Below are 70,821 nucleotides of genomic sequence, written 5' to 3'. Positions count from 1 at the left end.
CCCCCTCCCCTCACTGGGAGCCAGCGTGGTGTAGTGGTTAAAAGCGGTGGACTCGTAATCTGGTGAACAGGGTTCGCTTCCCCGCTCCTCCACATGCAGCTGCTGGGTGACCTTGGGCTAGTCACACTTCTTTGAAGTCTCTCAGCCCCACTCACCTCACAGAGTGTTTATTGTGGGGGAGAAAGGGAAAGGAGAATGTTAGCCGCTTTGAGACTCCTTAGGGTAGTGATAAAGCGGGATATCAAATCCAAACTCTCCTCCTCCTCCTCCTCCTCTTCTTCTTCTTCATCTTCATCATCTCTCTTTTTTTTATAAGATATTTATTGAGATTTTCAAAGTATTACAAAATAAAAATAAAAAATACAAAATAAAAATGGTTAAAAACAACTCATTCTTTCCATTACTTATTTTTCATTAGCTTGTTTCCCGGACCTCCTCACGCCTCCCTTTTTTGTATTCCAGTTCAGTTTGTTGGTTCAGCAAATCCTTACCCTCTTTGTTTATCCTAGTCTTTAATCTTAAAATATTGTAATGTTAAATTTTTACCTATTAATAATCCATTTTTCAGCTGAAAACCACTTAATTTCTATCCAGCATCATTCTAACATTCATTAATTTTGCAATATTTCTGTAGATAGTCTTTAAATTTCTTCCAATCTTCTTCCACCGACTCTTCTCCCTGGTCTCGGATTCTGCCAGTCATTTCCGCCAGTTCCATATAGTCCATCACCTTCATCTGCCATTCTTCCAGGGTGGGTAGATCTTGTGTCTTCCAATACTTTGCAATGAGTATTCTTGCTGCTGTTGTGGCATACATAAAAAAAGTTCTGTCTTTCTTTGGCACCAATTGGCCGACTATGCCCAGGAGAAAGGCCTCTGGTTTCTTCAAGAAGGTATATTTAAATACCTTTTTCAATTCATTATATATCATCTCCCAGAAAGCCTTAATCCTTGGGCATGTCCACCAAAGGTGAAAGAATGTACCTTCAGTTTCTTTACATTTCCAACATTTATTATCGGGCAAATGATAGATTTTTGCAAGCTTGACTGGGGTCATGTACCACCTGTATACCATTTTCATAATATTCTCTCTTAAGGCATTACATGCCGTAAACTTCATACCTGTGGTCCATAACTGTTCCCAGTCAGCCATCATTATGTTATGTCCAACATCTTGTGCCCATTTAATCATGGCAGATTTCACCGTTTCATCCTGAGTATTCCATTTCAACAGCAAGTTATACATCTTTGACAAAATCTTAGTTTTGGGTTCTAACAGTTCTGTTTCTAATTTTGATTTTTCCACCTGGAAACCAATTTTCTTGTCCGAATTATATGCCTCTTCATCTTCTTCATCTCCTCTTCCTCCTCCACCACGGTTGGAGGCAGGAGTGCTCTGATGGTGTTTCCTGCTTGGCAGGGGGTTGGACTCGATGGCCCTTGTGGTCTATTCCAACTCTAGGATTCTATGAATGCTTCCGAATGCCAGTTGCTGGAAGAAGCCACAGGAGGGGAGAAGACGTCTCTTGTGTTCGAATCCTGCTTGCAGGCTTCCTGTGAGTACAGGACTAGGTGGACCATTGGCCTGACCAGCAGGTTCTTCTTAGGTTACCAGTACTTTGTCTGCTCACATGACAGATGGCTTGCTGCCCTCAGGTGAAGTGGAGGACTCTGTCCTGTCAACCAGGGTTGAAGGCTGATTCAACTGCCTGTCCAGTCTGCTCCTGTATATACAGCTGGGAGACCCCATCCTGCCATTCACCTTGGGCAGTGGCAATATAACTTTGTCTGGCCCCATGGACCAGTGGGCCATTGAGCCTAGCAGGTGCCAACACTGACCAGCAGCAGCACTCCAGAACGCTTCCCCAGCCCTGCCTGGAGATGCCAAGGATGAAACTTGCGACCTTTTGCATGTAGAGAAGATACTCTGCTGCCTGTGTGGTGTAGTGGTTCAGAGCGGTAGACTCGTAATCTGGTGAACTGGGTTCGCTTCCCCGCTCCTCCACATGCAGCTGCTGGGTGACCTTGGGCTAGTCACACTTCTCTGAAGTCTCTCAGCCTCACTCACCTCACAGAGTGTTTATTGTGGGGGAGGAAGGGAAAGGAGAATGTTAGCCGCTTTGAGACTCCTTCGGGTAGTGATAAAGCGGGATAGCAAATCCAAACTCTTCTTCTTCATAATCCTAGAAATTTTGAGTTATCCAATGGAGCGGAATATTGGAAAATTCAGGGCAGATATGAGAAAGTCCGTCACAAAGCTCATAGTTAATCTTTGGAACTCCCTCCCACAGGAGAAAGGGATGACTACCAGCTTGAATGGCTTTAAAAGAGGACTGGGCAAATTCATAGAAAATAAGGCTAATGTTACAAAAAAGAAAAAGAAAAGAAAAGAAAAAGAAAGCAAGGTTATCAATAGCTACTAGCCTTAATGGCTATTGAACTGCTTCTGATTTCCTTTCAGTGCCAGACCTGAAGGGAGCTCGATCAGGCCTTTCACATGCAAGTCCACACCTCCAGGTTTAGGCAGGGAAAGTTATCCCTTTTTACTGCTGTTGTTAAGCAATTGAGACTCAGAAACTCTTGCCATTATCTACCCAGAGTAAATCCCGCAGATCGTTTGGTAGAGGCTGATCTTTGTTTCAGCCAGGAGCTGCCTAATGTCCTGAGCGTGTACAGTGCTCTACAGAGCATAAGAGGAAAGATCTCTGCCTCAAAGAGCTTACAGTCTAAAATTAGACACTGGATAGAAGAACGGAGAATGAAACTGACGGATTATGCGGAATTGGACAAACTAACTGGGAAAATTAGATACACCAGAGACCAAAAGTTCATCGAAGACTGGGGAAAGTTTGTAGATTATCTGAAAAATGTATGTGACGTGAATACAATGCTAATGGGATTTCAAGAGGCACTGTAAAAACAAAGAAGTATTGTTAATAAGAAATAGATGGAGAAGGGAAGTTTATTGGCAATACGAATGAAGGGAATGTGTATTAAACATATAAACATGGATGATTGTCAGAGACGCTGAAGGAAGTTCAAAAAGAGACAATTTGTTGAAATTTGGATAAAAATGTATAATTGTATGGAAAACTAATAAAAATTTATTTTAAAAAAATACACTGGAAACAACTGGAAAAGGAGAGAGCAAGGGGCAGATTGGGTGAATAAGAAAGTCACATGCAGCTGTTTCAGTTGCACGAGTTTCATTCAGATCAGATCAGATCAGATCAAACATTTATTGTTATACAGTTATCAGAATTAAGGAAACAAAATGAGAGGGACATGAAACACACTGTGCTGATATGTTTAGCAGGGTAAAAAAAGAACAAAATGAAGCAAATAGAAATAGCAGAGTGAGGTAAAATGGGCACCAAGGTTTTAAAAGTTATAGTCATGTTACAAACCTGAAGACGAAAAATCACAAAATGTCAGAGGGATCAGTGCTTGGTGCAGGGCAGTACTTGGCCACACTGAAAACAATAGATGCATTTAATAATAATAATAATAATAATAATAATAATAATAATTATTATTATTATTTTTATTTATACCCCGCCCTCCCCAGCCAAGGCCAGGCTCAGGGCGGCTAACAAGCAATAATAAAAACAAGTTGAATGAATACAACTTAAAAACAAGATTAAAATACAACATTAAAATATTGAAACATTAAAATATTAAAATGTAGCCTCATCGCAGGAGGAGAAGGAAAGGAAAAAAGAAAGAGAGGGAGGGAATCAAGTTGATTCCAAGCCAAAGGCCAGGCGGAACAACTCTGTCTTACAGGCCCTGCGGCAAGAAATCAGATCCCGCAGGGCCCTGGTCTCATGAGGCAGAGCGTTCCACCAGGCCGGGGCCAGTGTTGAGAAGGTCTTGGCTCTGGTTGAGGCTAATCTGACTTCCTTAGGGCCCGGGACCACTTTCAATCTGAAAGGAATAAAATGATGTAACGTGACCTGTTCCTCCGTCAAGTGCTGGCTGGATGGCAAAGAGTGGTGGGAGATGCCAGCCCAAGAACACGGGATAACACAGAGGAAGAAGATTTAGACCAGGGCCCAGCATCCTTTTTCAGCTGTGGGCTGGTCCACTGTCCCTCAGACCCTGTGGTGGGCCGGACTATATTGTTTGAACGAATTCCTATGCCCCACAAATAACCCAGAGGTGCATTTTAGATAAAAGCACACATTCTACTCATGTAAAAACACCAGGCAGGCCCCACAAATAACCCAGAGATGCATTTTAAATAAAAGGACACATTCTACTCGTGTAAAAACACGCTGATTCCTGGACCGTTTGCGGGCCAGATTGAGAAGGCGATTGGGCTGCATCTGGCCCCCGGGCCTTAGGTTGCCTATCCCTGATTTAGATTCAGGACAGTGGCGGTGGGACAGTCTGCAAACTGGAAAGTGGCAAACTGGAAGTGGCAAACTAGAAAGCCAGGGCAGGGCAGGGCCCTGAGCGCCTCAATGTGAGTGCAGACACTAGCAGAGAGAAACAAGATGCTGCTTCAGTTGCCCAGCAGTGGGGCAGCACAACAGAAAACAAGGGACGCAAATCATTGACGCAACAGGAAACACGGGTGGCGCAAATCATTGATGCAACAGGAAACACAGGGGGGACACAAATTGGTGGCGCAACAGGAAACAGGATGCAAATCATTGACGCAACAGGAAACACGGGGGAAGCAAATCAGTGGGGCAACAGGAAACACATCCTTTACATATAATGCTACTCCTTCTCCCTTCCTGTTTGGCCCTTTTCTCTTGAACAGGTCATACCCCTCAATTCCTACATTCCAGTCATCGGTCTCATCCCACAATATTTCAATAATGCCTACCAGGCACTGGCAAAGGAACAGAGTGGGGAGAGCGCACTGCCCCGTCACCATTGGGGAGGGGAGTACCATCGCGGCCACCCCGGATAGGCGTCATGCACCTCCCCACCACGTCGAACATCACGCCCCCATGGGTAGCGCACCATGCCCCCAGGATGCACACCACGCTCCCGTGGGCTGCATGCCACGCCCCCAGGACGCACACCATACCCCTGCAGGTGACATGCCATGCCCCCAGGATGCGCACCAGCCACGCCCCCATGTGCTCTCCGCCCCCCGTGCTGGAGCATGCAGCTTCGCCACTGCTACCAGGTCATATTTGCCATCCTGAATTAAAAGCTGCAATTGGTCTGGCTTGGTTCCCATACTCTGTGCATTTGTGCAGAGGCAACTGAAACCACGAGTCCTTCCCTCCAGCTGCTTCCTTCTTGTACTTTTTTGCCCTTTAGCAGGTTTCTGGAACATCACCTCAGTTTGCTGAGCATCAATGTAGCTAGTATCCCCAGTTCCATGTGTTCTTCTGTCATCTGTAATGTTGTCTCCTTCCCCCTAAAGTTCTAGTTTAAAGCTCTCCTCACCACCTTCATGAGACTCTTAGCAAACACATTATTGCCAACCGCTGTGAGGGGCAGCCCATCTCTTGCCAAAAGTCCTTCCTCAAGGAAGTGGGGACCATGATCGAAGAAACGAAATGCTTCCTGACAACACTACCTGTGCAGTCAGTGGTTTACCTCCAGGATTTCCCTCTCTCTTCTTGGGCCATGACTTTCAACAGGAAGGAGTGATGAAAAGACCACCTGTGCCCTGTAGCAGGAGACCCCCCCCCTTCATTACATTGTAATGCACAAGCAGCACACACACACACACACACACACACCTCCCGAGCCGGGAGATGCCCCTTCTAGAGGGGCATCACCCCCCAACGAAAGCCTTCCGTAAATAAGGAAGCGCTAGCTCCGCGTAGAACCCTTTTTATTTTCATGTATTTCCTGCAACGCTCGCCCTATCTTTATTATGGGTAGACCGGCCGCCTGAACTCCGGGTCAATCGGCTGCCGTTTCAGCCAATCAGCGTTACTGAACAGCGCCTCTTGTGGCGACCACGCAGGTACCGCAGGCAGCAGGCGCTCGCTTCTCTGTCTTTGACAGTCCTCAAATACAAAGTTTCTGAGTTCAATTGACCGTGACTGATTTAATCAAAATGTTGCAAGCCGCTTCCGTATATCGGATTTTCACCGGACCACTTTTATTCTGCTTCACATTACAAGGACTATCAAAGGGGGGGGGGTGGCCTGATACCAGTCAGCCATAATCCCTTGACCGAGCAGGCACGTACTCTGCGGCCCTTCCCAGTTGACATAGCAACCTTGATAGTCATCTTGATGGGCTCAGACGAAAGACTATCAAGGGCACAACGAACTGCATACACTAGTGTATTCAACACAGACTATGACAAAGGGACCGTGACCAGATTCCCCTCAGGGGGCAGGAAACTGCGCCTTTCCCTTTGTTTTCTGAAAATGACTCATGGGGAGGAATGGAGGGGGCTCCGGCCAGGTGTCAGGATACTCAGATTACCTGTGCAACCCCTCCCCTGACTCCTCCTGTTATTAATGTAGTCATGATATACATATGATGTATTTCTAGGGGTGTAATTTAGGGGATTAGGAGCTAATAAAAACTGGGGTCTTCTTTTGTTCTGGGCTTCCATCTTGCTTCACCTTGTGGGCGGTGGGAGTCCTGTCGCGACAGTCTTTCTTCAATAAAGACCAAGCCTACAGGCTGCTGATTTGCTTCTAAATTGCTCTGGTTGGTGTCTTTATTTTGTCCAAGGGAGCCCTTGGATTTTTCCGGTAACAGCCCCAAGGCTCTTCAGCTCCATGCCCAGAGTCTCATAGTCCCTTGCTATACGTTAAAGGCTCTGTGTGGCAGTATCCTACATGAATCTGAAGGAAGCGGGAGTGCTCAGTGGGCTTGATAACACTTGGCAACTTCTCCGCCACATTGTCAATCTTTGCACCTGGAAGACAGCACATCTCCCGGGACATCCTGTTTCCTCTGCATACTGCTGCCTCTGTTCCCCTCAGTTGGGAGACACCTATCATCACCACCACTCGTCTCCTCCTTCTCCTCTGGGGAGGGCAGGAATCATTCGATGTGCTGCGTCTTCCAAAGCCTGCTTGGAGTACTCTAAGTCTGCACCTGCTGCTCTTGAGTCTTCCCCTCGTCTACTGGAGCTTACTTTGATATCATGGGGATCAGTTACAAAGGCAGGAACCGTATGGTCTGAGACTTCCTACAACTTCCTCTCGGCTGGCCATATCCAGAGTGCAATTCTCTTTTTCCAACATCATCTCCATGGAAGATAGTAACAAACTCCAAAGGAAAATTCAGGTGACTATGTTTAAAAATGTGTAGGGAGCATTTGTGAAGATGAATGGTCAGCCAGGAAGGGTGAACTGATCACCCTTTTCTCATCCCTGGGCTGCTCTTCCACCTTCCATGATGATATCATCTGATTCTAATATTCTCCTAGCCCCTTCCTCACCTTCTGCAGGGTTACCGTAGAGACAGCAGGAAACAACTTTGCACCATCACTATTCCGTTGCCCACTTCTTACCAGACGTCGTTCAGTAAGCAGTGTGAGGCGTGCTCTCAGATTAGATAATTGTGGTTTTTGTGTCAGCATTCCTATCAACATGGCAGGTAGGGAATTGTGCTATCTAGATGCTCTCCTGATCTGCTTCATTGTCCCATGAAGCAGACAGAGAAGCCAGCTGAGAAGTTAAGGATTTATAGCCGGGGAATGGATGAAATCTTTGGACAACTTAGGGAGAAAAGCAGATTCCCTTAAAAAGCCACCGGGCAGCCTCCACCCATTAGTCAAGGTCCCAGTACCCCCCATGGGGTTTAGATAAGCCATGACTAAGGCCCATTCAATGGCCTTCAGTGGGACTTAGTCTTGAATGGATCTTTCACTAGATGTGCCTCAGATAAAGTCTGAGGCTCTTTCAAGATCACATATTTATTTTTGGTACTACATTGCGCTTGTCCAAAGCAGCTTACGAACCAAGAGTTTCCAGGGAACAACAACACAAAACATCAGCTTGGGAGGAAAAACAGTAGATAAATAAGTAAATATCCATAAAAGATCCACATTGATCCAGAACCAAAAGCTGTTTGGTTAGATTCTGCTCTTGTTTGAGAGCCTGAGACAGTAATTGTTCTTTAGCGGAATGATGATTTTTGTTGCTGTTGTAACCCCTATCTCAACAAATTATAGAAACAGATGAGTTTAACAGGTTTAGTTGGGGCTTGTGAGTTCAGTAGATGTCCAGATTAACCCGGTCAAATTTGGGGGATGCCAACCAGGGGAAGAGTGTATGGTAGAGCTTGTTGCCACTCAAACTTGTCATAACGTCAGTTACTCTTCCCCAACGGACGTTTTTTCTATCCTGGCACCTTCAGTTCTGGCCAACTGCCTTTTGCATCATAACATTCTCTGGCCAGTTTGAATCTTGGAGGTCACCGTGGTGACAGCAGGAAACAGGCTCATATGACGCCAGTTCCAGGGGCTCCCAGGGTGGGATGCTGACTTGAATTAAGACTGAGCGCGGGTGCGTTTGAGGACCACAGGGTTTGGGGTGGGAATCACCCTCATGTTTACCATGAAAAGAAGGGGAATAGCAGAGCATCTTGACAGACAGAATCTGTTATGGCAACAGCAGCAGGGCAGGGCTATTCATCCATGGAAGAGACAAGAAGAGGGAGAAGATGGGGGGAAGATTCTTCCCCATGGGATCAACCGGACACTAGGGCATAATCCAATAGCAGGAGGACCTCCCACAAACCACTGTTATATCTATACTGTGTACCTCTTCCTCTTCCCTGGAAGGGTCAGGATGGGGAGGTGGTGTCCACCATTCCTCCTCCTGTGGCCACCCCTGACACCTGGAAAAGGTTGAGAAAGGAACCACCAAAATTATCAAGGGTTCAGAGTAACTCCCTTATATGGAAATATTGGGATCTTTTAGGTTAGGAGGAAGGATGCTCTCTGTCAGCCCCGGCAGTTGTACTAATTCTAGAACCATTAGCAATCAAGTTATGCAATGCCCTCTCTGGTACAAGAGTGGTTGCAAATGGAAATGAACAAATTTCAGGCCTCTTTGCAGAGGATATAATTTTATGCACCTCTGACCCTATCACAGCAGGCAAAATACTATGTACAGAATTGGAACAGTTCTCTGGGGTCTCAGGACTGCAAGATACTTTCCACTGCTGCCCACCTTGGTGCCAGGCAAACGTGCTGTTGTACTCCTGGTGCAACCTTTTAAAAGGCACTGTAAAATGAAAGTATCTTGGCTTGCTCTTCCATTGACTCTTAGTTGCATTTTAAATTTGTTATTCCTTGCAAATTCAGGCTTAAATGGCTTGCCTTGCATACTGTGCATTAGCTTGTTTTACTGCATTTGTGCTCAAGATACCAGGATACAACCTCGACTCTGTTAATGATGATAAAGTCAGGGCCCTCAGGTGGCAGTGGTGTGGGGGTGAAACCCCCCCACCTAATATATACTTTCCACCATTTGGGGCATCCATGCTTTTTTCTCATTTCTTGCAGCGCACGAACGGACATGCCCACCTGGACCCCTTGGTCGGCGCCCATCATCTGAGAAGGAACAGTCAGGAAGATGGTCTTGGACAACTACGACAAGCAGCAGAAAACCAAGGTGTTATCCCCCTGAGTACTGCTGGGATTATAAAATTGGCATTCCCAATTTTATAAGCGAGATAAGAAATGTCAAGTTATCCTGGATGCCAAAAGAATATGAAAATAAGTTATGACTCCGCGGCCCTATTGAAAATCACACCGGCAACTAAACTGATGGCAGAACTGTTTGATCATTTAAGCACAGACTCTTGTTCTTTGCGGGAAGGAGAACAAACTTTACCAACCCTTTACCCCTCACTGACAAAATGTTTCCTGTGGTGTTGCCTAGCTGTGCCGGAGATTTTTTAAGAAGCAGGTTCCTTCCGTGTGCACCTAGAAAGAGACATCCTTCCCTCTGTGTCAAAGCTGAGAGGTTTCCTGGAGGTGTTACTTCAGCGGGCTGGGTGTCTGGCAATATGGAGGGTTGGGGGGCAAAGGTGGTGGGTCACGTAGCGTGGGACCCCTGCCACCAATGCTGGGCAGTGGTCTCCAGCGGGTAGGGAAGGAAAGGTGAGAGAGGGGTGCCCACCCATATGGATACGAGTCAGATGTTAATGGCTTGGGGTAATCCACATGGTTGAGCAGGGAGAGGGGTGCCAGCCTCTGCCCAAATTGGGCTGCTGGCTTCAGCTGGGGAGGGGGCATCAGCCGAAAGAAGCTTTTGGAGTGTTTTTTAGGCCTTTCCTCCAGGGTTATTTTGTACCCTCAGATTGAAGGGAGAGGGGAACGGTTAATCATTAATATTATCTATCCCTTTTATGGCCAGGTCTCCCCTATCTTGCTTCCCACGGGTGGGTGGAATTTCTGGATTCCTTTAGGGATAGGTTCAAGGGTCTTCATCCATCTCAGACATTCACCCAAGTCTGGAAGAAAAGAAATGGAGGTACAATCATTGTTTTCAATGCAACTAGTTTGTCCATAATGGAGAGTCTTCATTTATTCCAACGTACTATATCCATATTTAGAGCTTTCAAAACCGTACTATAATTAAATTGATACAACTTGTTCAACTTCGGGGTAATTTATACCACCAGATATCTAAGACTTTTCCTAGCTATTGGATGATGAATGAGGAAGTGGGGGGGGGGCACATTCACACAGGACAACGCCATTATCCAAGAGGATGGGATCTATAGCCTCTCTGTGTAAATTTTGAAATAAAAAATTACTGTAAGTAACTTTTCCTTGCCTTTATCATTTCATGGGCTGGGAGCCGCTGACAGCACCCTGACACCAGGTCTCAAAGACCTGTTTTGAGGTATAGAGGCCAGGACTGTGCACTCTGCAGTGTGCCAAATGTGGCTGCACCATCAATTGGGAGGACAGCATCGAGATACTGGAACTCACACCATCCTATAAGGAGATACCCAATGCGCACCCACAATGCAGAGCCATGTGGCAATGGTACTAGGCTTGATAGCTACTGAGGCTAGGCTAATCCCCTGACCCAGAGACCCAGGGAAAAGCGAATGATTCCTTTACAAAGATGAGCACAGACCTTGTGAGGTTGGAATGTACCCAGTGGCTGGAGTAGGTCCCAGGGTGGTTTGGGGTTCTACCTGCTGGAGGGCCAGAAGCATTTCCTTGTTTGCGGCTGATGGCATAGGGACAGGGCTCCCAGTCTGCACAGTGGGGTTCCTCTGTCCCCGTGGAATGGGGGCTAAGCTACCTTGATGGCAGAGGCCCACCCTGTCCTAGAAGGAGGCTGAGTGGATGGGTCCAAGCCCAGGAGGCTGCACCTGGACCAGCTGGAGGTGAGGTGCTCTATATAATTATCAATTTATTTGAGCATCTCTCACCCTTTCGTTCTCAAAGCCCAAATCACTTTCTGCTGCTGCTGCTGTTGCTACTCAGGTTTAGCATTGTTGATCCACGTTATTACAATATAATTAGGGTTTCTCAGCTGTGCATCAAGAATCAATGTTTTAGATTTCTAATGATAGCATTTTATTAGTTTTCCATGCTGTTAACCTCTTTTAATATATAGTCCTCAAATAGAGGACATATCAGATATTAAACTGATAAGAACAGATACTACACTTGATCTTAGCCAAAAGGCCGAGAAGCGATGCTGTTAACCTCATCCCTCCTCATTAATACTTGATTACATTCTGCTAAAAAAAGGAAACCTGTTTGCCATATCCCTGAAGACTCATCCTTCAGTGCTAGGTATTCTGTGTGCTGCATTAACACCAGAATGGGGTGTCAGTCTGTAGGGGTTTTTGTTTGTTTGTATGTATGTTTTAATGCATAATCCAGATCTGGCCCCATTTGGACAGAGCGGACTTGGCAACTGTACTGCATGCTCTGGTAACTTTCAGGCTAGATTACTGCAATGCACTTCCTGTGGGGTGCCCTTGAAGATGACTCGGAAACTTCAGTTGGTCTAAAATGCAGCGGCCAGATTATTGGCTGGGGTTCTGCTTAGATCTCTAGATCTGTTTAGAATGTTTAGAACAGCTGCACTGGTCACCATTTTGTTTCCAGGGCCAATTCAAGCTGCTCACTAAGCATTTAAAGCACTGAATGACTCAGACCGCAGATATCTGGAAGGCTGCCTGCTGCCCTTGGGTACTAAGACCAGCACAAGGAGCCCTCTGGGTTGTTCCTTCACCTTCAGAAGCTTGGGGGTTGGTGGCCCAGGAGAAGGTCTTCTCTGTGGCAGTGAAATTATGGAACACCTGCCCCACAGAGTTGTGCCTGGCCCCTTCATTGTAGAGCTTGCGGTGAATGCTGAAAATGAGCCTCATTACCCTGGCCTTTTGAAACTTGAGATATTTTTAGGATATCTGTCATTGTGAGTTGTTTCAAACCATTTTTAATATTGTGCTCTAATAATGCAAACCGCCCCAGGACCTTAGGGTGAAAGGCAGCTAATTCATTCTAATCATAATGTGAGTTTGCACGGTGGCTGCAGCGGAGGGTTAATCTGCATGATGATGCCTGAGTCCCTTCTAATCCCTGGGGTCATGGATCCAGCAAGGGTTAAAATCTAACGGAGGATTCCATAGCCAAGCTATGAATTCCATGCAAGTCTCTCTGCCAACTAGTGGCTGTAGTTCCTTCTTAACTACTGTTTTTAGTATAATTGGTTTCGTGCCAAAGGGCAAACCCTTCCTTGGCTGCTAGTGAGAAGGGCAACAGCCTCTCTATGTGTGTGTGTGTGTGTGTGTGTGTGTGTGTGTGTGTGTGTTAGAAGCAGGAAGAAGCCAAAGAGTGACAGCAATGCAGGATTTCCAATGGAATCCAAGGCCATGACTATGGGAGGAGCAAGAGCTTCTCAGGTGTTGATGATGTGAGCCCGTCGGGCTCAGGATGTATAATAATAATAATAATAATAATAATAATAATAATAATAATAATAATAATAATAATTTATTATTTATACCCCACCCATCTGGCTGGGTTTCCCCCAGCCACTCTGGGCAGCTTCCAACAAAGTATTAAAATACAGTAGTCTGTTAAACATTAAAAGCTTCCCTAAAGAGGGCTGCCTTCAGATGTCTTCTAAAAGTCTGGTGCTTGTTCTTCTCTTTGACATCTGGTGGGAGGGCGTTCCACAGGGCGGGCGCCACTACCGAGAAGGCCCCTCTGCCTGGTTCCCTGTAACTTGGCTTCTCGCAGGGAGGGAACCACCAGAAGGCGGTGTAAATGAACATGTGTTCATTTATGTGTATATGTGTAAATGAACCATATATCCTAAAGGCACATCACAGCCCCTGCTGTCCCTCATTCCAAGGATACTAGACCCTGCCTGGAATCATGTCTGGAATCTTCCACTGCTTGGAAAGTGGTGTAGTGCTCCACAATAGCAGCAGCAACAATAAAAACAATTTCCCCGCCCCCAGGCAAAAACCCAACCCAACTAATATCCCTGTGGCGCCATTACACAGACATCTTCCTCCAGGATGCAACTCCCAGCACAAACACATAAGATTTTGATAAAATAAGGATTTGCATTTATTATCTCAGGATCATTTGCAACCAAATAAATTAACAAAACAATCACCTTTGGCTGAGTGGAAGGGCTTCCATTTTCGCAGCAAAAAGAAATACACAAAGGAAGAAACAGGATACAAATGGGAATCGCAAACAGGCTGTGTTGGGGAGCACCGCAATGATGGTTGTGGGGAGCAAGAGAGTTTACCTCTCAGGCAGCAGTGGTACTAACTGTGAGCCAGTGTGGTGTAGTGGTTAAGAGCGGTGGACTCGTAATCTGGTGAACCGGGTTCGCTTCCCCGCTCCTCCACATGCAGCTGCTGGGTGACCTTGGGCCACTCACACTTCTCTGAAGTCTCTCATCCCCACTCGCCTCACAGAGTGTTTGTTGTGGGGGAGGAAGGGAAAGGAGAATGTTAGCCGCTTTGAGACTCCTTCGGGTAGTGATAAAGCAGGAAAGCAAATCCAAACTCTTCTTCTTCTAACACAGATATTCTCAGCAGTTGACTCTGTGGCTGCCATGTTACTTAACCACAGTGCACCAACAGGGCATCATTCCACGAAGTTGTGTGCGGGGACATGACATAGCAACTGCCGCAAAAAGTGGTAGGCCGTGGGAGATGCCACCTTTACGGCCTTCCACAATGCCCCAGAACAACTCCCTGTCCGGAACCCCGTAAGACAGCACCTGTCGGCAAGGGAAAGATGTTGTAGCAATTGGGACCACCATGGGCAGCAGCAAAAACAAGATTTAAGGTGGGAAAATGATATACGTGAAGAAGAGAACAAATGTGGCAAAATGAGGGAGCTTTCAACCACTGGACGGCAGCTAAGGAAACATGTTTCTTTGTTTTTAAAAACAAACGACGACATGAACCTGTTCTTTGGTAGCAAAAAAACCCCAAATTGGCATTAATCACATTGCCCCCATTGAGGTTTATGTTGTCTGTACAGTGATCCTCATTTGGGGGGAAAGCAAAACTGAACAATTATGAAGGCAAGATTTAGACCGTCATTCAAAAATCTTTGTTTAAAAACACACACGTTCTGACATTCTCAGTGACACTTCTGCATTTGCACCAGCTTTCCTGCAACCTCCTGGCCTCGGTGACACCACCCCTCCCCCATTTACTGCTACCCTCCTGACCCCTTGGTGGTTCCAACTCTCCCTTCTTTGCACATCCAAGGAATACAACGACCATCTTGCCAACCTCTCTGATGTCACCGTGCCACTGTGGAGGGATCCTAGCTTGGCACGTATCTGTGTGCTGCTTCCACAAATGTTCCCAACATCAACAGAATTTCCTGAGAGCAAAAGATCAGCAACCAAATCAACAACCTGTTCGCAAAAGGCTCTTCCGACATCTGGTTCCTACAAGCCTTCCAAGGAATCTATAGAGAAGAGCTGTGAGAGCATCACAGTTTAGTGAACTAAAATATTTTGGCAAAGTTTGTTCTCCTTCCTGCAGAGGACGAGAGTTGAAATGCTCAAACGTTTCTGCGACCGAAACAGTTCGTCGACCCCTGCCGGTGTGATTTGAGGAGCGCCGCGGAGTCATAAGTTACTTCTAACTTCACCATATTCTTTGGGCATCCAGGATAACTTGACATTTCTTATGGCGCTGGGGATGCCAATTTTATAATCCCAGCAGTACTCAGGGGATAACACCTTGGTTGGTTTGTTGAGGAGGTAATATTTGTTCAGGTGGCTTTCATCATGCCACACCGCCTCAAAGTTGTGTTCCTTGTCCTCCTTGATGCCTTGATAGCATTGACGGGTGAGGTTCAGAACACGCAGTGGGGTCCCCCCAAATATGGCCCCATGGTAATAGTAGTCCCCTTCCCCATAGGGGATGTACGCAGCCGACTCAGGACGCCTCTCATAAGTGAACGCAGTATTGTCTGCATTGTAAAACCAAGCATGGAGCTGGGCCACAGACTCATCAAGGGTCTCCACCCCATAGTCACTCTGGAAGACCTGGTCAACATCCATGCAGAAGAGGAAGTCCACCTCGTGGCGGATGTGGCTCTCGATTAGGTCCCCAATCACCTTCATCCGCATCATGCTGATGTCTTGCCACCGGCTCTCCCTTTTCACCTGGAAGACTTTCAGCACCCGCAGGGGGCCCAGCTCAATAAGAGGCACTTTGGTGAGGTCGTCCACCATGATGTAGAAGATCACATTGTGCCCAGTCATGAAGAAAGCGTTTGCAGAAGTCAAGAAGTTCTTCAAGTATTTGTCTAGGTACCTAGGGAATGGAGAGGGACAAATGGAGACAGGTGGGTTCTGGGCAGATCTCCTAACCCAGGGTCCCAGAAGCTGACTTTAAAGCAGGGTGAGGGTTCCAGTGCTCAACTTTGGACTGAGACCAACATTGTTTTTCAGATGTGAATCAGCACCCAATTAAGAGCAGAAGAAGAACCCTTGGTCACCTCCGTTGCCCTTCCTCTGGGCAAACCCACCATAAGAACACCAGAAGAGTCTGCTGGATCTAGGCCAGCATTATGTTCTCACAGTGGCCAACCAGATAACTCAATGAGAAACCCACATGCTTGATCCAAACACAAGAGCATTCTCTCTCCAATTACCATCAAGGAATTAAGAAGCATTTACCACCTCTGACCTTAGAGACAGAGAATAGTCATTGTGGCTAGTAGCTTTTGCCAGCCTTCTCCTCCATGAATTTGTCTGATCTTCTTTTAAAGCCATTGGCCTGATCCAGTAGACTCTTCTTATGGTGGGTTTGCCAAGAGGAAGGGCAACGGAGGTGATCAAGGGTCATTGTGACTCAGAATATGACAAATACCTGAAAGACTGCCTCCTTCCTGACAGACCTTCTCTGGTGCTACAATTGGCAGATAGGGCCCTCTTGGTTGCTCCACCACCCTCAGAAGCTTGGTGCGTGTGTGTTGCAGGCTAGGAATGGGTCTTCTCTGTGGCAGCCCTTACCCTGTGGAAACCTTTCTCCAGAGAGGAGTGCCTGGCACCTTCATTGCCCAGCTTCTGATGAATGCTGAAGATGCACATTTCAAGGGTAAGGGGGTGCACTTTTTAGGACCCGCCTTACAGCTGCAATCTTAAGTTATTCTGCACTTCTTTTGTGTTGTAATTGTTGAAACCTGCCCCGGATCCTTAAGACAAAGGACGGGTAATAAATAAAATACGTGGCCGGACAATGGATGTTGCTTTGCACATCCAGCCAGGAAAAGTCTGGCAAGCAAGCAGCAGGTCCCAATCCTGATCCATATTTTACTTGTGAGCTAGTGCCACTGAACACAAGGAGACTTACTCAAGAGTAACGTGCATCAGATTGGGCTGCAAGTGAGCTTACCTCCCAATAGCGAAAACCGTCAGGCCGATGGTGACTTTCTGCTGCTTATAGTAGTTGTCCAAGACTGGTCTCCCGACTGTTCCATCCCAGATGATGGGCGCCGACCAAGGGGTCAGGGTGGGCATGTCCGTTCGTGCACTGCAAGAAATGAGAAAAAAGCATGGATGCCCAAAATGGTGGAAAGTATATATTAGGTGGGGGGGTTTCACCCCCACACCACTGCCACCTGAGGGCCCTGACTTTATCATCATTAACAGAGTTGAGGTTGTATCCTGGTATCTTGAGCACAAATGCAATCAAAACAGTTAATGCACAGTATGCAAGGCAAGCCATTTAAGCCTGAATTTGCAAGGAATAACAAATTTAAAATGCAGCTAAGAGTCAATGGCAGAGCAAGCCAAGATACTTTCGTTTTACAGTGCTTTTTAAAAGGTTGCACCAGGAGTACAACAGCACGTTGAAGCAGGAGTACAACAGCATGTTTGCCTGGCAACAAGGAGGGCAGCAGCAGCAGAAGCATCAGGAAAACCAGTCCGGGGAGAGTATTCCAGGAAAAGGCTGTAATTCAGCGACAGAGCACCTGCTTTGCATGCAGAAGGTCATGGGTTCAAGAGAGGGCATCACTAGTCAGGGTCAGCCTCTGAATTGGAAGGTATTTTGATTCTAGGGCCCTGACCTGGTTACCAGCTGACAGGCAGGTCCATCTAGCCAGGAGGCTTCATGGCTCCAGAATCCCCCAAGACCCTGAAGAAAAAAAGCGTTTTTGCCAGCCACACGATAGCTCCCTTATAGATTGTGCATTGTTTTCAATTTTCTGGTTTTTAATTGATTTTGTCCGTTTGCATTCTATCTCAATGCAAGTTGCTTTGAGACCCTTCCCCGCCCCCCTTGGGTATAATGTGATTAACAGACGTAACAAATAATAATAGTCTGTGCAAAGCTTTTGTTGTAATAAATGCGCTAGACCACAAGGTTCTCTTTGTTGTGTGGCAGACTGGTAGGAATAGATGCATCTCTTAGACTCAGTTTCTCATTTTTCCATTTTTACATATGCCCTCAGTCTTAAATTCAGCTCACCTCATTTCCACATCAATTTGCATTAAAAAATATAAGTAAAAAGTACATGAAACTTTGTAGATTTCTCTATGCGAATTTTGTTTGCAAACAATTCTCTGTAAGATGTTTTTGTACATGATTCTCACTAATATACACATCTGTGCATGTGGTTCTTAATAGATGCCTTTTGTACACCTTTTTGGCTGGAGAACTGCACGGGGGGGGGGGAGCAGAACTACAAATTTCAAAGGATAGCTGCATTTGTATTTGTTTCTTGGTTCATGAAGCTGACATCTGTAGCATGCCTTAAAATGCATATACATTGAAACATATGCTGAACAGATTCCTTCCTCCTGCTCCATCCCTGTTCACAGGCTTGGAGCTCAGCTGGAACAAGAACAACACAAAACACTGTAAATTAATAAGCGACCACATGATGGAAAGTGTCTGGGTTTGCTAAAGTTAGTCAGCTTAGCCATCCAGACACCTAGACCTACATCCTGTCCTCCCAGTGGCCAACCAGGTCTGCCAATGGGAAGCCTGCAAACAGACCTTGAGGGCAATCGTGTTTTCCTTGCTTTGGATTACCAGCAATTAGCATTCGAAGGCACCCTGGCCGCCAACACTGGAGGTACAGGATGAAGCCATCATGGCTAGCAGAATTTCAGTTGGCTAAGTAGGAACTGAAGTGCTTGTGGAGCATTTTCTGTTTGCTTGGAAGCATGCTAAATGGAACCAGATGTTGTGCAAATATTTTGGATTATTATTATTATTTTATAAAACAAAGCTGTTTCCCGGCTACACTTGCCTAAATTTAATGTTAGCAGGCTATTTCCAGCCTTGCTTGTTTTCCAGTGGAAACATACAAGCGCGCGCACACACACACACACACACACGGGGGGGGGGGGAGGGAGAGGGAGAGGGAGAGAGAGAGAGAGAGAGAGAGAGACAGACAGACAGACAGACAGACAGACAGACAGACAGACAGAGACCCTGGCCAGCTCTAAACAAAAATGCTTTAAAGCTGGAATCTGAGCCAGCTTTTCTGAGTTCATGCTGGTTCTATGAACAAGAGAGCACATTTCTGGAACACCTGTGCCTAGGATAAAATAGTGCCAGTGGCTTTTTGTACATGGTGTCTATTTATTAACTAATACACTTACTATTCCACTTATTTTGATCCCACCCGAAGAGCTAGGAGGAGTTCAAAGCTTGAGAAAAATGTAGCAACAACTCAGTGCTTTGGCATTTCATTCTTTCTCTGCTGAATGCTTTCTACTGGCATCCTTACTGTGAAATTTAATTTCTCCCAGGGCAGATGCAAATGGGCAGAGGCCCAATTCTGTGCCCTTCTTGCCATGGCTGAAGGGAGGGTGTGATCTGTGCCGGCATCTCTTTGCTGACACTTAGACAGGAACACTCCTGCCACATATTCCAGAAGTTCTTTGGCCATTGACCAAAGATGGAAAATGGCTGCTTTTGAATCTGTGGCTCTGCTAGCTTTAGTTGTATTTTATCTGCCATATTTTACTGGACCATTAGCATATCGCAACTAAGCTATTGGCATGGATAGGTGTTCCTAGCTCTCTTCACTTGTAACCCACCTTATTAATGAATTGAGGCTGTATTTTAAAACTGCACATTAAAGGTAGAACTCAGAGTTTACAAAGATGCATCAAGTGAAGCTCCTGGTCTGCAGGAAGAGGACTTCACAGCCACCAGCTGTTGGCTTTTTGGGGTGGGGGGGGGAGGACAAGGGTAGCTGCAATGATATGTTGCAGCATGCAGCTGTTCCTGTTTAGAGTGCTAACCTATCATGCCCCCTTCCAGGACACTCCTCACCAATACCCAGCCAGGGTTCGATGCCCATTGATATGTGCTCAGTCTGCATTGGGCTTCATGGGGCAGGGCAGGGGTCCTCCCTTCCTTATGTTCTCCACTTTAAATATTTTTGTATTTCTGCAAACTTTTGAGTTTCCTCTTGTGCATGGATGATGCTGTTTTGGCTACCTGCAAACACTTGGAGAATGGGTTTGCTGCTGTGTTAGATGGAGGGGAATAAGCAGCCACAAGTCAGTCATGCATACTGATTTCAATGGGTCTCCTCTGAGTGTTACTGGCACAGGATACAGCCTACTATCTGTGAAGGAGAAATGTCCTGCCTGCCATCAGCTGTGATAACTAAGTGCAACCACCATGCCCAGTGGCAGTGTACTCTTGAGCACCAGGTGCCAACAACGGAAGAGCGTGGTTCCTTAGGGAGTGCTGCAGCCATCTTGGAGGTAATTTAGCCAACCACAGCCAAACCTTTGATCTAGTCCAGTAAGGCTCTTCTGCTGCTCTTAACTGACTGACCAAGTCACTGTGATGCAGCAGCAGCAGCAGCATCAAAAGTAAAGGCAAGAGCAAGCTAATGCAATTCAAGACTACATCAGAAGAGGTCTAGTTTTCCAATCAAGGAAAGTACGGTAATAGTAACACTATTTTCTGCCTTGGTCTGACCACCCCTGGAGTCCTGTGTCCAGTTGTGGACACCAACATTTAAGAAAAACATTGGAACAGTCTCCCTTGGGAGGTTGCAGAGTCTCTTTCATTGCAAGTTTTTAAGCAGGCATCTGTTGTGGATGTTTTAGCTGCGATTCCTGCATGGCAAGGGGTTAGACTGGATGACCCACCAAATACATGCCCAGGACCAGACGGGATCCCTGGTGAACTTTTAAGGCGCAGTCCAGACTGGTGGGCCCTTCTATTAGCCAATTTATTCACTTTAATTGACAAATTTGGGTTACTACCAGATGTTGGGCTAAACTTCATCATCACTCCTATATTCAAAAAAGGTAACCTGAAGCTGCCTGAGAATTACCGCCTGATAACTGCCAAACTAGCAGTTCGAAAGCACGTCAAAGTGCAAGTAAATAAATAGGTACTGCCCCAGCGGGAAGGTAAACGGCGTTTTCGTGCGCTGCTCTGGTTTGCCAGAAGCGGCTTAGTCATGCTGGCCACATGACCCGGAAGCTGTACGCCAGCTCCCTTGACCAGTAAAGCGAGATGAGTGCCGCAACACCAGAGTCATCTGCGAATGGACTTAACTGTCAGGGGTCCTTTACCTTTACCTTTTAAGTCTTCTACCAATCCTTGGTAAGATGTATGCCTGACACTTGGAAAATAAATTGAAGGACTTGATGACATCTAATAAGATCCTTGGGCCTGAACAAATAGGCTTCTGCCATGGCAAATGCACCACTGATCATTGCATAGTGCTTTCACATCTCGCGGAAAAATACATGGAAAATGGGAGGAAGGAACTTTATGTGGCCTTCCTAGAGTTAAAAGGAGCTTTTGACACAGTCCCCTGTGATCTACTTTGGTGCAAATTATATAAAATGGGAATTGACCAACGCCTGCTGTTTCTAATTCAAAATATACACACCGCTACATTCTGTCACATCAAATGTAACCCCCAAGGCGAGTTGACAAAAAGTATAATTATAACCAAAGGAGTAAAGCAAGGATGCGTCTTGTCACTCCACTTATTCAATTTTTTAAAAAAATGACCTGGCTCATCACTTTGAGGATGTAAATGGACATCCACGGACATTAGGCCAACATAAAATAAAACTGCTTCTATATGCAGATGATACTACAATACTTTCTCAGATCCAGGTCGGTCTTAGAAGACTTCTAAATTCGTTTTCTTCCTTCTGCCAGATCAACTCCCTGGGAATTAATTACGAAAAATCTAAAATCGTCAAACTGTCAAATGGAGGCTAGATAACCACCCCATTAACCAGGTAAAATCCTGTAAATACCTAGGGATATGCTATCAGCCAAATTTAAACTGGACAACACACAGACACCAAATGATCATCCAAGCAAAATGCACTACATCTGCAATTCTTCACTTTTTCTTCCTCAGAGGCAACCATATGGTCTCTGCTGCTATAAAAAAAATTAATGCCAAGATTATTGTATGGCATTCCAATTTTGATACAAACATTTAACAGAGAAGTTGAACAAATTCAAGCGACTTTTCTTCATAAGACCCTTGGTGACCCTAAATGCACAAGCTACTTAACCGTATGTGTTGAAACTGGTCAACATCTGATGGAAACCAATGCATGGCTTACTACAATCAAGGCCTGGCTGAAAGTCCACTTCAGAACAACATCTAATTCCTTTTTAATCTCTACGCTTGAAAGCCGTATTGCATCTGGATGGTATAAACTCCAAGATAAACTCTGGAGTTTGGGCATTGCTCTTGAGAGCCTTGAAGCATGTGATGAAAATTACATATTCCACACAATCAAACAGCGGCTCTACGACCACGAAAGACAGCGTTTGTTACCTCATACTCCGAGATCCTGTTCTCTGCAGGCCTTAGGGATCACAACACACTACGGGACCTGTGCCAAATATCTAAAGGACCTATTACTCCCTTCCCATCAAAGAGTCTTTATGCTTGCGAGACTAAATGCCTTCCCCTCTGCAGTGACCACAGGTAGATTCTCACATATTCCATATCAAGCCCATCTGTGTGCCTGCAACCAAGGAGGACCCGATTCAATCTCTTGGCTTGCTCTTTACACAGTAGACCTCGCCAACTGATGCTAGCCTAAAACTCTGAAAAGAAGTAAATTGAGGTCTCTCCTGGCAGATCGGGACAAAGATATTACTGTTTTAGTAGCTTCCTTTTTAGCCTCAATTTTACCTGAAAGGGTTCCCAACAAACCATCCTTTTGGGAAACAGAGAGGGCGAAGCAGAATACCTAAGTGCACACGATCACAATGTGATGTTATGATCCTCGCAGCTTCACCCTTGCCCCTTTTAATTATCCCAGTGACCTGAAATGTTTTATACTGTGATGCCAATAAAGGTATTTGATTTGATTTGACTAGATTACCCTCGGGGTCACTTTCAACTCTACAACTCTACAAATCTATAATTTTATAACAAGCTGGAATGTGTGCAGAGGAGGATGACAAAGATGATCAAGGGTCTTGAAACCAAGCCTTATGAGGAATGGTTGAGGGAATTGGGGATGTTTAGCCAGGTAAAGAGGAGATTGAAAGGAGATACCATAGCCGGCTTCAAATATCTCAAGGGCTGTCACATGGAAGATGGAACAAGATTGTTTTCTGCTGCTTCAGAGGGTAGGACCCAAACCAATGGCTTCAAGTTACAAGGTTCTGACTAAACATCAGGAAGAACTTTGTATTTGACAGTGGATCAGACTCCTACAAGAAGTGACGGACTCTCCTTCACTGGAGGTTTTCAAGCAGAGGTTGGATGGCCATCTGTCAGGGATTCTTTAGTTGAGATTCCAGCATTGCAGGGGGTTGGACTAGATGACCCTTGGGGTTCCCTTCCAACTCTACCATTCTATGGTTTTAATATTATAAAGGAAAAGCCAAATCTAAAGCATTTTTTGTGTGTAATAACCTGAACTTCCTCTTGGCTAAACAAAGCTATTTCCCCACTGTCTGAACCATTTCCTGAGAAGAGCTTCTAATGCAAGAACTTGAGCAAGGACAATTGAAGTCACAGGCTCAAGCAAATGACCGTTCTTGGGCGGGGTTCCTTCGTTTTTTTGAGTTGTAAGAGATTGTGGAGTGAGTCTTAGTTAGGTGCGCATGGTGGTGACTTTTGTGTGTGTCCCAGTGTCCTTTTTGAACTTCCTTAAACTGTAACTGGGGGAGATGTATTTGTCTATTTCAATTTTGCCCACTTTCTGACAGTTACCAACTTCATTTCTCTACAATTCTACATTAGCTTTAGGTTATATTAGTTTCACTCATGGAAATTTGCCAGTAGCTTACAGCAACATTTTTCCTAATATGCACTTTTTGGAGAGCAAGCACCTCCTAATATTATTCCTTGTTTATATTACTGTCCACCAACACAAGCAATTTTGCACATATTATTTGGCTGGAGAGCTGCATCCAAAAATTCAGAGAAGTGTGAATTTCAAGGGATAACTGTATACTGCCGAACAGTACACACAAGTTACAGGTAGGTAGCCGTGTTGGTCTGCCGTAGTTGAAACAAAATAAAAAAAATCCTTCCAGTAGCACCTTAGAGATCAACTAAGTTTGTTATTGGTATGAGCTTTCAGAAGTGTTCATGCACATGAAAGCTCATACCAATAACATATTTAGTTGGTCTCTAAGGTGCGCAGTGGCGCTGTGGGTTAAACCACAGAGCCTAGGGCTTGCCGATCAGAAGGACGGCGGTTCGAATCCCTGCGATGGTGTGAGCTCCCATTGCTCGGTCCCTGCTCCTGCCAACCTAGCAGTTCGAAAGCACATTTAAGTGCAAGTAGATAAATAGGTACCACTCTGGCGGGAAAGTAAACAGCGTTTTCGTGCGCTGCTCTGGTTAGCCAGAAGTGGCTTAGTCATGCTGGGCCACATGACCCGGAAGCTGTACGCCGGCTCCCTCGGCCAGTAAAGCGAGATGAGTGCTGCAACTCCAGAGTCGGTCACGACTGGACCTAATGGTCAGGGCTCCCTTTACCTTTACTTTAAGGTGCTTCTGGAAGGAATTTTTTTATTTTGAGTACACACAAGAGCTTTCTCCATTGTTCTGTGGCTGTGCCTTGTGAAAACCCAATCTTGCCCACTAGAGAAATGAAGCTTCCTTAAGCAAAATCTCTCTTCAGATTTTCTGCACATCTGATAACTTTATTGATTTATTATTTATTTTGTAAAATGTATACACCACCTGAGTGCAAACAAAACAAAACCCCTCAAAAGTTTACGAAAAGCATGAAGCATTAACATTACCAATAAGAAAGATGAACAGAATTAACTAAAAACTTTTGAAAAGTTAAAATAACAATAGACTGAAAACACACTAAAACTCACATCAACTTCCTTAACATGTGAGTAGGCTTGCCTAAACAAAATTGTTTTTAGCCGGTGCTGAAAAGCGTACAGTGAAGGTGAAATTCTGAAATCAATAAGGCAGAAAAGATAACATAAGATAAAATCCCATTCAGCAGGTAAGATGGGATTTTTGCCAGGCTGAGCTGCAGAACAAGAAAAGCTCTCAGCTTTGCCTGAGGGCAAATATTTGGTACACAAGATACGGGATTTCACAGTAATGGCATAGGTCCTGTGTTGCAAGCCAGTGCCATTATGGGTAAAAGGCTTTGATTGCACCAAGACCTTTCTCCTCTCATTCCACCACTTCCCTTAGCCTCCCTGCCCCCACAAAAAAAAAAGGTTTTCTCTCCTTACCGTGAATCAAACCAGCTGTCCAATGACAACCCCTTTGGTTCTTTATTCGCAAATTCGTATCTGTAAGTAGATGAAACGAAACTGAGTAGCCCTGGAAGCTTGAGCTTTTCTGAGGCCACTGCTGTTCTACAGCTGACCAGAAGCAGAATTAAATGGGCAGCTCTACAAGGCACTTAGGAAAGAGCTGTATTATTTGGCAAATTATCTTTCCCCATGCCAAGATTCTTCACGGTCCCATTCAACAAAGATTCCAATACTCCACGCAACTGTACCTTTGATTAGTAGCTTCCGGCTTCTCAATCAAGACATAGCCTCCCTCTTTGCAGCCAGAACAGCAGCTGTTTTGTTATCTAATCTATCATCTGTGGTAAATGAATTTATGAAAAGGACAGGACTAAAGGTCTCCATTAGGAACAGCAGGACTGACCAAGAGTACTGTACACAGTGTTGCAGGAATTTATGTATAGGTTGGGGGGGGTTGCCCCTCCAGCAGATATCATGCACATGCAGCCCACTACCAAAATCAGCACAATCACTTTTGTGGCTTTTGTGATTTGTCCCCATAAAACACTTCGACACAAATGCACTGATAAATGTATCTATGTACTGGTTCACTGGGAAAACTTCAGAAATTCATATAGACATGTGAGCTCAGCTACTCAGCAGACAGGTAGCCGTTCCAGAAATAACAAACTCAGATGAAGACAAAAGGGTGTGAGTCACTTGGCTGGGAAGCAGGGAAATGTACCGTAAATGTCTCTTTTGTTACACTTGATGGGTGTTTGGTGGAGGGCAAGGGGGACCATGGGGCAGGGTCCAGGATGCTCAGATTACTGCCACCAGACCTCCCCTTTCATGATGTAACCATGATGTATGAGTGATGTAGTTTGGGGGTGGGTGTAAGATGGGGATTAGCAGCTAATAAAAGTTTGGGGGCTCTTTTGTTTGGGGCTTCCATCTTGTTCCACCTTGTGGCAGGTGGGAGTCCTGTCGCGACAGTCTTCAATCAAGACCAAGCCTACTGGCTGCTGTTTTGCTCTGGTATTCCTGGCTGGTGTCCTTGTTTTTTGTCCAAGGGAGCCCTCAGATTTCTCCGTTAACAGGAAGCAAGTAACTAGCCTCTTGAAACCAAAAGGCAGGGACCAAAGGTAACAACTAATTATATGGACTGTGGGCAGCAAAGCATTAATAGAACCTTGTCAGTCTACACTGAACAAGCCGGGGCTGCCTCTGCATTAAATAAAAAGGGCCTCAAAATAGCCTTTATAGAACCATAGACCAGGTTTCCTCAACCTCAGCACTCCTGATGTTTTGACTACAATTCCCATCATCCTTGACCATTGGTCCTGCTAGCTAGGGATCATGGGAGTTGTAGGCCAGAAACATCTGGAGGGCTGAGGTTGAGGAAGCCTGCCATAGACATACTTACTTACTTACAGTGGTACCCCGCAAGACGAACGCCTCGCGAGACGAAAAACTCGCAAAAAGGAAAGGTTTTTTCGTTTTCGAGTTGCCTCGCAAGACGAATTTCCCTATGGGCTTGCTTCGCAAAACGAAGCTTGCCCCGGGGACAGCGGGTCTTCTCTTTTGAAGCAAGGGGTGGCGGGGAGATCGCTTCTCCCCACCGCCCCTTGGTTCAAAAGAGGTCCAGGGGCAGCGGGAAGCGCTCCCGCTGCCCCCGGACCTCTTTTGAAGCAAGCGGCTGCGGGGAGATCGCTTCTCTCCGCAGCCGCTTGCTTCAAAAGAGGTCCGGGGGCAGCGGGAGCGCTTCCCGCTGCCCCCGTATCTCTTTTGAAGCAAGGGGCGGTGGGGAGAAGCGATCTCCCCGTGCTCCGAAGCCGGGCGGGGGTGTGTGTGGGAACACCTGCCCCAGCCACCCCGCTTCGGAACGCTGCTCCGAAGCGGGGTGGGGGGAACACCTGCCCCAGCCGCCGGGCTTCATAGCGCTGCTGCGAAGCCGGGCGGGGGGGTGGGAACACCTGCCCCAGCCGCCGGGCTTCGTAGCGCTGCTGTGAAGCCGGGCGGGGGGTGGGAACACCTGCCCCAGCCACCCCACTTCGGAACGCTGCTCCGAAGCGGGGTGGGGTGGGGAACACCTGCCCCAGCCGCCAGGCTTCGTAGCGCTGCTGTGAAGCCAGGCGGGGGGTGGGAACACCTGCCCCAGCCACCCCGCTTCGGAACGCTGCTCCGAAGCGGGGTGGAGGGGCGGGAACACCTGCCCCAGCCGCCGGGCTTCGTAGCGCTGCTGCGAAGCCGGGCGGGGGGGTGGGAACACCTTCTGAAGGCGGGCGGGGGGCGAAAGTCTTTGTCCCCCCTGCCTGCCTTCCCAGGGGCTTTTAAATCGCCCCGGACAGCGGAGAAGTCCTCCGCTGTCCCGGGGAGATTTTAAAATGCCGCCCGCCAGCATTTTAAGATCGCCCGGACAGCGGAGAAGTCCTCCGCTGTCCCAGGGTTTTTTAAAATGCTGGGGGTGAGAAGAAAAGCCCTTGTCCCCCCCCCAGCCTTCAGAAGAGGTCCGGGGACAGACTGTCCCCAGACCTGTTCTGAAGGCGGTTTCCCTAGGAACGCATTAATTGATTTTCAATGCATTCTTATGGGAAACCGTGCATCGCAAGACGAAAAAACCGCAAGACGAAGAGACTTGCGGAACGAATTAATTTCGTCTTGCGAGGCACCACTGTATTAAATTTGTATACCACCCGTCATTTGCAGAACTCAGGGCAGTTCACAATATAAAAATACAATATAAGCACAAAATATATGATAAAAACAAACGACAAACACACAAATCAACAACCCCACCTCCCCTGCACTCCCTCCCACAAACACATTTAAGTAAAAGGTGTGTTTATCAGCCAAAGGCCTGGCTGGAAAGGAATGTTTTTGCCTGGCACCTAAAGGTGTATAATGAGGGTGGCAGGCAAACCACGTTGGGGAAATGTACCGTATTTTTCGCACCATAGGACGCACTTTTTCCCTCCTAAAAAGCAAGGGAAAATGTGTGTGCGTCCTATGGAGCGAATGCAGGCTTTCGCTGAAGCCTGGAGAGTGAGAGGGGTCGGTGCGCACCGACTCCTCTCGCTCTCCAGGCTTCAGGAAGCTATCTGCTAGCAGAGGGAGACCCAGCTCTCCCACCGCTAGCGGAGCGCTGCATTAATCCCGAAGCTTGGGGCGTGCGGAGCTCAGCGTGCCCCAAGCTTCTGGGTGCCGGCAAGGTCTCCGCTAGCCCTGGGAGAGCCCCGCGACGTCGCGCGGCTCTCCCAGGGCTAGCGGACCACTGCGCTAATCCCGAAGCTTGGGGCGTGCGGAGCTCAGCACGCCCCAAGCTTCTGGGTGCCGGCAAGGTCTCCGCTAGCCCTGGGAGAGCCCCGCGACGTCGCGCGGCTCTCCCAGGGCTAGCGGACCACTGCGCTAATCCCGAAGTTTGGGGCGTGCGGAGCTGAGCGCGCCCCAAGCTTCTGGGTGCTGGCAAGGTCTCCGCTAGCCCTGGGAGAGCCCCGCGACGTCGCGCGGCTCTCCCAGGGCTAGCGGACCACTGCGCTAATCCCGAAGTTTGGGGCGTGCGGAGCTGAGCGCGCCCCAAGCTTCTGGGTGCTGGCAAGGTCTCCGCTAGCCCTGGGAGAGCCCCGCGACGTCGCACGGCTCTCCCAGGGCTAGCGGACCACTGCGCTAATCCCGAAGCTTGGGGCGTGCGGAGCTGAGCGCGCCCCAAGCTTCTGGGTGCTGGCAAGGTCTCCGCTAGCCCTGGGAGAGCCCCGCGACGTCGCGGGGCTCTCCCAGGGCTAGCGGAGACCTTGCCGGCGCCCAGAAGCTTGGGGCACGCTGAGCTCCGCACGCCCCAAGCTTCGGGATTAGCGCTCCGCTAGCCGTGTCTAGGCTGCGGATAGCAGCCTGCTTCCCGGAGCGTCGGGCGCCCTGAAAGCAGAGCTCCCGGCGCTTTGGGAACACATCCGCAGCATGGGGACCCTTGCAGGAGCTCCCCGCAAGCTTCCCCACGCTGCGGATAGCAGCCTGCCGCCCGGCGGGTGGGGCACCCTGAAGCAGAGCGCCCCTCGCGCCAGGCATACATCCGCAGCGTGGGGAGCCCTGCAGCAGTTCCCCACAAGGCTCCCCAAGCTGCGGATAGCAGCCTGCCGCCCGGCGGGTAGGGCGCCCTGAAGCAGAGCGCCCCGCGCGCTAGGCAGACATCAGCCAGCCCCACAAGCTCGGGGGACAGCAGGGAGGCGCAGCGCCACTATCCCGCTGTTCCTCGACCTGGTTCGGTTTCCCTGACCTGCTTTTGGGGGGGGGAAATAAAGGGAAAATTTTTTTCCTTTATTTCCCCCCCAAAAAACTAGGCGCGTCCTATGGTCCGGTGCGTCCAATCGTGCGAAAAATACGGTAGATAGAAAAGGTCCAAAGTTCTCAGAGTCTCCTGATCCCAAACCAGTCTTCAGTATCAGGGCTGAGTGCTGGAATATATAAAGCAAGGGAAGTACCTCTGAGCTTATGCAGAGGGCCGGCCCAACAGCCAGCGACCAAATGAACAGCAACCAAATGCACATTAGCTCAACATGCTAATACGTTAAAAGTCCCAGTTGCAGTTTGATTTCCTGTATGGCTGGCCAGCTTTGGCCACTATGGAAAGGGCTTGCTGATTTCAGCTTTGGTTCATATTAATATATGGCCCTCTTACCTTGAGTTAAACCAGTTGCTTATGGCCAGCCACTGCTCTGTCTGGTTTTTCAATTGGGAAATCTTTAGGCTCCTGTATATGTAAGGAGAAAACAAAAAGATACTTGGAAGATGAACCCGGAAGGCTAGACCTAGTGGCAACAGCCTGTTTGAAAACAAAAAGATACTTGGAAGATGAACCCGGAAGGCTAGACCTAGTGGCAACAGCCTGTTTGAAAACAAAAAGATACTTGGAAGATGAACCCGGAAGGCTAGACCTAGTGGCAACAGCCTGTTTTCTGCATGCAGAAGGCTCCAGGTGCAACTGAGGAGATCTCCAGTACCTGGGTAGCACCCAGAGGGCAACTGCCAGTCAGAGGAGACCAGGCTTTGCCCTCCAGATGTTTGGAGCTGTCACCCAAAACATCTGGAGGCCCCAGGATTGCAAATACTGGTTCTAGGCAATGCCAGGGTAGATGGAGCGAACTGCCTGACTTGATACAAGGCATTTGGTGCAGATGGGCCCGTAAGGTTGGCAGCAGAGGGACGGAGACACACAAATTGTGCTTCCTGGTTGAGCATATTTCTATCCTTGGCAGAGTGCCATAGCTCAGCTGACATGGCTCGGCAATGTCCCAAGCCAGCAAGCCAGCAAGCAAGCACAGACAGCTGTGGGCAAAATCTGACACCTGGGCCACTTTCCCCAAACCAGGTAAAGGTAAAGGGACCCCTGACCATTAGGTCCAGTTGCAACGACTCTGGGGTTGTGGGGCTCATCTCGCTTTATGGCCAAGGGAGCCGGCGTCCAGCTTCCGGGTCATGTGGCCAGTGTGACTAAGTCGCTTGTGATGAACCAGAGCAGCACACGGAAACGCCGTTTACCTTCCCGCCGGAGGGGTGCCTATTTATCTACTTGCACTTTGACCGTGCTTTTGAACTGCTAGGTTGGCAGGAGCAGGGACTGAGCAACGGCTTTTCATTTAAAATGGACTTCTGGAAAAAGAGGCAGACAAAAATCTGTGTTTTGGCTAGTTTGGCACGATGCCTCCTTCCTGGGACATGACACAGAATGGGGACCACCCAGGCTATTGGATTTAGTACACAGCTGAGAAGCAGCAGGTGGACCAAGATATGTGTTGACAAAACTGTGTAACAAAATATTATCCATTTGCACAGGTGAAAGATACTCGGAGTCGAGTGTGGATTTCATGCTCTTTATTCAGCTCATAGTGGTGAGGAGGAATGGAAGTTCCCCTGAAATGTCTGCTTTATATACATTATTTACACAATGGGCCCCACGTGATTGGCTAATTCTGGGATTCTCCTGTAGGCCAATCAGGTTGCGGATTCACTTCCGCCTGGAGTTGGATTGGGTGGCTCCTGCGGACCAATCAGACTGCTGCATTCTGGATCCTATTGTTCTAGGACCAATCAGACTGCTGCATTTTGCTATCCTATTCAACTCAGTACATAACACCAGGTCTATGAGCTTGCTTTTCCCCTTTGCCCTTCTCATCTCCCCTTCCTCGTGTGCCATGTCTTTTAGGACAAGGACTTTCTTCATAAAGATTTTTGGAACACAGTTCCAAGATCCTGTTTGGCTAATGAGTAGGGTAGGGAAATTGCTTTAAAAGAATCGTTAAAAGACCTCCCTTTTGCCCAAGAACCCTGGCAACCATGAGCAAGACAGACCTATGAGCAAGACAGACGAGACCCCTCTGCATGTTGTCAGCAAAAGGAGCTAGCAGATGCTTACCTGTTCTTGTACATCCATATTAATGTTCCATCACTGCAAAAACAGGATTAAAATGTTATGTATTTCCTTGCAGACTTCTTGTTATACCACAAAGCTGGAAGGGCAGTACAGCCACCTTGAGAATAAATCCCCTGTTGTGGTTAACACGATCCTATGTTGAGCAAATCCACACATGTGTGTGCAGGATCAAGCCCCGTGGACTATCCTCATTCCCTTCACCCAGACCAGCAAGCCACCTCTTAATTAGGAGAAGGGCTCAGTGGTACAGCATCTCCTTTGCATGTAAAGGGTCCTGGGTTCAACTCCTGCCATCTCCAAGTAGAACTGACTGAGAGAGGGAAATATTCTTCTCTGTTGGAAACCCATGGAGAGCTGCTGCCAGTCAGTGTGGACAATACTAAGCTAGATGGGCCAACTGGCTGCACTCAGTAAAAAGCACTTTTTTCTGTTCTCCTATGAAAAGAATCTGTTCTCAAGTTCTCCCCTGTTAAAGTTCACATCTTGGATACATTCTTCGTGTGTCGGGCTACAGTGGTGCCTCGCAAGACGAAATTAATCCGTTCCACGAGTCTCTTCGTCTTGCGGTTTTTTCGTCTTGCGAAGCACGGCTATTAGCGGCTTAGCGGCTATTAGCGGCTATTAACGGCTTAGCGGCTATTAACAGCTTAGCGGCTTTAAGAAAAAGGAAACAAACTCGCAAGAACTCGCAAGACGTTTCGTCTTGCAAAGCAAGCCCATAGGGAAATTCGTCTTGCGGAACGACTCAAAAAACGGAAAACTCTTTCGTCTTGCGCGTTTTTCGTCTTGCGAGGCATTCGTCTTGCGAGGTACCACTGTATTTGTTGAATATTCATTAACCTTTTAATAATGATATTTTATTCCCATATTTCAACAATTTGATAGTTTTATATTTGTGTTACAGAAATTACGGGGGGGGGGGCACATCTTTAAAGTTAAATTTACAAATATTATGCCTGAATGTATCCTTTCAACTTGACAGCTCGGGGAAGTTACCTAGCTTTAAAAATAATATAAAATCAACTCCTTTGCTAGCTTCCTCCATTCCAAAGCTATGTAGCAATGATGTAGCAATGGTGCTGTATGAACTGTATTCTGGGATATGATGGGAAAGTTTTAAAAGTCCTTGTCACCCCATTCTCGTGGTTCAAATTTCCTCTTCGAACCTGTTGCGCAATAAATTTTGGTCTACAGCTATTTGCTCCGGTTGGTGGCTGGACTCCTCCTTTATTCTGCAGGGACCTGCGGGCTCTGCCCGACCAGCTGGGTGACTGAGCAGCCTCGCACCTAGATTTTTCCATAACATTTTGACAACCTGGCATAGCATTTAACCAAACTTAGATTTCCACTCTCAAGAGAGGAAATGTGATGGCATGGAATCTGTGGCAACTAATGAAAATTCATACCAAACCCACCCCACAACTGAAATAGAAGTAATCAGGTCTGGGCCCCCTCTCCTTCAAATGTCACCTGGGGGCAGCCAATCCATCAAACTGTCTCACTAGGAAGGATGGGAAGCCACAGGGTTGATCCCATTAGCTTTGCTCAAAACCCACCTCCACTAGGTAAAAGCGTTTAATAACTGGTACCCATTTTACTTTTTCCTCTCCCCTGCCCCTTTCCCCTTGCAGGGCATGTTTCTTAAGACTGTAAGCCTTCAGGGAAGAGGCTCCCTTGTTTTAATTCAATAACTCTCAAAGGGCGTGTCATGTGCCACACTGTGTGGCAGGAGAGGATGGTAAGTGTGGCAGGAAGATTCAAGGACAATTAGTATTACTGGGAATTTTCTTATGTAGCTGCATTGATTTATACTTTCTGAATGTCCCATTACCATATTATAAATTAGTCGTGTTCTAGGAGTTCTGCTAGGAGTTGTTTCTTACCAATGCATTTCTTACCAATGCAGTCATACCTCGGGTTGAAGTAGCTTCGGGATAAGTATTTTCGGGTTGCGCGCAATGGTGACCCGGAAGTAACAGAGCGCGTTACTTCCGGGTTTTGCTGCTCGCGCATACGCAGACGGTCAAAATGATGATCAGGCGCATGCACGGAAGCAGCGAATCGCAACCCGCGCACGCACAGACGCAGGGACGTGGGTTGCGTTAACTTCTGGATGCAAACGGGGCTCCGGAATGGATCCTGTTCACATCCAGAGGTACCACTGTAAAAAATTCAGTGTGGCAAGCAAATTTTTACTCTGAAACTGTCGCCGAGTCAGAGTGAGAGCCACTGTTTTAACTGATAGCATGAAAGAAAGCCATCCTGGGAGCCTTTTCAGCTGAAGAACAGAGTACAAATGCTCAAAACAAAACAACAGCACTTGTGGATGCAGGCTGCTCTCTGCATGGTAGTGTCAACCATTTCTATAGCACTTGGGGGAGTGGGTTTGACAAAGTGCTTTAGATACATCATGTCAGACTGACGCTTCCTGTGAAAAGTCAGGCTGGACAGCTCTGTCTATGTCCAATCCTCATCAAATTTACATGTAAATTCATGTAAAATTCATTCCATCTCATTTCTGCATTATAATCAGAAAAGTATTTTTTTAAAAGTTTTTATGACAAAATGTATTTAAATATGTATTTCATATCAATTTACACATTTCTAACATTTGATTCAATTTAAATGTATTTTGCTTTATTTTTGAGCTGAAAACTGCACTGCAAAATTCAGAGAAATGTGAAATCGAGAGGGACCAGTGTATTAACAATCCATGCGTTGCTGCACATTAAGCCAGTTTGTTTAAAAACTGCCGACCAACCTGGCTGGTGGGGGGAGGGGTTTGGACAAGATAGCTGGATCCACAATTAAAGTCTCTTATAATTTTCACTTGTTGAAAGTGACTCTTTCAGGGTCAGAAAGGACCCTTGTGCCTACGGGACCGCCTCTCCTGGTATGCCCCACGGAGGACCTTACGGTCCGCAAATAATAACATCTTGGAGGTCCCAGGCCTCAAGGAGATTAGACTGGCCTCGACCAGGGCCAAGGCCTTTTTTGCTGTGGCCCTGACTTGGTGGAACACTCTCCCACAAGGGACCAGGGCCCTGCAGGGATCTGACATCTTTCCGCAGGGCCTGCAAGATGGAGCTGCTCTGCCAGGCCTTTGGTCGGGGTCCAGTCTGACTCCCCCTCTCTCCTTATAAGAATTTGTATGAAAGTGGCCCCCCAACCTTTCTCACAGGCTCATATAAGATCAGTATAAACAGTTAGGCATGGTGGACATTTAAGGTCCCCATCCCAAATTTGCGGGTTGCCATCTGATTGGATTTTATTCTGATCCTGATCTGATTTTAGGATGTATTTTAATTGATTGCCTGATTTTATGTTGGTGTATTATACATTTGATGTTAGCCGCTCTGAGCCCGGTTTTGGCTGGGGAGGGCGGGGTATAATTATTATTATTATTATTATTATTATTATTATTATTATTATTATTACATGGCACAGTACGCTGGGGCCTCGAAGATGACGAAGACATGACACTCACAAGGTGGACAGGCATTAATATTGGGCCACCAAGGACAAATTAGGAAAACGGAATACACAGCTTGAAAGCAGAGTGTGGACATAAATATCCAGAAGCCCCCTCCAACAGTTAAGATTCGTAACTAAAATTAATATGAATGGAATAAATAATTCCAATGGAATGGTGGATGCATGAAGCCTACCAGAGTTAGCAAAATGGCAACATTCTTATAGCATTAAAGTTGTGCTTCCAAAGCTACGGTGTCTAATGATGTCCAAAGAAAATATGAATCTTCCACAACCTCCAGAAGAACAAATTTATAACAATTAATTTTAGCTGAATCCCAAACTTGTCTTAAACAACTTCTACTTATGTTTAATGTCTTGATTCGCAAAGCAAACCACCGATGCATTAAGACATTCTGCTTGTGTGTGTGATCTGGACACTTGAAAGAATGAATATATGTATATGCACGCCCCATATGTTTTCAGGCACAATCAGAGAGAGAAAAGGCAGCACAATTGTTTTCCCTCTTTACCAAGGCACTATAATTTTAAGCACAGATCTGAAGTAGCCCAAAATTGGAGCTTCAATGTTTTCTGATGAAAGCAGCCCTGTTTAGGGAAGTTTTAAGGACTGATGATTTTTTTGTTGTTTTTAGATATGTTGTAAGCCACCCAGAGTGGCTGGGAAAACCCAGCCAGATGGGCGGGGTATAAATAATAAAATTATTATTATTATTATTGTTATTGTTATTAGACAAAAGCATGGCAAGGTCAGGTTGCCATGGAATAATATTTCAGAAAACTTTTTCTAAAGAAGAAAAAGTACAAATGGCATGCTTTATCCATCTTGTTCATTAAAAGCTGACCAAGCCTAATTCTTCTCCATCTATAATGAGAAACAAGATGTTGGGTGTCTTTGACCCTAACCCATGGGTAGGCAAACCAAGGTCTGGGGGCCGGATCTGGTCCAATCGCCTTCTCATCCAGCCCGTGGATGGTCTGGGAATCGGCGTGTTTTTACATGAATAGAATGTGTCCTTTTATTTAAAATGTATTTCTGGGTTATTTGTGGGGCCTGCCTGGTGTTTTTACATGAGTAGAATGTGTGCTTTTATTTAAAATGCATCTCTGGGCTATTTGTGGGGCATAGGAATTCGTTCATTTTCCCCCCTTCAAAATATTGTCCGGCCCCCCAACAAGGTCTGAGGGACAGTGGACCGGCCCCCTGCTGAAAAGTTTGCTGACCCCTGTCCTAAACACTTGCTTCTTGTAAGAACAGTGCATTCTAACTGATTTCCAGGATGCCAGGATCCCTTTTCCTACTTACCTGTCCAGGTAAGCAAAAATTGCCAGTGATAATATTGCCAAGAAGGAAATCGATAGCAGAGCTGTCTTCCCTCTGGAGAGTGTCATCCTTATCAGAAAGAAAAAGAGGAGTTGTTTGCCAATATCTTCGCTAAGCAGAGTTCAGGGAAAGCCTGGAAATGTTTCTGGCCTGAAATGTGACCCACCCCCACCCCACCTCACCCCCAAATTGGTTATCATTGTCAGACAGAAACCCTGGAAGGGTCGCAGCACTCACACAGAGGCTATTCTGTGAGTAGGGATAGAAAGTTCTGCCAATTTCAGTTATCTCGTTTTTTTTTTCATTTTTCCAGTCTTAAATTCAGTTCTCCACATTTCTGCAGCAACATATATGTATTTTAATGCAAGCTCTACCTTAGCACATGCATTTTTGTGAACATTTTCTGGTTGGAGAACTGCGGCACAAAATTTGCATGAGTACAGATTTGAGATGCTCTGTTTCAGGTTTAGTAACGCTTCAGGAAGTGTGAATATGGTAGCTTCAGCTTCAAATGCAAACCCATCTCAGGCAGAGTTTCCCAGGAAGAGAAAGGTGTGACTGTCAAGGTGACCTAAGCCTTTAAGCACCCTCCCCTCTGACTCACAGTGCAAAGCTCCACATGCTTGCAGAATAAATCCCCACTGATTTCAAACTGCAGTTTATTCCCTAGGAGCATGCAAAATGTTGTGCAGTCTTTTAAAAAAAGTTTGTCACTGGGCAAACCATTTTTTGTACAACTATATCCAGCTCTGCTTCCTTGTTACACACACACACACACACACACACAGAGAGAGAGAGAGAGAGAGAGAGAGAGAGAGAGTACTGCTTTTGTAGACCAAGCATTCTACAAAATGAAGGAAATAGAAATTTCAGAGGTAACAGTTACTGAAAGATTGGAAAAATAATTAAAATGGGCCAAAAATTGATTTAAACACACCAGCCGTCTACATATCTGGGTAGACTTGTCTGAACAAAAAGCCTTTTAAGCAGGCACTGAAAAGGAGTACGGTGAAGACAACTGCCTGATGTCAATCTGAAGGGAGTTCCAAAGGGTATGTCCTGCCATGCTAAAAGACCAGTTCCTTACAAATGCAGAATGGTATTCTGTAGCCACTGTAACAGTGCGAGTTACATAGATCAAGGCAGTCAAGTGGGAGTATATAGGGTAAGACGATCTTGCAGGTAAACTGGTCCCAAAGATTTTAAGGGCTTCATAGTAACACACTGAATCTGGCCCAGCAGCAAATGCAGATCTAAATCTTAGGATTAGGGGCAGGCACTTACTTTGGTTTTGTTGTGTGGATTTTATCACCTGAGAGGCCAGCATCAATCTTGTGGTCTTTAGCTGCAAGTAGCAATGCTTTGCTTCTGGTTCTAAAAAGAAGGAATAAAACAGAGTTGTTACAAAACCTCTTCTAGGTTCTCACTTCAAGGGAAGCCCCATGGACCAAAGGTCCAGCCCATATAGATGTTGTTGGATCCAGTTCCCCATAGTGCCAGCCTGCTGCCTAAGACCCCCCTCCTCGCCAGGGTTTACATACGTACAGTGGTGCCCCGCAAGATGAATGCCTTGCAAGACGAAAAACCCGCTAGACGAAAGGGTTTTCCGTTTTTCGATGCGCTTCACAGGATGAATTTCCCTATGGGCTTGCTTCGCAAGACGAAAATGTCTTGCAAGTCTTGAGATTTTTTTCGCTTTCCCCCCTTTTTCTAAGCCACTAATAGCCTTTTAGCCGCTAAGCCTTTAATAGCCGCTAAACCGCTAATAGCGCTAATCCACTAATAGGGTTGCTTCGCAAGACGAAAAAAACGCAAGACGAAGAGACTCGCGGAACGGATTAATTTTGTCTTGCGAGGCACCACTGTACATAAAATTTATTATGGTCAGAAACCAGCTTGAGAAAGACAAATGGGACTCCAATCCCAATAGCAAAACAAACATTTAAAACAATATACAGTGTAAAAGCCCTTCTTGCATTTTTGGATACAAGAAAAAAGAGATATGTTGCTGGTGCAGCTATATCTCTCTCAAGTTCTACCATTTTGTAGTTGGGGCACCTTGCGCAGTCCTGTTGTCTCTCGGTGTCTATAATTCTTTGCCTAACCATTGCTTTTGCTTGGCCCAAGCCCAGACTTAGAAGGGCTTGAGGGGCAAAACCCAGTTTCTGAAGAGTGTTCAGGACTGCTGTCTGCCAGCCTGACTGGAACTGGTCGCCAGGGTTCTTTCCAAGAAATCAGAGACTGTGTCTGCACTACAAGCAGCATCAACGGGGGTTCAAATCCCCACAGGTGTGGGGTTGCACCAGGTGTATAGGGGCACTTCAACCTTCCCCCCCACCCTGCTGTAGTCCAGAGTACAACCCCCCCCCAAAGCAAGATCATTCTACTAACTGAGACACCTGCTGACTCCTCCACCCACCTCACTGAATGGTTTCTATTTATCTCAATTGGTCGTTATAAGAACTCTGTAACCTTAAGAAACTGGAGCTTGAGTTTGCTTTCCTTCCCTCCTCTTTCATGCTGCTTCTTTTAGAATGCAAATCTAAGGACAAAGACCAATCAAATACACATACTCCACAATTTTTCGGTCCCCTCCCACCTTATTCAGGGTGCCAATAGAATTTTCTGAGCCCAGTGCAGTGGATGCTTGGGTTGCAAAAGTGATCCGTGCGGGATGCACGTTCGCAACCTACAGCGTCCGCAACCCGCAGCAGCGCATCTGCGCAGGTTGCGCTTCTGCGTGTCTACGCATGGGCAAAGCGTGATTTAGTGCTTCTGCGCATGCGCGACCACCAAACCCCGGAAGTAACCCGTTCCGGTACTTCTGGGTTTTGGTGGTCCACAACCCGAAAAAAATGCAACCTGAAGCGTCTGTAACCTGAGGTACACTAGATGTGGATTGGAAATGGGTGTTACCTTCTATGCATGGGTTGGAGAGCCCCCAAAATAAATCACTTGTCACAGTGTGACATATCACTTAGAGGACCTGAGAGACCAGGGTTCAAATTCCCACTTGGCCATGACACTCACTGCATGTGACCTTGGGGGCCAGGCACTGCCTCTCAGCCTAACCTACTTCACGGGATTGTTGTGTGGATTAGAATATCAGGGATAAAGAATGCTATTTTTATTTCAATCAGCCCCGGTAATAGGCAGTGCCGGATGCTTTGAGCAATGGCAAAAAGACATATCTAGGTTTATCTGGCATGGGAAGAAACCAAGGATAAAATATAAATTATTAACAGACGCAAAAGAGAGAGGAGGTTTGGCCCTGCCAGATTTGAAACTTTATTATGAAGCATCCTGTATCTGCTGGCTCCGGGACTGGATTATGCTGGAAAGTGCAGACATTCTAGATTTAGAAGGTTATGATAATAGATTTGGATGGCATGCATACCTATAGTATGAAAAAACGAAGGTCCATAAAGCATTTCAGAACCATATAATAAGAACATCAATCTTTAGGGTATGGGGAAAGTATAAAAAATTATTTGAGCAAAAAACACCCTTGTGGCTTTCCTTTGGAAGCAATATCTCTGAGAAAAGTGAATATAAGAAGTAGCTGGCCAACTTATAGAGAGCTGCTAACCAAACTGGAAAATCAGTTAAAATTAAAAGATTTTGAAGAGATAAGGGAACTAGTAACAGATTGGTTGCAGTATTTTCAATTGAATGATATCTTCAAGATAGATATAAAGAGAGGTTTTAGTTATGAGATATCAAGATTCCAAAAATAACTCCTAGAAAATAATATCTGTCCAAAAAAAAAAAATCACTTGCTCCTAGAATGGCGTACAAAGGATGAACAGGTTAAATTGGCTATGATAAACTGGACAAAGGACTTAGGACATAACATACAAATGGCAGATTGGGAGAGGCTATGGAGAAGAGAACTGAAATTCACAGCGTGTTGTACGCTGAAAGAAAATTCTATTAAAATGATCTGACTCCTACTAAGTTATCCAAAATGTATAGAACAAGCTGCAATATTTGTGGGAAGTGTAAAGAAAAGGAGGGTACCTTTTATCATATGTCATGGTCATGTAAGATAACAAAGTATTTTGGGGAATTGATATACAATTAGGCCTTTACATGCCTAAATATCCTTTCCTCAGCAGTTCTGGAGGAAAGACATAAATCCCTTGCTATGAATGCAGGTACCCCTGGCACTCTGGAGAGGTCAAAGTGGCAGCGCATGTCCTCCTGTATTGTTCCTCTTGCCAAGATCTATTCAAAATCTTTATCAAACCCCTCTTATTAAATCTGCCAGGACAATCAGACTGCTAGAGTAGCACAGCCTGTAGAGCATGAGACTCTTAGATCAGATGACTCCCCTGGTCCCTTCCATCTCTACAATTCTAAAATTTTACTCATTTCAGATCAAAATGCATCTATTGCTTTCAGAGTGGCCAAATTCTGTGCTGTAGCAAGCAAAACTCACCAGGAACTGACCTCTCTGACATTTAATAATTTCCCCCTTTGGCGTTTGTGACATGACCATAACTTTTATCATGTTGCTGTTTATCTTAGTTTATTTTATGCTACTTTTATTTATTTTACCACACTGTAAACATTTGTGCCTCATTTTCCCACTCTTTAGCTTTTGACCATAAATCCAATAAATATTTAATTTTATTTGCATGTTCACTTGTTTATATCCAGTGAAAGTTGCCAACTGATGAGAGGGGAGCAATCCTTAGCTTGCTTTTTTGCCTTTAACAGCAGCTTGATCTGTAGAAATTATGCAAATGAAGTTCTTCACAACACTGACTTCTTCCATATGTATGAAGGGCAACCTACTTTTAGAGAGCAGAATGGTAGTTGGCTGAAAAGCTGACAACCCAGTATTAAATTTCACTATTTTTTGCTTTTGTAGAAATTTGGATAATGCCACCAAATATGAAAAGAAAACCAAAGCAAACAGAGCATTTCTGTATTCAAATCGCCAATTATCTGAGACATCAAGGACCTACACCTTTGATTTCCACCCTCTAATGTAGTGTTTCCTAAATGGTGGACCCAGGAGGTCCACGTAGCCCACACAGGGGGTCCATGGTACATCAACTGTCCAGGACATCCCATTTTAGGGGGCCATGAGAGCATGGTGCCCCCAACATGAGCAAGATCACAGTGCTCCAAAATACAAGTTTTGGAGCACTGTGCTCTTGGACAGGTCATATAAGCCACGAGGGAGTGCAACCTGGAAGATGCACAGCCCAGCTTCGCACTGGGACAGACCGGAGGGTATGGTGGCGCAATTCACATAACAAAAACCACCAATGAGATATCAACATTTTCAAAAGTAGGGTCCATGGCTTGGCTTTTAAAAAATAGGAGGTCCACAACACTTAGCTAATTGGGAACCGCTGCTCTAATGGCTCTCACATCGTGCAAATGTCTTAAAATAGTCCCTTGTTTGCAAACTGCTTTGAGTCTTAAAAGAAAATCCGCATGCATATAGACAGCAATGGCCATAACGCCATGAAAACAACCCCCTAAATGTCAGCCCAGTGAGAATTTCCAGACCAGGTAATATCAACTTCCACACAATGCTAAGCCAATTGTCACTATTAAAAGCCAAAGCTTGTTCGAATTTTGGCAGTGAGAGAAGAGCAACCGCAGTCAAAGTGGAACTGACTTTGGCTTTGCCAATTTAACCTCTTCCAAGCACCCGAGGGAAAAGAAACCCAAAGTACCTTCTAATAGAATCAACTAAGATGCCACAAAATAGTGCGACTTTTATTTATTTATTTTAGTTCTTCCTTTTAATTTTTCATGCTGGACTTGAAAGCCACATGCTGGGGAGAATTAAATTTGATTAGGAATACAGGAACATATCAGGCTGCCTTTATGCTGACTCAGAACATTGGTTTACCTTGCTCAGTACTGTCTACACTGATTTGCAGTATCGGCACTCCCAGGGTTTCAGGCAGAAGTCTCCCAGTCCTAGATGGAGCTGCCAGTGATATAAATTGGAACCATCAGCATGCACGGCAGATGTTCCAGCACTGAGCTATGACCCTTCCCTTAGGATTCTGCCAGGTGCAAAGAGAGCAGGTGTTGTGCTATGGTTAGCATGTTGGACTAGAACCTTGGGCCAGTCACACAATCATAGGATCATAGAAATGTGGAGTTGGAAGAGATCCAGATGTACACATCCCTACACCATGTTAATTTCTCTCCATTTCTCATTTTTTTTCCCAATTTTAAATTCAGTTCTCTATCAGTTTCTGGTTGTTTTGTTTTGTTTCGTCCTCATGAAAATTTCTCAGCATTTTGGCACACATTGCTCATAATATTTGTTGATCTATTTATTTCGGCAATTCAAAAGCAGTTTCCAACAAAACAAAACTCTTGAGTGGTTTACAATATATGTTACAAACATATAACATACATAAGATTGTAACATATGCCAGAAACTAAACTCTATGCCATTTAAAACATAGACAATTTTGCATGCACTTTGACTAACAGACACATTTTTGCAAGCAATTTTTTTCTAATATCATGCATTTTGACTAATTTGCATATTTTAATGCTCATTTCCTCCTTACTTATTAACACACTTACTTGGTCGCACCATAAAAGCTGGAGGAGAGTGAGTGTCAAAGGAGTACAATATTTCAGTTCATGTGTTCTTTCAGGAAGTGTGAATTTGGTAGGCTGAACTTTCAACGCAAAAGCTACTGAATTTAGTTACTTAGTATATATACCACCTTTCCCTCCAGGTAGCATATATGGTTCTCTTCCATCCCATTTTATCCTCACAACAACCCTGTGAGGTAGGATAGGCTGAGGGACTGTGACTGGCTCCTGAGGCCACACCCAGAGGTTGAAGTGAGCTTCAAGACTGAGTGGGGGATTCAATTCCTGGTCTCCCATGCCCTATTCCAACACTCTAACCCAGAGTTTTCCAAACCTTTCCTTTTTTGACATGATTTATTATAAAATTTATTAGTATTTTCCACACAACAACAACCCGAAAAATATCGAAAAATAACAATACACAAAACACAAAAACCAACATTCAAAAAAAAAACCACATCTTACAATATAAACACTAAAAAGAAAAACAAACATTGACTTCCACCAATCCCACAGCACCTCCTTTATCTCTCATTGTGTCTTCCTGTTTTCCTGATCATCTCTATCCTAGCATCTAGATATAAATCCCTCTTTCTTATCCTTTCACTTCACAAGCTTATTCCAGACTCAGCCAGATTTCTGCCCTCAAACCTTGACTTTTAAGGTATTCATTTAGACACTCCCATTCCTTTTTCACTTCACTTTTTGGTTTTTGTCTTATTATATCTGTCAATTTGGCTAATTCTAAATATTCTGAAAGCTTACATAACCACTCTCCCCTAGTGGGTAACTGATTCCCTTCCCAATACTTAGCCACCAGTATTCTTGCTGCAGACGTCGCGTATAAGAAAAAATTAGCTTTGTTTTTTGACATGCATCATTTCGTGACACAGTGATCTACTTTTACTAGCAAACCAGAAGTTATACTTTCCCCTGGGGAACATCTGTGTGAAACACCTACACACTGCAGCTGAGCTGCACACTGGCTCTCATTTCTCCCCCATCTCTAGCAAGTTAAGATGCAAATTATTCCTCACCTCCACCGCAACACTTCCCAACATTCAGGCAGGCCAATGGTAAGACTATTAATGTTATTGTTTCAGGGAATGCCTGGGCCCTTAGATCCCAGCTCAATCGCTGAGATCATCTGCAGGAGCATCGCTGGTCATCCCCCAAGTCGGTGAGGCTCATTTGACAAACATAAGTCCTGTGGAAAGCTCTGCCATTAGAGATTCAACAGGCACCTTCTGCCTCAACTTTTTAAATGGCAGCTGAAAAACTTGAGAATTATCTAGTCTAACCCTCTGCAATGCAAGAATCTTTTGCCTAATGTGGGGCTCGATACCACAATGCTGAGATAAAGAGTTTCATGTTCTACTGATATTTTTTTTAATTTTATGAGTAAAGGTAAAGGGACCCCTGACCATTAGGTCCAATCGTGACTGGCTCTGGGTTTGTGGCGCTCATCTCGCTTTATTGGCTGATGAGCCGGCATACAGCTTCCGGGTCATGTGGCCAGCATGACTAAGCCGCTTCTGGCGAACCAGAGCAGCGCACGGAAACGCCGTTTACCTCCCTGCCAGAGCGGTACCTACTTATCTACTTGCACTTTGACGTGCTTTCGAACTGCTAGGTTGGCAGGAGCAGGGACTGAGCAACGGGAGCTCACCCCGACGCGGGGATTCGAACCACCGACCTTCTGATCGGCAAGTCGTAGGCTCTGTGGTTTAACCCACAGCGCCACCCGCGTCCCTAATTTTATGAGTAGTTGTATATTAATATTTTTTTATAAATAACTATCACTACCTCACCCTACTTCTGTACCACCCAATAACTGGAGTTCTCCAAGGTTACAATGACCTTGGGCCGGTTACAATATCTCAGACTAAGCTACCTTGCAGGGTTGCTGTGAGGGTAAACTGGAGAGAGGGAGAAGTGTGCATCCCCCCCTAGAGATGAGATATAAATGTAATAATAAAAGACGGGGGGGGCAGGGGGATGACACACAGATACACCATAATACAGAAGCAGAACCTCCAACCTAACACGGAATAAAAACAACAGTGAGAGTCCTGACAAAAGAACTGTGGCAAGAAAAATTGATGGATTATGCAGAACTGGCGAAATTGACATACAAGCTGCAAGACAAGGGCAACTGTGACTTTAAAGAAGAATGGGAACTTTCTACAAAATACTTAAAAAACAACAACCCAAAATGAATTGGACTCCTTGGCAGGTTTTGAATAAACATACACAAATTTATTGATTGTTAACATAATCTACAGATAATTTAAGGGTTTTTATAATTTCACAATATGCAGAGAATAACATGTGTTGAAAAATCAGAGAGCGGAGCTGAGGGAAGTTGGCGGGGGGAGGGGGGAGGGTTTTTCATGGGGAGGGGAAAAATGGGGGAGGGGAAATGAAGATGATACGTTTTGATAATTTGTTATGTTGAAATTCTTAATAAAAATTATTCTTTTTAAAGCAAAAACACAGCAGTGAGAGATAGCAGCAAAAATTATGCCTGCGAAAACTTTCTGTTGGAAAAAGACTCCTGCTGCTCCCACCACCACCCTCTGGCAGCTGGCAATAACCTTTCCTGTGGCTGCCCCCAGACTGTGAAATTCTCTCCCATGAGAAGCTAGACTGGCTCCCTCCTTGTTATGCTTCTGCTGGCAGGCTAATACCACCCTATCCAGCCAGGTATCTGGAAATGAAGATGCAGACGGTGATTGCCACTAGGGCAAAGTGGAGTTTAATTGCTGGTTTTAAGTGTAATTTTTAAACTAGTTTTTATTGCTTTATATTTTATAACAATGCTGTATACAATGAATGTTGTAGGACTTAGAAGAAAGGTGGTATATAAATATATTGAATAAAGAAAGTACATTCAGCTCATAGTTAAGCTGTGGAACTCGGTTCCACAGCGGGCAGGAAGAGTCACCAACCTAGACAGCTTTAAAAGAGGATTAGTCAAATTCATGGAGGAGAAAGGCTTACAGATTTCCCCAGGTTGGTCACTGTGAGAACAGAGAACACTGCGAGAACAGTGGGCCACTGGTCTGATCTAGCAGGCTCTTCAAATGAGCTCACGTTCCTCATTAGATAAACTACAAGGAAAAGTTCTGTGATGCTCCTCAGCTGTGCAAATTCTGCTCTGCTTAATCTTTCCATTTTGATGTGCTTATTTGGGTAGCTTCCTGCTTTGCTTCTGTCATGAAACCCAAGGCAGCCTGTGTGTGGTTCCTAGGCAGTCTCCCATCTAGGCCCTGTCCATTCTGCCCACTCGCAGGGCAATGAGGCAAGGATCTGAGTTAATGTCTCAAAGCTTAGAGAGAGATGCTTTACGGATGAGTCAGGCTCATGTGGGCGAAAGTGAGTCTTAAGATAGTGTTGGCCTCTGGCCCACAAAGCAGGGGTATTGTTAAGCCTTAAACTTTTGCACACAAGCCCTGGATTTCCTGCCTCTTCCCCGCTCTTTTAAAAAACTTACCTTAAAAATAAAATGCTTACTTAGGTGCTATACATATTGTGAAGACAAGTCCTCTCCTGATTTAGAGAAGCTGTCCCAGTGTCTGATTTGATCCCAGAATGTCCCGCTATCCCTTAGGATGACACTATTTTCATTGGAGAAATGTTGGAGGGTATGGAGTTATCCGGCCCCCAAACCCTCTGAAGGCAACCCTGTATAGGGAAGTTGGTTTTTTAAAAAATGTTTAATGTTATATTATGTTTTTATATATGTTGGAAGCTGCCCAGAGTGGTTGGGGCAACCCAGTAAGATGTGTGGGGTTAAAATAGTAAAATTATCATTATGGAACGGGACATCCCTATTTTCATTGGAGAAATGTTGTAGGGTATGCAAAGAGCCTGTGAGATCCCAGCCTCATCTTAATTTTGTTCCGAAAGTTGGATGTTCATTCACTCATATAAATTATCGCCTGCAGATTTTATGCAAGGTTGTGTTATGGGTTCACAGATTGCATCCAACCTACACAGAGTAGGCCTGTCCTGTTGCAATTAACGGCCATGATGAGCTCGGGTTCGTTAATCTCCATTGGTCTGCTGTTTGTAGGTCTAATGCTGGATGCAACTCTGTATCCTGAGTAGGGATGATGGAGAGATTCAAATCAATTATCCTCTAAAGGCAAAGCCATCTAAAGGCACAGCCTACCTTCAAAATTTGTACTTACCTGAATTTTGCAATGTGCAACTAAACTTTATCGAACTGTGGATATCGGGGGAAATATGCATAAAAATAAATGTGTTGTTGAAATTAACATACAAAGATGCATTATATTAGGAAATGTTGTTTGCAAAAACATGTATGGTAAGCACAACTGAGCACAAAAATATGCTTATCAGGAGAAATTCACCCCAAATTTTTTTTAATGCAAATTGTGGTAGAAATTTAGAGAACTGAATCAGTGTCTGGAAAAATGGGGAACTGAGAATGACATTGAGAGGTCTTTTTACCCCTAATCTCAAATCTTTTAAGTATTTAGCAATATCCTGCATTAGGCTTTTAATGGTTCATGCACTTAACTTGAATGGAGCTATCAAACTAATTGGTTAGGAGGTAAGTTGGTTTTGTAAATTTATTAGCAGCTAAAGGCTAGTAACAATTGTCTTCTTCCCTCCCTGCTCCCCAGTCATCCTTGCAACAAGTCACAGAGGCCTGGTGTAAGCATTGCAATAAGTAAATAAATTCAGGGTTTCCAGGAAAATGTGGGTTTTTTTTCAGAGTTTGATGGTTATGTGCCATGTGCATACATGAGAGAGCAGGGGACAGCAACAAATGACTGGGAAGGTGTGTCATTAAGAATGTGTTGCTTGTTAAAAGGAAGAGGAAAACAGTTGCACTCTTCCGCACGCCGTCCTTGAAGAGCACACAATGGTGCAAAACGTCACTCTGTGCGTTTCAAAGCTCAGCTGGCATGTTTTATCTCGGCACTGGGAAAAGGCACTGGGCACATGGCTGTTTAACTTGAAACTTTGATAAAATATAAAGGATTCTATAATCATATAATTAGGAAACCATTAACGAGGGTTTGGGAGAGAGATAAAGACTTAACAGAACAAAAGACACCTTGGTGGCTCTCACCAGTTGAAGCCTTGTTGCCCAAGCCACTTGGCGAGAAAGGGGAGTCGCTTTCTGGAAACTAAAGGAGTACGATGAAACAAAAGACAAATTTTAGAGTTGGTTACATTATAGGCAATTACATGAGACGTATAAAGAAGACCATAAGAAAGGATTTAGTTACACCACTTCTAGATTTCAAAAAGGAAGTCATAGAAAGGAAAGTGAAGTTGCTGAAAGGCGCATATAGTATTCTGCTAGAATGGGAAACAAAAGATGAAGAGGTGAAATCGGTCATGATCAAATGGACAAAAGAGATATGACATAACATACAATTTGGAGATTGGGAAAATTGTGGAAAACAGATTTAAAATTTACAGATTGTTCTCTTTTGAAAGAAAACTACACGAAAATGATGTATAGATGGTATATATCACCAGTACAGATAGAAAAAATGTATAAAACCAGGTCAAACATATGTTGGAAATGTAAAGAAAAGGAAGGAACCTTTTACCATATGTGGTGGGAATGCAGAGAATTTTTTTTAAAATTGGGAAATTATATATAATGAGTTGAAGAAAATGTTTAAAATGACATTCGTAAAAAAACCAGAAGCATTTTTGTCAGGGATTGTAGGGCAAGACCTGCCAAGGAAAATAAAGAACTTATTTATGTACGTTACAACAGCGGCAAGAGTCTTGATAGCACAAGGATGGACGAATGAGGAAACCCGGCAAAAGAACAGTGGCAAGAGAAATTGATGAACTATGCAGAACTGGCGAAACTGACATACAAATTGAGAGATAAGGACAACTGTGACTTCAAAGAAGAATGGGAACTTTTTACAAATTACTTAATAAGGCAACAAAATGAACTGGACTCCTTGGCAGGTTTTGAATAGACAAACACAAATTTATTGAGGGTTAATGTAGTAGACAGATAATACAATTTTACAATATGAAGAGAATAATACGAATTGAGAAATCAGAGAGAGGAGCTGAGGGAAGTCTCGGGGGGAGGGTTTGTTCGGAAGGTGGGAGGGGGAAAAAGGGGGGGGAATAATGAAGATGATTTGTTTTGATAATTTGTTATGTTGAAATTGTTAATATATTTTTTAAAATAAACTTTGATAAAATACTGCAGGGAGAAACCAGATTGATTCCACGTTTGCTGCTTAAAATATGTGGGTTGGTGGGTATGGTTAGTATCTTCAGGGTTCTGTTCATTTATTTATTTCATAGAATTTATACACTGCTTAATCGTAAAAAAACACCCCAAACCCGCAAAGCTGTTTAACAATAAAACAATATTATCATAAATAAGAAGAATTAACGACAATACAGTGGTGCCTCGCAAGATGAAAAGAATCTGTTCTGTGATTCTCTTCGTCTAGCGGTTTTTTCGTCTTGCGAAGCAAGCCCATTGACGGATTAGCGGATTAGCGCTATTAGCGGCTTATCTGCTGATCGGATCAGCTGATAAGCGGCTTAGCGGCTTGGGAAAAAGGGGGGGGAGGAAAAAAACCCAGCAGGACCTCGCAAGACATTGTCGTCTTGCGAAGCAAGCCCATAGGAAATTCGTTTTGCGAAGCACCTCCAAAACGGAAAACTCTTTCGTCTAGCGAGTTTTCCATCTTGCGAGGCATTCGTCTTGCGGGGCACCACTGTATTGTAAGACATTCAAAAAGTGAAAATTAACAACAAGCTAAGAACACTAGGTCAGCTTCCCTAAACAAAATATTTTTCACAGGCACCAAAAAGAGCATAGCTAAGGCACCAGTCCTGCTGTCAAGAGACAGTGAGTTCCAAAGGGTGGGTGGTGCCACACTGAAATATTGAGTTCTTACAAATGAGGAACAAGTATTACGTGGCACCTGCAATGGTGCCAGTTCTGCAGATCAAAGCATTTGAGTAGGCCCATATGGGGTAAGGCGATCTCGCATGTAAACTAGCCCCAAGTTGTTAAGGGCTTTCTATACCAATATCAATGCCTCTGGATATTTTTAGATCATGGGTAGGCAACCTAAGGCCCAGGGGCCGGATCCGGCCCAATCGCCTTCTAAATCTGGCCCATAGACGGTCCAGGAATCAGCATGTTTTTACATGAGTAGAATGTGTCCTTTTATTTCAAATGCATGTTTGGGTTATTTGTTGGGCATAGGAATTCATTCACCCCTGCCCCCAATATATATAGTCCGGCCCCCCACAAGGTCTGAGGGACAGTGGACCGGCCCCCTGCTGAAAAAGTTTGCTGACCCCTGCTTTAGATAGCGTGTCCCAATGTCTGTGGTGTATTGCATCTGAATATTTGGCCCCATATCAAGAGAATCCGAAGCACTTTTCTCACAGGGAAGCTGGTGGCTCACATTGGAGAAACGCAAGTTCAAATCCCTAGTTAGTCCACAGATCTCATTGGGGGCTAAGGCAGTCCCTAACTCTCGTTAGCTTGCCTTTCAGGGTTGTTGTGAAGCTGCAGGGGACTGCCTGAGAGCTCCTTTGGAAGGAAAGTGGGAGGCAGACTACCGATTCTCAGAGGGCTTCTCTGAGCCCCTTCTTCAGAGAGGGTAGTCCAGGGACAAACAGCATACAGTTTTCTCAAAGGGACCCTTGCCCCCTGAGAATAAAGTTCTGCAGCATCTGCAGTAAAGGCTTCACAGGTCTGTGGAGTGCAGAAGCTCACACCTGACATATAGGCTGCCGTTTACCCTTTTCTGTCTGCAATCATGCGCTGATAAGAGCCATTTTGCACCTCTTGGAGGTCATTAGCTGGTGAAAGGAGATGGCTTAAAAATAATAATAATAAATAAATGTTAAAAACAGAGAAATGAACATGCACCTCTCAAGCACTACACATGTATGCTCAGAGTCATGCTAAACTCAATGGTGCCCACCCCCACAAGCAAGCATGCCTAGGGACTGTCGCTGTGTTTATTTCGATGTCGCAAATGCATTTCCCTGGTGAAGAGTTCTGTTAAGCCCCTGTTCTGCGCCACCTTAAATCTACTGGTTTGCCTCACCTACCCCTGTTGTTCCATTTCGCCCTACATCGTTCCTGAGAAAACATACCCATGTCCTCAAATTCACTTCTCCCAGGAACCGCTGTCTTGCCAGAGGCTCACTGTTAACTTACTGCACACCGCTGGGGAACCTTCAGACGCACTTGAAAACAAAGAGAAGAGAGAAATAGAACCAACTTCTCTTTTGTGCCTGAGAAGCTTGGGTGGGGAGGAATGATGGAAAAGATCACGCACAGCGAGGTCTGAGAGGAAATAGATGTGGATTTCACCCTGAGCAGATGGTCTGTGGGCTAAAAGGCAAAATGACATTTCAGTTTCTTTGGAGCGAAACTGGGAGGAAGCTATTTGCAGGATCACAATCAAATCCAAAACTTTTAAAATAAAAATAATTCTCACCACCACCACCGATGAACCGAAATCATTTTAGTAGCCGGAGTGTATACATACCGTTTGGCTGGACCTGACTTCTCTGAGCTGGAGAACAGCCTATGGAGGGATGAGTGTGGAGTTGTAACCTGCCCAGTCTATATTCTGCTGAACTAGGCAGGACTTGCATAAAAGGAAACTGTCCCAGCACTTTCTGTCAAAATTAAGCCCTGTTTTGTTATTTCCAAGAGGGATTGTTCTAGATCTCACATCCTGAGCTATTTTGACAGAAACCCTGGGGATAGGGGAGAGAGAGCGAAGTTTTCGATGTCAAAACATGGGTAGTTGTGGAAGGGCAAGTTGCAGGCAGAGTGCGTCTTATGTTCTCTCTCTCTCTCTCTCTCTGTGCTGCTGCTTGCCACGTTTCCTTGTTTTGCTTGCAAAAAGCTGGTGAATCACATTCTAATTGGTGCAATTGCGATGGTTTGGGGGGGGAACATAGTTTGAAGGCGGGGCCTTTTCCTTCCTGACCAAAAGTACTGTTTTGAATAGTGTGGCTTTGGCAATGCTATTTTTGTAGGAAGGAAAAGAAACAGAATGTGCGAGCATTTTGGAAGAGAAATGCAATCCGTTCAGTTTCCCTGTTTTCAAATTGTCCAGCCTTCTGGCCTTTTTCAGACGGGCGAGGCCTGCAGATTCCTAAGCGGAGTCTTGTTCCATGGAAGGGCTGTGACCAGAGCTCAACCTTCAGGATGGGGGGGGGGGGAGAGAGAATAGCAATAGTGGGCGATTCTTAAGAGGCAGGCAGCCTTTTAAGACCAGGGCCTCTAGAGGCAGCTAGCAATAAAATCATTAAGAACAGAACAACGGGGCAAAGAGCAGGTTCTATCTCAGATCCTCCCAAGTGTCCTTGTTTTCCAGGGACAGTCTCAGATTAACAGAAGTCGCCACAAGTTTCTGATTTGATCCTAAAATGTCCTGCTTTTCCTTAGGACGTCCCTATTTTCATCAGATAAATGATGGCGGTTATGATACTTAACGGACTCTGCTCTCATCTGTGACTCCTAGAAGCTGCCAGCATGCAACAGCAGCCACACCCTGGGAAATGGGTTTGACTGGCTGGCTAAGCCAAGTGGGGATTGAACTGTGTGCAACGCAGGTGCTGTGCTGGACCTGCACCACTTTAAAGACCAACAAATTTATTGTGGTGTATTGTTTTTGTGGACTATTTTAAAAAAAATGCAGCAGCGTCTTCAGAAGGATGAATGTATCTCAGTTCCTTATTTTCCTAGTCTTCAATTTGCCACATTTCCTAATCAGTTTATTTTTGTTTTTATTTATTTGTCATGAAAACAAGGATTTCTCCTTATACACACATTTCTGCAAGCAATTCCCCCTAATCTAATGCATTTTAATATCCCACCCCCCACCCCCGCCACTGTAGCAGGAACCCCAATCATTCAGTTTGTACAAACTTCACACACTCACACTCACACACTACATATGCCACACTTCTGTTATAAATTCATAGAAAAATCAACCATACATCGGATTTGCACTGTTCCATTTTTATTTTACTCCATATGACAAGGACTATCAAAGGGGGGTGGCTTGGTTCTGGTCAGCCGTAATCCCTTCACCATCCCAGCACATCCACAGGAGCCCTGCCCAGTTGCTATGCCAACCCTGATGGTCCTAGACAGAAGACCATCAAGATCACAAAGAACTTGCATATGGGAGTGAATTCAGCATGGACTGAAACAAAGGACAATGATCAGATCTTCCCTCTGGGGGCAGGAAACTGCAAACTCCCCTTTGTCTCCTGGAAGTGACTCATGGGGAGGGGGGGGGGAGGAGGAACCAGCCAGGTGACAGGACACTCAGGTTACCACCACAACTCCTCCCTCAACCCCTCCTTTCTGTAATGTATGCATGATGTTTCTGGGGGTGGGCTTGACCTAGAGCAGTGTTTCCCAAACTTTTTTGGGCAAAGGCACACTTGTTTGATGAAAAAAATCTTGAGGCACACCACCATTACAGCCCCGTGACGTCAGAGCGCAGCGTCACGCCGGGAGGGACGCACAAAAGTGTAAGTTTCAATTTTTTCCCCTCCCCCTTGCCGTGGAACCTCCAAGCTTTGGGGGTGGGGGGGAGGAGGCAGCAAAGCGAGGCAGGAAGGAGAGCGCGGCTTGGCTGGGTGAGCTTTGGCAGGGGCAGGGAATGAGAGCCGCGAGGCGGGCGCTGCGGATGGAGGCGCTGCCCGCCGAGCTCGCAGGCAGCCAGGCAGGCAGACGGCGAGAGCCCCGCGCTGGGCGGCCTCTCCTCGCCGCCGCCGCCCCGCCTCTCGCCGCCCGACTCGCCCGCCTCCCTCCAGGCAACATCTCGCGGCACACCAGGCAACATCTTGCGGCACACTAGTGTGCCACGGAACAGTGGTTGGGAAACACTGACCTAGAGGATGGGAATTTCAAAAGTTTTTATAAGGTCTTGCACACCATCTTCCTGGGTCTTTCCTCTCTCCTGCAAGTGAGGGGAACACCCTGTTGCAACAGTTCAATAAAGGCCAAGCCTACAGGCTGCTGTTTTGCTCCAAGTTATCCTGGTTGGTGTCTTTGTTTTTGTCCAAGGGAGCCCTCGGATTTTTCCGGTAACACCACTAATGCACACCTTTTAATGGATGATGGCCCTGAATATGTGCCTTTTAGGGACACATATTTTGGTTTGAGAGCTTCATTCACCAAATTTGGAGAAGTGCAGAATTACAAAGAGTAGCCACATTCACGTTTGTGGTTGCTCCAGGAGGTGTGAATTTGGCAGATTGCCATTAAAATGAGAACTGAACTGAATTTCCTCCCCATCCTTCTTCCCAAATAAGCTTCTGTAAAGCATCAGGATGCCCCTTTAAGCAAATAATTCTGGGTGTTTGTTAAGGGTTCTGGGTGCTGTTAGTAGACCCCTACTTCCCTCACAGAGCTACAATTCCCAGAGTTTCTTGACAAGAAGGGATGATCATCCCCCCCCCCCCCAGTTGTTGGTCTTTATAGAGTTGGAAGGGCCACCTAGTTCAAACTCATGCAATGCAGGAATCTCAACACCCCTCCCCACCACACTTGAAACCAGACCCTGCTTAATTCTGCAAATGTGTGAGCAGTAAAACTGACGCACCACTCCTGTTTTGGGTAGTGTGCTCCTCAAATTCTTTCCCCACATACCTTATGTTCTGTTTGCATTTCTTTTTGCCAAAGTTCCTGCTCATTTCTCTTCTCCTCATGTGAGGAGCCAGCAGTGGTTTAGAGGTTAGAGCGCTGGCCTAGGACGTGGGAGAGAGCCAGGTTCAAATCCCCCACTTGGCTGTGAAGCTCACTGAGTGCGGCCTCTTGGGCCAGTCACCATCTCTCAGCCTAACCTACTTCACAGGGTAATAATAATAATAATTTATTATTTATACCAGCCACTCTGGGCGGCTTCCAAAAAAAATATTAAAATACTGTAATACATCAAACATTAAAAGCTTCCCTAAACAGGGCTGCCTTCAGATGTCATCTAAAAGTCTGGTAGTTGTTTTTCTCTTTAACATCTGGTGGGAGGGCGTTCCACAGGGCAGGTGCCACTACCGAGAAGGCCCTCTGCCTGGTTCCCTATAACTTGGCTTCTTGCAGCGAGGGAACTGTCAGAAGGCCCTCGGTGCTGGACCTCAGTGTCCAGGCAGAACGATGGGGGTGGAGACGCTCCTTCAGGTATATTGGACCGAGGCTGTTTAGGGCTTTAAAGGTCAGCACCAACACTTTGAATTGTGCTCTGAAACGTACCGGTGTTATATGGTCTCGGTGGCCGCTCCCAGTCACCAGTCTAGCTGCCACATTCTGGATTAGTTGTAGTTTCCAGGTCACCTTCAAAGGTAGCCCCACGTAGAGCGCATGGCAGTAGTCCAAGCGGGAGATAACTAGAGCATGCACCACTCTGGCGAGACAGTCCGCAGGCAGATAGGGTCTCAGCCTGCGTACCAGGTGGAGCCGGTAAACAGCTGCCCTGGACACAGATTGTTGTGAGAATGAAATTGGGGGGGGGAGAAGTATGTACACCACCTTAAGCTTCTTGGGGGGAAAGGTGGACTATAAAATGTCATTAATGAAAATAAATAAATTTGGACAAGACTTCCATTTGCTGAAGCAGGGGTGGGGAGATTCAGGCTTGGGGCCAAATGCTGTGCTCTAGACATCTCTATCTGGCCCACACCCTTCACTGGACCTGGTTTGCACCACAAATGTCTATCTAGCCCAGCGGTTCTCAAACTTTTTTCTCTGGGCAACACTTTCAGAATAAAAATTTGCTTGCTTCACACCATTTATTTTTACTGATAAGAAATACGTTGGGGAACAAAAAGAAATAACTCCTAGCAGTGCTTGATTTATAACACAGAACACAGATACTTTGCAATATGGGACACCCAGGAAGTATAAAACAATGCAGCTACATAAGAACACAAATCCTTCCTAAAATAGAATTATAAACCAGCCTCTTATGTATACAAACTCAGTGAGAGGTGTTGAGCTTGCTTTCCCCAGCTAATCTCATTTGTATTAGGTCTACGCAGGCTGAGACCCTCCCTGCCCGTGGACTGCCTCGCCAGAGTGGTGCATACTCTGGTTATCTCCCTCTTGGACTACTGCCATGCGCTCTACGTGGGGCTACCTTTGAAGGTGACCGGGAAACTGCAATTAATCCAGAATGCGGCAGCTAGACTGGTGACTGGGAGCGGCCGCTGAGACCATATGAGAGATCTGCATTGGCTCCCAGTACATTTCCGAGCACAATTCAAAGTGTTGGTGCTGACCTTTAAAGCCCTAAACAGCCTCAGTCCAGTATGCCTGAGGGAGTGTCTCCACCCCCCTTGTTCAGCCCAGACACTGAGGTCCACTGCTGAGGGCCTTCTGGCGGTTCCCTCACTGCAAGAAGCCAAGTTACAGGGAACCAGGCAGAGGGCCTTCTCAGTGGTGGCGCCCACTCTGTGGAACACCCTCCCATCAGATGCCAAGGAAATAAGTAGCTATCCTATTTTTAAAAGGCATCTGAAGGCAGCCCTGTTTAGGGAAGTTTTTAATATTTAATGCTGTTTTGTTGTTAACACTCAATTGGGAGCCGCCCAGAGTGGCTGGGGAAACTCAGCCAGATGGGTGGGGTATAAATATTATTATTATTATTATTATTATTATTATTATTATTATTATTATTATTATTATTATTCTTATTCTCCTCATCAATACAAAGAAGCTTCTCTTTTTTTCTGATCTTTCATATTTGTCAGGAAACCCATGTTTGCTACAATATGTTGTGGAGATCTGTAGAAGACTAATCAATGTGGATACTGTTGCTGGTTGTATGTACCATATTTTTTGCTCTATAAGACGCACCAGACCACAAGATGCACCTAGTTTTTGGAGGAGGAAAACAAGAAAAAAAATATTCTGAATCCCAGAAGCCAGAACAGCAAGAGGGATCGCTGCGCAGTGAAAGCAGCAATCCCTCTTGCTGTTCTGGCTTCTGGGATAGCTGCGCAGCCTGCATTCGCCCCATAAGACGCACACACAGTTCCCCTTACTTTTTAGGAGGGGAAAAGTGAGTCTTATAGAGAAAAAAATACGGTATATATAAAATGTATGTTGATACTATACAATACTATGCCACATTGAAATGTTTAAACATTTGATTTGTCCTTGAATCTTCTCACCATACATGTCATCCTCCTCCCCTGCCACTCCAGGATGGCACACCACACACTGCTGGAGGGCCACTGCCCTAGCCTCCTTCTAGTCTGGGTGGTGGACAGAGAGGGGTGGGCGAGCGTAACTGCCCCTCCCACTTTTGCCTCTGGCCCCACCCACCACGGGCGTCCTGCTCTCGGGATGTTGCGCAAGAGGTGATGCAGTCCTCAGGCTGCAAAATGGGTCCCAACCCTTGGAGCCTCCTTGCCTCTGACAGTGTTGTTTTCTCTGCTTGCTGGTTGGCATTATTATTGTGGTAAGTTATTAAAATGGGACGCGGGTGGCGCTGTGGGTTAAACCACAGAGCCTAGGACTTGCCGATCAGAAGGTCGGCGGTTCGAATCCCCGCGACAGGGTGAACTCCCGTTGCTTGGTCCCTGCTCCTGCCAACCTAGCAGTTCGAAAGCACATCAAAGTGCAAGTAGATAAATAGGTACCGCTCTGGCGGGAAGGTAAATGGTGTTTCCGTGCACTGCTCTGGTTCGCCAGAAGCGGCTTAGTCATGCTGGCCACATGACCCGGAAGCTGTACGCCGGCTCCCTCGGCCAGTAAAGCGAGATGAGCGCCGCAACCCCAGAGTCGGTCACGACTGGACCTAATGGTCAGGGGTCCCTTTACCTTTATTAAAACGGTGAATAGTAAAACAAATTGCATTGAAAAGACAGCAGAAATATATATATATATATATATATATATATATATGCTTTCGTAGATTTTCACGGGTACAGGAATGCAGGTTTTGGTGTCTTCGGGTGTCTTCCCGTGTAAGAGTTGGGGATATATATATATAGATATATATATATATCTCACAACTGCAACCAGCTGAAGTAAAACACAGCACTGCAATCAACCAGCCAAATGCATTGCGTCTTTGTGGGCTACAGTCTCTTGAGGTCTGCAGGGCTAGTTGTGGGACAGACAGTTCTATTCCCCAATAATTCTCCACCACTTCTCTACACCCGCCCCCGCATATCCCCCTCCACAAGTACCTGCTGCCCAGAGTGGTTTTCTCGTGCTGCCCAATGGCAGAGCTGGTAATTGATCTGCCCAGATGTCGCACAGCAATCCAAGTTCTCTGATGAGTAGGACTCAGCAGGCACCCAACGCAGCCCCCATTTGCACCATAAATGTAAATCGCTATGATGCTACTTTAAAAGGCCATAGCTTCTCCTAAAGAATTCTGGGAGCTATAATTAGTTAAGGGTTCTCAGAGTTGTCAGGAGATTCCTGTTCCCCTCACAGTGCTGCAGTTTCCAGGACTGATTAGCAGCCAGTCGCTTTCCCCAGGGAACTCCGGGAACTGTAGTTCTCTGAGAGGAATGGGGGGGGGGCATCCTACCCACCCTGGGCGCCCTCAATGTGCTACAGCTTCCATAATTCTTTGGGGAAAGCCAGGGCTATTTAAAGTGGTCATGGTGTTCATGCAGCCTTGGAAAACAACACCTAATTAGCAACAAGTATTTTTCCACAGAAAATTACACAATCCTATGCAAGGTTCGTCTGCATCACCCTCGACATTATGTTCAGTGGGGCTCACTCTTAGCCAACAACGGCAGCATGCTACAGTCTTTAAGAGATGAGAAATTCAACATATGAGGTTCAAAGCTTCTCTATACAGGTGTCAGTCTCGCTGAATGTTTCTTTTTTTTTGTTTTATTTATTTATTTATTTATTTATTTATTTATTTTAAATTCATCATTAATACACATATACAAGCATACAAACATACATTTCATACAATCCTTAAAAATGTTCAAACATACTTACACTCAATCCCACAAATAGTTTCTTTCCCCATCACCATCCACCAACCCTTCACCGCACCTTTGTGTTTGACTTCCAATCTACTCAATTACAATTTCTTAGTCTCGCTGAATGTTTCAACATTCTCCCTCTGCCCCCACATACAAAGAGCAAACGTCAATATCCCCTTTCAACATTTCCATTATTGCACTAACAAGGAAAGCCCAAGCCTCAAAAATTGAATTCTGATATGTCAACACTGATTTTATTTATATCTTTTCTAAATATATGCAGGCCAGGGTTGTCAATTCCATATTGCAGGCGGCAAGGCTGTGAGGGAGGCCTGGCAAGTTTTGAGAATATATGGGATTCGAATCTAGCCCTTCTTCCTCAAGGCCTCATATGCAAATACTGCATTAGAACGATTGCATTAATTCCACACGCACACCCCAGCCGCTTTCTAAGTCTTCTCAGGCAGTTAAAATCTCCTCCGCTAAAAGCATTTCTGAGCAGACACTTCTGCGTTTTACTGGATTCCCCCACCCCACCCGCGCGCGCTTTCCTTTTTTGCAACATCATCTTTGCTCTGCGTAAAAGCCCTTTGCAAAACCGCTTATCGCTGCCAGAAAGGCAGAGAACAGCTACGCTTTCCCCACCCACCTCCCCCAAAACACACGCCACCCTTTTTCCCTAATACCATTTCCTGCAGATCAACTGCTTTTGGGCAGACCACCACAAGACGGCAGAAAGAAAGAAAGAAAGAAAGAAAGAAAGAAAGAAAGAAAGAAAGAAAGAAAGAAAGAAAAAGAAAGCGCCCGTAGGATCCAAAGAACAAGTTCTATGCCCTGGAGACACGTGCGCGTGTGTGTTTGGGAACATATTTCTCAAGCTCAAGCTAGCAGCGCATCAAAAGAGGCAAAATCTGTTGGGGGGGGGGGGGAGTCTGGAAAGCAGTTTGCCGTACGCCATGCGGGGGCGGGGACACTCGCTGTATGAAGAGGAAACAAAAAACCTCATAAATATTACTGGGGCACGCCTGGTATCTTCAGCCTGTCGATCTTTGGAGCCCGAACAGAGGAAGTAGAAGCACTGACAAACCTTGCCGAAACGCCCTGCTGCCGCTTTCTTACAGCCACAGGTCTCGGGAAACGACCCTTAGCCTGGGAGGCATTGTGGCGCTGATCAGCCGGCAGGATCTCTCCCAGTGCCTCAGGGTGGGGTATGTTGTTCTTGCCTCTGCTGCACAGCTTTGGCCCAGGTCCTGAGGGCCCGCCTGACTTTCTGTGCTCCCTTCTTCCTGAGCCTTTTGAAAGGGCCTTTTTGGGTCTGTACAGCACTCTCCTGCCAATCATGATCAGCCTCCTGTCTCTGGCATCTTCTGGGTTGGCATCTTTTTGGACCGGGCACTCTCCGACGTGGAGAGAATTGGGCAAAGGGAGGTGTCGCCCGCCCCCCCTTGTAACATACAAAGTTCTCAGCTAGTGAAGCTGATTTGGACTGCTGGGTTCATTTGTGTGCATATGTGTGTGTGCTTGGATTTTTTCACATGGCTTGTGGAACTCACCACCACAAGGTGCGGGCAGCAAAGTGGACAAATTCTCAAATGTGGTGGGATCATAGAATCATAGATGGGTAGAATTGGATGGGAGTCAAAAGGGTTACCCCCAAACATGCCCATTTGACTGCTTCAGTCTACAGAACTTGCACTATTGCAAGTGCCACATAATATTCATAGAATATTCAGGAAAAGATCCCAAGGGTCACTTAGTCCAACCCCTCTGCAATGCAGGAATCTCAGCTCAAGCATCCATGGCAGATGGCCATCTTCTGAGAGAGACCGTCAAAACAGCTCTTACTGCCCCAAAATTTCTCCTCATGTTTAGTCAGAATCTCCTTGTCATTTGAATCTATAGGTTCAGGTCTGAATAGTTTTTCGAAGTTGCAAACGGGGAAAATGATGAATTCTCAAGTACCTCTAGTTCCTGTGGAGAATTATAAGCACCACAATTTGTTTTTCAGATGAACACACTCCTTAAGGACTTAGGAAGTTGTCTTGTGACCTTTGGTTCATTTTGCTCAGTACTGTCCACTGGGATTGGTTCTTCAGAATGTCATAATATTCTTCAGAATATTATGTGGCACTTGCAAGCCCTACCTGGGGATTCTGGGAACTGAATCTTTTGCATAACATGCTTTACCATTGCACCACAGGCTGAAATTTGCTGTCCACAATTTAATATTGAGGTGTGGACAGACAAAGATTGGGCTTTTACGCATAATTTCTAAATAGATGGACTTTTGTGGACAGGGGCAGTGTACTTCTGCCTGGCAATTACAGGAGCTAAGTAAGGACGGGGGGGGGGGCTGTTATCTACACACCACAAATGAGGAAAGCTATAATCTACAATCACAGCTATTTGTTAACAACCTACATTCTCCGCAAAAATGCATGACAAGAGCTGTTATCCGTGAAAGAGTAACAAATAAGTAACTATGAACTAATTTTAGGAGAGGTACTTACACCAACAGATTTTGTACTTGCTTAAAATATAACGTTCCCCGGAACACACACCCCATCTCAGAATCTCACGTACCCTTTCGATTTTTGTGAAGTCCTCCTGGATTTTCTAAAGGTGTTTTACATCTAGTAGCTGCGTCCGGTGGAAGTTGACACTGTAAATAAGAGGGAAGGAAGAAGAACTGGGGTTTCCTGCTGTGGCGGTGAGCATAGTAGCTAAGCAGATGGCTACTTCCTTACTGAGCAGAACACGTGCCACGTTGGGATAGGAGCTCAGCAGCTTACAAACGGGGATATGCTGTGGACCTATAGAAGGCACCCTCTTTTCCCTTTCCCTTTCTCATTTTCTTTTCAAAAGATTTCATTATCTAAAAGAGGGGTGGGGAAGCACAAGGTAAGGGGAACATTAGTGCATAAGTGTACAAGTAAGATTAATCATCACGTATGACAAAAAATAAATATTGCCAAAGTTAATCACCAGACCAATATAAATTGATAAACCATTGTAATCTCCTCCCAAAGGTGGAGGGTGGCGCACGGAATGGGTTGGAAGAAGAGGAGGAGGAGGAGGAGGCAGGCCAGGCAAGTGAAGGGCTGGGTACTTCCCCACCCTCTTCTGCACCAGGAGGGGATTGAAAAGGGATGAGCAGAGGATATTTCCATGCAGGTGTATGTGCACAGGCCATAGGGCAGGGGTCAGCAAACATTTTCAGCAGGGGGCCAGTCCACTGTCCTTCAGATGTCAGCTTTGACTTTAAATACTTTACTATCTGTCATGTGCATACTTTGGGTTGGGAAATGCCTTTGACACCTTGACTCTTAGGACCCTGTAGGTGAGAGGTCAGTCTGTTACCCACTGCTATGTTCCAGGTCCTGAAGCACAATGGGCAGACATGCTACTGCCATAATAAAGGTAAAGGGACCCCTGACCATTAGGTCCAGTCGTGACCGACTCTGGGGTTGCGGCGCTCATCTCACTTTACTGGTCGAGGGAGCTGGCGTACAGCTTCCGGGTCATGTGGCCAGCATGACTAAGCCGCTTCTGGTGAACCAGAGCAGCGCACGGAAACGCCATTTACCTTCCTGCCGGAGCGGTACCTATTTATCTACTTGCACTTTGACGTGCTTTCGAACTGCTAGGTTGGCAGGAGCAGGGACCGAGCAACGGGAGCTCACCCCGTCGCGGGTATTCGAACCGCCGACCTTCTGATCGGCAAGTCCTAGTTTCTGTGGTTTAACCCACAGCGCCACCCGCGTCCCTTAGTGCCATAATAAGTATTAACAAATCTTTGGATTGAATGTCTTCGTTGCTGCCTTCAAACATATTCAAGAGAAGTGGCTGATGGTTGAGATCTACCTGTTCGTTTGAGCTACCGAAGCAGTTGCTATAGGGCACTCCCACCAGAGGTGTGCATGGGTTCCTCCAACAGCTCTGAGATATTCCTCCAGTCACATGAGAGAGGTGCACTGGGGTTCTGAACCACTGATATACAGCTTCGAGAATGTTTTGCCTGAAATATGCAGAAGCTGATACCAGTTCCATAGGAGCCCAGATTTTTCCATAATTATGTTCATCCAATGTTTGGCTATTTGAATTTGAGTCACTGGGAATCACCAGCAGGGACAATGCTCTTGCACTCGCACTAGATGGTTCTGGCAAGCCTCTCCTTTTGGCCTTAGATAACTGAGATGTTCAAGGGTAAACAAGGCTGTTGTGTCCAACTACCTGTTCGGTCCATATTTTACATTTACATCTTTTGGCTCAGCTCCTGAGCTGGTTGAGTGGAAAATCAGCAAGTAGTGCTGGACACACCCTAACTGATAGTATGGGAAGTGTGTGTGTCTTTTTGCTTCGGATTGATTTTTCCATTCCGGCTCATTTGTCATATTTGCAGTTGTGTTTTTTGTTTGTTTTTTTGTTTCAGTTATTATGAAACAGTCCCCAGGGCAGAAAAGCACCTGACGAAAGATAAATGAGATTTGCGTGAGATTTGGAGCATTAAATCAATATTCCAATTAGCGTCATGAATGTGGCATCAGTTTTGTGGTTCTTCTGGATGCTTGTTGACAGAGAGAGAGAGAGAAAGGAATTGTTCTTGGCTACATGCTAAGTCATGAAAGCATCTAACTAACAGGGTAAATGTTAATTTAGGAGTGTGTGAGAAGCTCTCTTAGGTCAGTGTTTCCCAACCGGTGTTCCGCGGCACACGAGTGTGCCGTGAGACATCGGCTGGTGTGCCGCGAGATGCCTGGAGGGAGGCGGGCGAGTCGGGCGGCGAGAGGCGGGGCGGCGGCGGCGAGGAGAGGCCGCGCCTCCTGCTGCTGCCTGGCGCTCCTCCTCGCAGCCGGCAGCGCTGCCTGGGCGCCTCCGCGCGACTCTGCCTCGCTGGGTTTGGTCTCCCAGCAGAGACGGGTCACACGCGCACCTCCCTCCCTCCCTCAGCCTGCGCGGAGGGAGAGCCAGAGAGAGGCATCGCTCCTGCGCGGCGGGAGAGGGAGCAGCCGGAGCGATGCCCCAAACGAGCTGAATTCCGAGCGAGGGACTGAGGGGGGAGGGAAAAAACTTTCACTTTCGTGCGTCCCTCCCGGCGTGGCGCTGCGCGCTGACGTCACGGGGCGGGGCTTTAATGGTGGTGTGCCGCGAGATTTTTTTTCAGTAAACAGGTGTGCCGTTGCCCAAAAAAGTTTGGGAAACACTGTCTTAGGTATCCCTCCTTTGTCACATGCTCTGGGGGGCAATGTGGGAAATTTAAAATGGCAACTCACTGCATCTTTCTGAACAACGCAGTGTGTGCCCCAAGAACTATCCAAGGCACTGTTTCTAGTCAGATCAGAAGTTATATAAACTGGGTCTACAAACCAAGAGATTGAAAAAATTGTTTATTCATTCAGATGCTGGGCAGAGCACAAGTTCACAAACTCTGTTCTGTGGACCGCCACTGGTCTACAAGCTTCATTCAGGAGGTACATGGCATTGTCCACATTCACTTTTTCTATTGACTTTTAATTGTTTATTTATTTCTTTGATTGCATTTTATTGTATTGCCGTTTAAATTCTGTGGAATGCAAATTGTAAGACAATAAAATACAGTGTGTGAAATAAAAGAAGCAATTAAAGTGCAATTAAAGTGCATATGGAATCTAGCAATGCACACTACACAGCACATTACAGTAGCTCAAACTGAAAAATCATTAAGTGGGATGTCTTGAATCTCCCCACATTCAGCTTCATGGGGTCTCCATGAGTTCTAGCCTTATAAGAGAGATAGAGAAACTTCCCCATCTCCACTTCCTCTATGCCGTCCAAAATTTTATAAACTTCAGTCATGTTGCTTCTTATTTGCCTTTTCTCAAAAGTAAAAGAAACCCCACCCCAAAGGCTGCAATTGTGTTACCCCTTGCAAGGGCCAGGTGGGTCTCCAGCAACTTCCATGAAGCTGCCCCCATCATTTACCAAGGCTGAAGTCCATTGTGCTATACAGAGGTTGCTGACGTGTTCATCCTGTATTTCCCTCTTGATGGGTTATTTCAAAGTTTGTTCTATTACCTTTCAACCTCCTACTGTAATTTCCCAATGTTCCAAGTGTACATATGTATGCTTTAATCACTTTGAAGCATGATTGCTCATGAAGCAGCATGGCACTCATTCAGGCTGGTGAATATGAAATAGAAGTTTCAGGTTTGGGGGTGCCAAAGCAGGGGCAGACGCTAAACCTGAGGTCAGCAAACTTTTTCAGCAGGGGGTCAGTCCACTGTCCCTCAGACCTTGTGGGGGGTCCGGACTATATTTTGAAAAAAAATAAATGAATGAATTCCTATGCCCCACAAACAACCCAGAGATGCACTTTAAATAAAAGGACACACTCTACTCATGTAAAAATACACTGATTGCCGGATCATCCGCGGGCCAGATTGAGAAGGCGATTGGACCAGATCCGGCCCCCAGGCCTTAGTTTGCCCACCCATGTGCTAAACCCTGCTTCAGTCTTTGAAAAATGACCCTGTTTGCTCTGGACCACATTCCCAATGTTTGTTCTCTTTTGGTAATTTATAGAGAAGCTATGCCTTTTCAGAAAATGTAAAGTCACACGAAAGAATCAGCAGGGCTTTTAGAGAATGAGTATCAGAGGAGGGTGTGGGACGCAGGTGGCGCTGTGGGTTAAACCACAGAGCCTGGGACTTGCTGATCAGAAGGTCAGCGGGTTCGAATCCCCGCAATGACGGGTTGAGCTCCCGTTGCTCGGTCCCTGCTCCTGCCAACCTAGCAGTTCAAAAGCATGTCAAAGTGCAAGTAGATAAATAGGTGCCGCTCCGGCGGGAAGGTAAACGCCGTTTCCGTGTGCTGCTCTGTTTCGCCAGAAGCGGCTTAGTCATGCTGGCCACATGACCCGGAAGCTGTACGCCGGCTCCCTCGGCCAATAAAGCGAGATGAGCGCTGCAACCCCAGAGTCGGCCATGACTGGACCTAATGGTCAGTGGTCCCTTTACCTTTACCTTATCAGAGGAGGGTAGCACCTTCAAGTTGACTCACACCCTTCATGGTTCAAGTGAACAATCCACTTCTCCTCACTGTGATCCCATACATTAAATTGTTTCCCAGCACATCATGAGATCACATGACCCGTTAACATACAGCTGAACTTTCCCCACATTTCTGGGCTCGTCCACACTTCTGCTTGTGGGTCCCCTTGCCTTGCTCCTTTCCAAGGGAAAACCTGCTCTTCGGTACAGGGGTGCCAACTTGAATAAAATATTGGGGGCCCCAGGTAATCCGTGCCCTGCTTAATCAAGCACATGATGTGGCGTGCACACACCATTTGAATGCCAATGCCCTTCAACTTGGGGTGTGTGTGCCAAACCTCAAATATTTTATTGGGCGGGGAAGGGAGTTGACTCCTATGCTTTAGCCATAGATAAGAGGAAATGTGAATCAGGGCAAAACTCCAAATTGCCCTTTGCTCCAACTGCACATTCAATGCCAGTTTTTCCCTGCAGCAAAACAGTCAGACATGACAAGGAAGCGTGGATAAGCCCTAAGTCATGTTGTAGGGAAAGAATGGAATCCCCGAGGCACCCTAGAAAATAAATATTGCTGCCCTTTAAAGCTATAGACTCACCAATAGTAGCCTGTACAGTGCTCAGTTTAGCCACAGTCCCCGGAGGTGCCACAAGCTGCCAATTAGGGAGGAAGCTCCCATCAGTCAAAATTCTAAAAACCCTTTTGCTTCCTGGTTTTCACCCGTCACACACGGTTTGCAAAGCACCTGCCTCACTCATTGCAATGATGGTTTATGTAGCCAAGAGTAGCTGGAAGTCACACTCAGGTGTGTGTGTGTGTTGTGGGGGACGACGACCTTTTATTTTTATTTTTTCATAAAGTTGGGACTAACACTTTAAAATTGCAACTCTTGAGTAGCCATTCAGTGGAACAGTACAGAGATAAATAAGAAAACAGGCCGATTCAAAACTTGGTCCATACACTCCAGGTCATGGGTAGGCAAACTAAGGCCCCGGGGGCCGGATCCGCCCCAATCGCTTTCTAAATCCAGCTCGCGGACATCAGCATAGGAATCAGCGTGTTTTTACATGAGTAGAATGTGTCCTTTTTTTAAAGCCTTTTTTTAATTTAACAAATAATTTTTATTAAGGACAAATTAGAAAACAAAAGAAAATACAAAGGAAAAAGAAAATACATATAACCAAGGAAAAAAATTACAGAATACTTTGCCTCTTTTCATATTTACAGTTATTCATACCTCTATAAAATGCTATTCACAATAAAGGAGTGAAATGAAAGATAAGATATCAGAAAAAAAGAAAAAAAGAACAAAGAAAAAATAAAGAAGTAAAAGAAAAGGATCATAGGTGAAAAATTTTAAAAGTAGGTAAGTATTCGCTATACATAGCCATTTCTCATCTGTATTTATATTCAGTTTTATAATTTCATCTTGTCCTTATCTACCTTAAAAAGTGTTGTTGTTTTTAAAAGACTTCCACCATTTGCGTCACACGTTTTTAATAATCCGTTCGTCAGAACCTCTGTTCTTCATATTTTCCCTTTGGATTTCCTTAATGTCTCAAATTGTATTTTTTATATTACGCACAAGATTATTCTAAACACAATGTGTCCTTTGTATAACTCTGGGTTATTTGTGGGGCATAGGAATTCGTTCATCGCCCCCCTCCAAAAAAAAATAGAGTCCGGTCCCCCACAAGGTCTAAGGGATAGTGGACCGGCCCCCTGCTTAAAGTTTGCTGACCCCTGCTCCAGATAGTGTTGGATTTGGCACCTCAACAAGCTGCTCCCTCTGCCCACATTTCCTGCCCCATTCACCTTTGCAGTCATGAGAGATAAACTGAATTAAAGGCATACTATGGATTGATACTGAAAGTATCAGTGCTGTTATTCTTGTGCCTTAAATGAGCCTTCCAGAAAGACTCAGATTTCACTTCAGCTGCGCCACAGAGTGCTTAGTCGTTTTTGCATCACAATAAACATCTGTTTTTCTCTGCCTGCCCCACCCTGCTTCCATCTTTGTTGTGTGAAGGAGGTTGCATTGCCGCTCTTTTGTAATGCTGTGCTCTTGTTGCTTTGCTCCCACAATTTACTGATTTTTTCTAAGCCACATTGTAAATATCTCTGAAGCGAAAAGCAGCCGGATTGAAAGTAGTGAAAGCATCACCCCTGAATCTGCAATTGGTTCTCCAGAACATTATTTGGCAACACAGCGCAGACCATCCCCTCTGCACAGATCTCCTTTCACACTCCTTTTGCAAAAATGCTCCAGAAATCTTTTATGAAAGAGATAACATTTTCCTTCTAATTACCTTTACGATCTTGGGTTTCCTAGTACAGTGGTACCTCGGTTTAAGAACAGTCCAGTTTACTAACGATTCGGTTTAAGAACTCCGCAAAACCGGAAATAGTGTCCCAGTTTGAGAACTTTACCTCGGTCTAAGAACGGAATCTGAACAGTGGAAGGGCACCGGCGGCGGGAGGCCTCATTAGGGACAGCGCGCCTCGGTTTAAGAATGGTTTTGGTTTAAGAACGGACTTCCAGAACAGATTAAGTTTGTAAACTGAGGTACCACTGTATTTTAGTTGACCTAGACAGCTGTTGATATTATGCAGCAGCTTCCCCTGCCCGTCAGTTCCCAAAATGTCACGTGAAGAGGAAGGAGGTACAAACCAATTTGTGGTTAGAGTGTCAGACTAGGACCTTGGAGACCAGGGTTCAAATTCCCACCTGACCATGAAGCTCACTGGGTGATTTTGAGCCAACCACTGCCTCCCAGGATTGTTGTGGGGATTAAATGAGGAGGGGGAGAACCATGTGTTCCACCTTGAACTTCTTAGAGAAAAATGTGGGATATAAATGCAATAAATCAAGCTAATGGTCATCTGCTTTCATAGCTGGTCAGACTAGGGTAGCTTTTGTTCGCCATCTGTTTTCTGAAATCCTACGTAATGCAGCCAGGGCAACACGCCACCACAAGCACAAGAGGGAGGTATCAGCAGCAAGCGGATGTAAACATAAAGGCTTGTGCAAGTACAAAGAGTCTACAGGAGATAGGAAATGACCTACGCGGTAAGGAGGAAAGAACAAGCCTAAAGCAGCCCAATTTTAGTTTTATTTATTTATTGCATTTATTTCCTACCATTTTTCTCTCTAAGGAGATCAAGGATAAGTCAGTTGGAGAGCTTTATACTTGCTAGTTCTTTCGTTTTGTGTTTTTGCTTTGCTTTGCAGCTTGGAAATGAATGAATGAAGCCCAAGTTCAGTCTTTTATGTCCGTCCTGATGCAGAGGAATAATGCAGTCTTCATATTTAAACAGGAGAACCATGTTTGCTGTGCAACTGATGATAATCGTGGTTGCCATTCGTGTATGAAATCATACACCAAGACGTGAAAAAGGTGCCCAGTTTTTCCCTGGGCATCACCCTGGATATTGCGTGTTGACTTTTCGGCTATAGCCGGTTTCCAAATGTTTTTGGACCAATAGATCTATTTGAAGGCCTTGTAGGTATTTCCAAGTTTGGGCAATGGATAAGTGGGCTGCAGTTCTCTATCTCCTTTTTTTGAAATAAAAGCTTGTAATTGTTTTGGTTTAGGCCACGGAACCCTTTGCAATCACAGAACACCCATCCTTTTCCTCTTGGCATGTATTATTTATTGTCAGTCAATCAGACCAAGGATGTATCCAAGGTTTCCCTGTTGTCAGTTGTCAGAGCTCTGCCATTTTTAAACTTGTTGCTTCTTACATTTCCTTGTTTCTGTAAGTTGTCCATTGTTCTTAAAATTCAATTTAAAAAAAGAAAGGGGGGCAGAGAAGGGCATCAACAAATCAAGAGTGTGTGTGAAGAACTGGCTTTCCCAAAACAATGCCTGAAATTCAATCCTGGAACCCTCCTCTGTGTTGCCTCTTGGGGCTGACGGATGTCCACTCACATCTGGAGGCACCAGATTTATATTTTTTTTGGGGGGGGGGAGCTGGTCCACAGAAGCGTAACAAGGATAGAAGTCCAGCCTTATAAGGAACAGTTGAAATTTGTATAGAATGTGTAGAAATTTATTAAGTAAGTAAGCTTAAAGGTAAAGGTAAAGGGACCCCTGCCCATTAGGTCCAGTCATGACCGACTCTGGAGTTGCAGCGCTCATCTCGCTTTACTGGCTGAGGGAGCCGGCGTACAGTTTCCGGGTCATGTGGCCAGCAGGACTAAGCCGCTTCTGGCGAACCAGAGCAGTGCACAGAAACGCCGTTCACCTTCCCGATGGAGCAGTACCTATTTATCTACTTGCACTTTGACATGTTTTCGAACTGATAGGTTGGCAGGAGCAGGGACCGAGCAACCGGAGCTCACCCCGTCGTGGGGATTCGAACCGTCAACCTTCTGATCAGCAAGTCCTAGGTTCTGTGGTTTAACCCACAGTGCCACCCACGTCCCTAAGTAAGCTTAAGAGGAGGCAAAAATAATACCCCCTACTTTGGCCACATCATGAGAAGAGAAGACTCCCTGGAAAAGACCCTGATGTTGGGAAAGATGGAGGGCACAAGGAGAAGGGGACGACAGAGGACGAGATGGTTGGACAGTGTTCTCGAAGCTACCAGCATGAGTTTGACCAAACTGCGGGAGGCAGTGGAAGACAGGAATGCCTGGCGTGCTCTGGTCCATGGGGGCACGAAGAGTCAGACACGACGAAACAACAACAAGCTTAAAAGGCAAAAAATTGTTTCATTAGCCTAAGGCATGGGATAATAGGAATGTTTTCACCTGGCAACTAAAGATATGCAATGAAGGTGCCAGGCAGGCCTCTCTGGGGAGAGCATCCACAAGTGGGGAGCCACTTCAGAAAAGGCCCATTCTCATGTTGCTGCTCTGCAGACCTCTCAA

The 70,821-nt window shown here is 45.6% G+C and overlaps 1 protein-coding gene and 1 long non-coding RNA gene across 6 annotated transcripts; one reads left to right on the top strand and one right to left on the bottom strand.

The window, feature by feature from the left end:
- Nucleotides 1-6,699: 6,699 nt before the first annotated feature.
- LOC308579086 lies at nt 6,700-9,914 on the top strand. The gene is made up of 2 exons (XR_014004266.1): nt 6,700-8,450; nt 9,455-9,914. It is a non-coding gene; the product is annotated as an uncharacterized lncRNA (long non-coding RNA).
- Nucleotides 9,915-13,480: 3,566 nt separating this feature from the next.
- Nucleotides 13,481-61,639, bottom strand: GLT6D1 (glycosyltransferase 6 domain containing 1). Of its 5 annotated transcripts, none has more exons than XM_081179799.1 (8): nt 61,503-61,639; nt 37,638-37,727; nt 36,336-36,422; nt 31,520-31,552; nt 29,786-29,857; nt 25,111-25,170; nt 16,816-16,953; nt 13,481-15,732 (listed from the first exon to the last, which is right to left on the bottom strand). In XM_081179799.1, exons 3-8 carry the CDS (start codon nt 36,419-36,421, stop codon nt 15,039-15,041), a joined length of 1,083 nt encoding a protein of 360 aa, XP_081035925.1. In that variant the 5' UTR covers nt 36,422; nt 37,638-37,727; nt 61,503-61,639; the 3' UTR covers nt 13,481-15,038. The 5 variants fall into 5 exon arrangements, with proteins under 5 accessions (XP_081035925.1, XP_081035922.1, XP_081035926.1 ...); XM_081179796.1 differs by lacking the exon at nt 61,503-61,639 and adding an exon at nt 60,007-60,275; XM_081179800.1 differs by lacking the exon at nt 61,503-61,639 and adding an exon at nt 58,155-58,267.
- Nucleotides 61,640-70,821: the final 9,182 nt, after the last annotated feature.

Source organism: Podarcis bocagei (genome assembly GCF_964188305.1).
Source record: "Podarcis bocagei genome assembly, chromosome: Z".
Lineage (NCBI taxonomy): Eukaryota > Metazoa > Chordata > Lepidosauria > Squamata > Lacertidae > Podarcis > Podarcis bocagei.
The sequence above is the reverse complement of the archived record's forward strand: the minus strand, read 5'-3'. Positions and strand labels throughout refer to the sequence as shown.

Bases quoted from the DNA above. Each gene is read 5' to 3' on its own strand.
- GLT6D1 (XM_081179796.1), bottom strand. From the start codon at position 60,260: ATGATTGGCAGGAGAGTGCTGTACAGACCCAAAAAGGCCCTTTCAAAA. The intron at 25,171-29,785 runs GTAAGAGGGCCA...ATCTACTTACAG, and splicing joins AGCAACTGGTTTAACTCAAG to ATACGAATTTGCGAATAAAG. The intron at 15,733-16,815 runs GTAAGCTCACTT...TCCATTCCCTAG, and splicing joins ACGGTTTTCGCTATTGGGAG to GTACCTAGACAAATACTTGA.